This window comes from Tenrec ecaudatus, chromosome X (genome assembly GCF_050624435.1).
Source record: "Tenrec ecaudatus isolate mTenEca1 chromosome X, mTenEca1.hap1, whole genome shotgun sequence".
NCBI lineage: Eukaryota > Metazoa > Chordata > Mammalia > Afrosoricida > Tenrecidae > Tenrec > Tenrec ecaudatus.
In genome coordinates, this window is record NC_134548.1 from 165,311,963 (window position 1) to 165,383,209 (window position 71,247).

A 71,247-nucleotide genomic window follows, 5' to 3' on the forward strand; every position below is an offset into this window, starting at 1 on the left:
TTGCTTCCATGAAGATTTACAGCCTTACAGTTCTGCTCTGTCTTATACTGGATCTATATGTATCAAAAATCAACTTATTTGTACAGACTTATGCATATGGTGTATATATATGTATATACAAATGTTGCAGGTGTGAACAATATGTTCTCATCAATCATATTTTGTAATTGGTTATGGTTGATTTATCTTTATGTATATAAACCCAACCAAACCCAGCTGTTGCTGTCACATTAATCCCAATGACCTTATCGGATGGAGTACAGCAGACTCTTTGAGTTTCTAAAATTGGAATCTTTCCGGATCTAAACCGCCTCATCTTTCTCCAGCAGGACTGTTGAAGAACTCAACCTGTTAGTTAGAAGTTGAGTGAGTGAGTGAAGGAGTGAGTGAGTGAAGGAGTGAATGAGTGAGTTCAACTACTCAAAATATTTTAACTTTTTCAACACCTGGAAAGGCCTCCTGTAGAAGGAAAACCGGAAAAGTTCATTGCAGAGCGTCAAAAGATACTTAGGAAAATATAGAGGCATATCCAGGTCTTGATTGAAAACATTTATATTATGATGATATCAAAATTTCCCGAATTTAGTCAATAATTTTGCTGCCACTGCAACCAAGGTTACTATGACTTTTGTAAACTTATAAAACTACTCTAGACGCTATAGAGAATAAATAAATGATAATGAACAAGAAAATGTTAAGGGGGAGAAGTAGAAAAATAGAGGTCAGGAGTGATTGGGCACTTGGTAAAGCTACAATGGTTTGGACAGTGTGTGACTGGTATAAAAAGAGATGAGCTAGTTCAGCAGACTGGATTAAAAACATAACCAGCAATATATATTAAAAAGAAGACCCCCAAATCTAAACTCACTGCCATAGAGTTGATGCCAACTCATAGCAACGCTATAGAACAGGGCAGAACGATCGCAGTGGGTTTCTGAGACATTAAAGCTCTACATGGGGCAGAGAGCCCCATCTTTCTCTTAAGCTGCTGGTGGCTTCGAACTGCTGACTTTATGGTTGGCAGTCCAATGCATAACCGTCACGCCACCAGGACTCCACAAAGAAGAAGGACATAGTAAAATTGGGATGACCAGTCAGTGGTTATGTCTCCAGAGATGCATTAAAAATCTTACTGTGGCCCATTGTTCCCTAGGGAAAGGAAGCAATTCTGGAACACACCCAAAGAACAAAAACCGCACTGCCTTTGAGTCGATTCTGACTCATCGAAAAACTAGCTGTAGCTGTGGGCGAAAGTTGAGGCGTTCTTCTCCCAAAAATTACAGTGTTGGAACCCCAGAGGGGCAGGTCTATTCTTTCCTATAGGGTCACTATGAATCTTGAACACATCAGGACTATTAACTACCCATATCAAAGAAATATTATGGGTTGGCTAATATAAAACATTTCAGACTGCATACGTTTGTAAAATAGAACCAACAAAAAAACTCCACTTCCATTTCTTCATCATTGGCATTGCAACTGGTTCATAAAATTTGAATAAGAGTCATATTAATGCTTGATAAAATTGATGCATGGATTTTTTTAATTTGCAAAAATTTTATTGGAGGCTCTTATAGTTTTTTAACATTCCACACATCAATTGTATCAAGCATATTTGTACATATGTTGCCATCATCATTTCCAAAACATTTTCCACTTGAGCCCCTGCAAAGAGAAAGAGTTTGAATAAGCTTTTGTTTTGTTTTTTATCATTTTATTGGGGGCTCCTACAACTCTTATCACTGTCCATACATCCATCCATTGTGTCAAGCACATTGTATATTTGTTGCCCTCAACATTCTCAAAACATTTGCTTTCTGCTTGAGCCCTTGGTATCAACTGCTCGTTTGTCCCCTCCTCCCCGTTTCCTCCTCCCTCATGAACCCTTGATAATTTATAAATTATTATTATTTTGTCATATCTTACACTGCCTGACGTCTCCCTTCACCTACTTTTCTGCTGTCCATTCCTCAGGGAGGAGGTTATATATAGACCCTTGTAATTGGTTCCCCCTTTTCACCCAACCCACCCTCCACCCACCAGGTATTGCTACTCTCAGCACTGGTTCTGAAGGGATCATCTGTCCTGGATTCCCTGTGTTTCCAGTTCTTTTATTTACCAGTGCACATCCTCTGCTCTAGCCATATTTTTATGGTAGAATTAGGATCATGATAGTGGTGGTGGGGGAAAGCATTTAGGAACTAGAGAAAAGTAGTGTGTTTCACTGTTGCTACACTGCACCCTGACTGGCTCATCTCCTCCCCGCAACCCTTCTGTAAGGGGATGTCCAGTTGCCTACAGATGGATCTTGGGTCCCCACTCCGCACTCCCTCTTATTCACAATGATATGTTTTTTGTTGTTGTTGTTCTTTGATGCCTAATACCTGATCCCTTCGCCACCTTGTGATCACACAGGCTGGTGTGCTTCTTCCATGTGGGCTTTGTTGCTTCTGAGCTAGATGGCCGCTTTTTTACATTCAAGCCTTTAAGACCCTGGACATTATATCTTTTGATAGCTGGACACTATCAGCTTTCTTCCCCACATTTGCTGATGCACCTATTTGTCCTCAGAGACCATATGGGGAAGGTGAGCACACAATGATATGATTTTTTTGTTTTTTGATGCCTGATAGCTCAGAAGCAACAAAGCCCACTTGGAAGAAGGACACCAGCCTGTGTGATCACAAGGTGCCAAAGGGGTAGGTTATCAGATGCATGAATTTTTATAAGAGCTGTAAGATCCCCCAATAAAATGATGTGGATATTGTCCTATCATAGAGAGTATTGTATATTATCATAGACATTTACATGTTTCAGTGATGAATGTGATGTCATTCTTCTTGAATTTGTGATTTTAGGAATGATTGTCTGATTCAACATGACTGATCCCAGTCTATTCCAGCTTACTAATGCCCAGGAGATCGATCTTTATGACTTCCACTACATTTCTGAAGACTTCCAATTTTCATCAATTCATACTTTGTCCATTCCTCATTCTGATTATTAATGGATGTTTGGAGCCTTTCCTTCTTATTTTGAGTTGTGCCATATCAGCTCATGAAGGTCCTGAAAGTTGTAATCTATTCACCTCATTCAGCTGGACTCTATTTCAAGGAGGCAGCTCTTTCCTAGTCATAATTTAAATGCCTTCCAAACTGAGGAATTCATCTTTAAGCATTATGTTCTGCTGCTTTTCATAGGAGCTTACTGGGGGGTTTTATATGAAAATAATAATAATTTATAGTTTTTCAAGGGTTCATGAGGGTGGGAGGGTGGAGTAGGGAAGTAAAATGAGAAGCGAATATCAAGGACTCAAGTAGAAGGAAAATGTTTTGAAAATGATGATGGTACCATATGTACAAATGTGCTTGACACCATGGATGTATGGATTGTGATAAGAGCTGGAAGAGCTCCCAATAAAATGATAAATAAATAAATAAATAAATAAATAAGACAGATACAGACTAGGTCCTTCTTCCCAGTCTTCTAAGTGTGTAAGATTCGCTGGTACCTGTCTCCTGGGGACTCTGCTGGTACTTGAAATTCTGGTGGCATAGATTCCAGCACCATGAAATCCATCATAGTACAACAAGCTGACCAATATGAGTACAATTTTGCTAAAGGTCATTCAAAGTTGTTGCAATGGTACATCAACAGAGGACTGCCCAAAATTCAAACTAGATTTAGAATAAGACAAGGAATGAAGAATATTATCACTGTTGTCAGAGGGGTGGGTCTTGGTTGACAGCAGATAGTCAGGTCTCTTTTGTAAACAATACATTATGGATTATATTGGAATGAGTGGAATTTCTAGAACACTTAATTGGGCTCATCAGAAAAAGCACATACATGGGAGCTTCAAAAAATTTCTGAACCCTTGGTATCAGCTCATTGTTTTTCTCCCTCATCCAACATACCTCCCTCATGAACCCTTGATAATTTATAAATCATTATTATTTTCATATCTTACACTGACTGCTGCTGATACCAAGGGCTCAAGTAGAAAGAACATGTTTTGAAAATGATGATGGCAGCATATGTTCAAAAGTGCTTGACACGATGGATGGATGGATTGTTATAAGAGCTGGAAGAGCCCCCAATAAAATAATTAAATTAAAAAACACTAAAAAATTTAAGAATATATTTATTGCAGATTATATTTAGGTGAAAGGAAACAGAAAATAGCATTTGCTAATCTATCTGTACGGTCTTATGCTAAGTGATTTTTATATTTAACAATATTTAAATCTTACATTAACCCTATGTGTAAGGTGTTCCTCACTTCATTTTATACATACAACATCAAAGCACAGAATGCAAATAGCCTGCTTGAGGTATAACACTCAATAGGTGAAGATGCGCCCCTGTATCCATTATTGGATGACCTGCTAATAATGTAAAATGTTTGGTGAGAATGTGCACTTTTATTTACACTATATGCTATTCTTTTCAATATAACTTTGAAAAAGATAGCCTTCACCCCTGACTAAAATGAAAACAACAACAGAAACGCCTCACCGCCATCAAGGGGACTCTGACTCACAGCAACTCGACAGCACAGGGCAGAGTTGCCTCTGTGAGTTTCTGAGACGGACTCTTTCCCGGAGGAAACGTCGTCTTTGTCCCATGGAGTGGCTGGTTGTTTGGAACTCCTGATCTTATGGTGAACAGCCCAACTTGTAACTCATTATGCCACTAGGGCGCCACACCTTTCACCCCATGGGCACTTCGATATTGATCGAGGGTCGCATTGACCGACTGTCTTTATCCGATGAGCACTGTGTGTTTCCTTTACCTTGGGACTCTCGAGACCGTTCGGACACTTGGGATCATGTTTCACAATGATCTGGCATTTGCTTTGTTTCTCAAATCAGTCTTTGTGTATAAATAATTTATATATCTATATAATTTCCCCCCTAGCCAAAGGTTTCAAGTCTCAGTGCAGCAAATCCTTCTGACTACAGAATCTGAAGCGCACACTGTTCGAACAGCTGGGACAAATAGGTCCCTGCAAAGGCTACTGCCTTTTAATACATGAGGTGGGGGATCATGAACGGCATGGAAAGGGCAGAAGTGAGGTAGGAAAAGAATGAGCAAGAGAGGAGATCAGGTATGCTAAGGCTCATTCTTAGTGTTTAAAAACAAACCAACAATGCTCATTCAAGAAAACTTAGATGAAAATTTAGCAAATGAGTCTATGTATAAGTACCAAGAAATATAACCCATCCTGCGCATGGATAATCGGGTCAGAAATTAATTAATTACACTAAATTGTGCAAACACCCACCCTAAAATGTCAATAAATTTATTTTACCTTTAACCAAAACAAAACATCTGAAAACTTGCATCATCTTTTCATTCCACTTTTCGACACACCTTTTGAACTCCCCTGATAGACAAACAGACAGTCTTTCAAACAGAACAAAGGACTGCTGTGTGGTTAACATCAGGAGAAGGGGCCTCAGAATTGCGTCCTTTCACTGTATGTAGTCAACTGTATGCTGAGCAGGTAATCCGAGAAGCTGAAGTGTATAAAGAAGAAGGCAGGATCTCATGTGTCCTATAGGATCACTCGCTCACTCACAATAATCAAGTTAATGTTGATTCCAAGAGATCTCCTGTGGGTTTCAGAGACTGTAACATGTTTACAGGAAAAGCCTAGTCTTTTTTCTGAAGAGCTGCTAGTGTTTTCGAACTCCCAACCATGAAGATTGTAGGCAAACATGAGGAGATGAAATCAACTTGATGATGGGATGTACTGAATTGACAAGGAGTGATGCCCACAAGAACAGGAGATGTTGTTAACGAAAAGAGGCAGTTTGTAATTCCCCCCTTCTTTTCAGTATGTGAAAAATATGGGTGGAAGAAAATACACACAGGCATACATACTAAAATACGAAATACTAGAGTGACCCTCACAAGCTAGTGGAGTTATGGGTGATGGCTATATTCCCATTTTATGTACACATTCATAAATATGTTTTGTTTGGGTATGTTTGAATATTTTTATAATGTGCATGTCAAGACTTTTATAATCAAAGGGAATTTAAAAGGGCTTTACAGAATATGATGTAAATGTTACAAGGCCAGAATTATAGAGCAAGACCCCACATTTTTAATAATGGCTTTCTCTGGTGGGTGGGTTTGAGTGGCTCTTTCTGACATTTCCACAATGAGAGCCAAATGTTTTTATAAACAGGCAGAAGAAGAAAAACAATCCATGGGTTGTGTGGTACAAACATGGAAGACAGGAAGCATCTGAGGCTACAGAGATGAACAAGACAGAGGCATGACTACTCTCATAGAGTTGCCAGTGTGGTAGGGGATACATACAGACCATAAGGAAACATGAATGAGTAAAAAACAATTCGAAGAGTCACAATAATCCTGAGAGAAAGAAGTCAGGGGCTGGGACCTGAGACAGAATCTATCTGGGAGGGATTTTCTTACGTGGTGACTTTAGAATAGATATCTAAAAGACCATTAGGAATTAGCTATGAGATGATATAGTGGGAGGGGATCTCCTCTGGCCTCATCTCACACACACACATCCCTTGTGATTCCCTATCAGCTCCCTGTGTCCTTAGTTCCATAGGATGGCATGGAGCCATGAGATGATGGGTAACACAAGAGCTGAGGATTCAGTTCTATATTGTAGCAAATGGGTTATGTGTGTGTGTGTGGGGGGACGCAATCACCCAAGGTGGAGAAGAGGGCAAACAGGAAAGTTTCATCCTTGCCTATAAGAAGGAAGCAGACAAAGTAGACGAGATCGGTGTCTTGAAAGCCTCCCACATAGTTGATCAAGGCCTTTAAAAAAAGTTTTATTGACGCATAATTCATAGCATACACTGCAATAATTCAGTCATGTTCAAAAGAGCTTCCTCTCCATACCCCCAATAAGCCATTTATCCAGTGACTGTTTCTATAGACTTACCTCTCCTAGCTTGCATGCACTAGGAAATATACAAAAGAACCAGCAACAAAACAAACCAGACCAAAAACAATAATGAAATAAGCCAGAGGAAAAAACAAAAGAAAGCAGGAAATACAAAAAGCCTGAACAAATTAAAAGTGGGCCAAAAGACAAATCCAATGATAAAGTGTTAGATTTTAACCTAATTGGTTCTGCAACCTTCCACTCTCTAGCCCTGGTCCATGGCCAGAACAGAGGCTTATTCCACGTGTGTTTCCCTTTCACTTTTTGTTTGTTATGTTTTTTAATGTAGGAAACAACTTTAAAATGGGTCAAACCGGAAATCAAATTACAGTTACATTGGAACTTAACTGCATCTGCCAGAATCAACTTGACAATGCTCTATGTCTGATAGCAGGCCTATTCACATCCCTCAACTGTGATCAGAGGAGATTCACCTGACACTTCATCCATATAGGAACCCTGCAAATGGATCTTGGACGTCTGTTGTCACCCAATAGCCTTCTGGAAATCAAGTGTTCACAATTTAAGCTCTGATAATATTCCTTCTTTTGGATTTGTATTTTATTGCCATATATACTCAAATATAAGATGACCCGAATATCAGCTGAGGCATCTAATTTTACCACAAAAATTGCATTAAAATGTGCTGAAGTGGAGAGCAAATGTTTTGAGAATGATGAGGGCAACGAATGTACAAATGTGCTTGACACAATGGATGGATGGTTGGATTGTGATAAGAGTTGTATGAGACCCCGATAAAATGATTTTTTTAATGTACTGAAAATCTTGGCATATACATGAGTATTTACGGTATTTATAATACTTGCATTGCACAGGCTGGTATGCTTCTGCCATGTAGACTTAGTTGACGCCTCAGATGGCTGCTTGTTTTATGACAGAGCATGCCTCTTTTTATAGCTCTTCCTAAAACTATCCATCTTCTGTTCTTCCCAGGAGGACCATGGCATTCTACCATAGCCAAACTAGGCTGTGGTTGAGCCTCCCTTACATAACTTATGTCGAGTCCTGCAAGGTTGCCATGGTGGAATACTTCCGGTCTACTTTTTGTGCCTCAAACACGTGGTACACACACCTTTGCCTTCGTTGTTTTCTTTTCCTTTTGCGCGCATCTTCCACTTATCTAACACCCTCTCCCCTTTCAATGTAGCTCAAATGTTACTTACTTCTCAGTGAAGCCTTCCTTGAGGAGCAAATTTCAAACTACAATGCCTCCCCTTCGAGAGCTTCTCTCACCTCCTGCTGGCCTCGTTTTTCTCTGTAATGTTCCTCACCATCTGGCACGCTGCCATAGTCCAGTGATTCTAGGAAGTACGTTCTTGTCATGCTGCATTCACTTGTTGACTTTTCCCTCACATTCCATTTTCTGATAGCAAGAGGGCAATCATCAGAAAGAGCATAATAAATGCCATTGTATAGCGCTGTCAGCCAGACCGCCATCACGACATATGTACAAACATCAGGGCAGGGTGAGTGTCATGCTGAGAATGCCTGCTATGGAGGAGGAGTGGGCAAGGTGGCAACCAGGTTGTAAATGAGCTCTATTAGCTAGATTATCTACTTTCCTGAAGCAGGAGTTCAAAGAAGCTTGGACCCTAGCAATTTTAAAGTTTGTGTAACAGTGCAAGAGTTCTGGGGAGAAAAAAATTTCCTTTAAAGCATTATTTTCCAAAAGGAGCCACGGGAAACATCCTCCTCCAGAGGCACTGGAACAGTGTAGGGAGGCTGCAAAAGCAGATACCTACACTTTTTCTGTGATTAGGGGCCACAATACAAAAATTTTTAATTGGGTGCTGAGTCTTTTTTTCCTGAAAAGGGGGCATTAGGCCAAATAAGGCTAAAGAAAGGCAATCTCCAATGGCGGAAGAAGGCAATCCAGCTTTCAGAGAAGCTGCTGCCTATAGACTCCACGAACCATTGCTCCCCTAATGGGAGACCAGAGGAAGTGGACGGTGCTTGGCTACTCACACCAAACGCTTAAGGACACAAGAGATAGATCCTGATAGAAAGTGGAAAACTGGAGTGAAATGTCAAATTCCAGACTTTCTGGACCCAGTGAAGCTGGAGGAATCCCTGAGACTATTGCCCAATGTAGTGAAGTGAATTATGTGATATGGATCTTCTACCCATATTCTTTGTAACTTCATCCAAATGGATGGATGAACCAACTCAATTGTGCATACAGCCTTCAGCGGCTTCTTCCTCTGAAGTGGGGAGGTGAGTCCTTTGTTGTCTATTCTTAGTCTACAAGCTGTGTTGAAACCTGTTCACTTTAGGTGGTATTTGAAATATCAGTGACAGCTTCCAGCAACAGAGCACCACACAAGCCACCACAGTATGACAAACTGACAGTCAAGTGGTGGTTTCTCTTCAGATCACATACATTCTTCCTTGTGGGCTTGATATGAACCCCACTTTATCATGGTGTGTAGATAGATAGATAGATAGATAGATAGATAGATAGATAGATAGATAGATGCATTCTGTTGGTCAATACACAGAGTCACTGTATCAAAAAACACAAGTCGACATTGCACCATTTCAGGACGAAGCATATGAGCAAGAACCAATGGTGCTAAAGAAAGAAGTTCAAGCTGCACTGAAAGTCAAAAAATAAAGCTCCAGGATTACCCATTGAAATGTTTAAACAAGCTAATGAAACAACGGAAGCACCCACTCAAAGAATACTATTAATATCAAATGCAAATGAAGATCATCCAACAATGGTTTGTAGCAGTACATTGACAGGGTGCTTCAAGAGGTTTAGGCAGAATTTAGAAGAGGTAATGGATCAGGGATATCAGTGTTGATGTCAGGTGGATCTTGGTTCCAAGAAAAGAATACTAAAGAGGTTTACTTGTGTGTTATCGACTATGCTAAGGTATTGGACTATGTGGATCATAGCAAACTATGGATAGCTTTGAAAAGAATGAGAATCCCAGAACACTATATTGTGTTCATGTGGAACCTGAGCATGGATAAGGAGGCAGTTATGTAAGCAGAATAAGGGGATACTGCATGCTTTAAAACTAGGAAAGCTGTGCATCAGAGTTGTATCCTCCCACCATACTGTTCAGCATGTATGCTGCGAAGTCATCAGAGAAGCTGTTGATTTTCATGAAGACGAACATGGCAACACATTGGGAGGAAGGCTTATTAACACCCTGTAATATGCAGATGACACAACCTTGCTTGCCGAAAGTGAGGAGGAGGTCAAGTCCTTATTGATGAAGGCCAAGGATAGTAGCCTTCAATATGTATTACAACGCGAGGTAAGAAAAGTCAAATCCGCACAACTGAACCAATAAGTGCCATCATGGTAAATGGAGAAAAGGTTGAAGTTGTCCCAGATTTCGTCTTGGATCCACAATCAACAATGCTCATGGAAGCAGCAGTCAAGAGATCAAAAGATGAGTTGCCTTAAGCAATCTGTTGCACACGACCTCTTTAGCACATTTAAAGGTAAGGATGGTACTTTGAGCACTAGGTGCACCTGACCCAAAGCCATGGTGTATTTTCAGTTGCCTCATGTCTGTGAAAACTAGACAGTGAATAAGGACGGCGGGAAGGGATCGATGCATTTGAGCTATGGTGCCGATGCAGAATCTGGAAAGTGCCACGGGCTGCCAGAGAACAGACAAATCTTTCTCAGGGAATAGTTTGGAAGGTGGATGCCTACCTGTCTGAGCTCTGCCTTGTAGGACTGGCCATGTGCCTGATGCTGATGCTGATTCTCCGCCCAGCCCTACGCCACCCCTGCAAAATGAGAGGAGGTCAGATGCCACCACCATTCCATTCGGAACCTTTAGGAAACTTTCCAAACCTTGAAAAAAAATCTCCTTGGAAATCATCTTTACACAGAAAAACAATTTTGCTCATTCTCAAGTACCATGCTTAAAAATATGTATGTATTTATGAGCCCCACGTGGCAACAAGAACTCTAAAGCACAGATGAGAAGTGTATGGGTCAGTAAGTCTTCATCGAAGGGAGTGAAGTAAACAAGACTGTGGCCTCACGCTGGAAAAGGTACCAATATCACTGAGCAACGTGGGTAGAAATTGCTGAATGGGAACAGGTTTTAATATGCACATGCTCACCACAAATGTTTTTAAAAATACGCCTAAGAAGAAAGGGAAAACAGAAAGAAATGAGCAAAGCCAGGTTCCTTCTCTCCCAGCCTGTGAGCAGAGAGGATGATGCTGTCCGGAAAACCGGGACAGCCTCCAGTCTGGGTCTGCCAGTAAAGCGGAAGAGCTGTCGTGCGAATGTGAGTTGTCTTGGGGTTTATTTTTTCCAATTCTAAATATTCTATTTTCCTGTCTATGGAAGCATTTCTCTGGTGAACATCATGCTGCAGAGGATGACGGTAGGCCGTGCTACTGATGAAAGAACGTGGCCCTTTTGCTTCGTGGTGCTCATCGTGTCTGTCCACAGCATCCATGATGAAGAGCCCTTTCGGCCATGTCTGCTGGCCGTTGTCCAGCACTGCCCGGAGTGGGGGCTTTACCACACCAGTGATTCTCTGGCGCAGCTGAGGAAGCCAGTGATCTGAATTCATATTGCTGGTCCGAGGAGATCATGGAGATCATCACATAAGTGTCATGACGGAGGGATGGGAATCAACTGGTTACCAAACAGAATGCATTGGAGAGATGATTCTAGGAGGTCACAATGAGAAACCTGACTTGAATAGATAAAATCTTGTTGCTTGGGGACCCTTCTGATGTACGTTGGACCAGATCTGGTTTTTAACATTTTCTGGGTACTTTATTGTTGTTGTTTTGTTTTCAGTTTGGGAGTTTATCTCTGATGAATTTTGTTATTGGGGTTAACCTTCTTGAATTTTGGTAATGTGATTTTTCTCTTTTTTTGTATATGAAGCCCAAGATTGATGAACAGACACAGACAGTGAGTAGAATAAGAGTTAAATGGGAGTGAATGTCCAAGAGTTCAGGAAGAAAGAAAATGTTTTGAAACGGAGTGTGGTAATAATTGTACAATACTACATGATGTGATTGAATTGTGGAATGATATGATGTCTGTATTACCTCCCAATAAAATGGTTTTGAGTAATAAAACAAGAATTTTCTTATTTTAAAAGAAAATAGTCCCAGTCCCATCATTTCCAGCATGCCATGCTGTCTTTGCTCAGATCCATCTCTGCCCAGCCTCAAGATTTGGGCTCAATTTGGAGAGGACTTTTCTCTCACTGAAACCCAAGTTAATAGGAAGTGAGATATGTTTATATGTTAATACATCCCTTTCTCTCCTAAGTCTTGAATTGTCCTTCGAAATGGAAGAGTAAAAAGAGCATCCAAACAGGGATCACAAGGAGAAAGAGATAAGTGTTGGTAAATTGAGGGGATTACAATGGATGAATTGAAACAAAATGGGTATGAATTGTTGCGTATAAAAGTAATGATCTGTCGTGTAAACCTTAATCTAATTCACAATAAAATGTCAGCCATAAATAAATAAAAAAGACAGTCTCCAGAATAAAGTATTTAATTTAGCTGGAAAAGAAAAAAGAAAGAAATGAGAAAAATCCAAGCACAGTAACCATCTGACGTGATAATATGGTTCTGCTGTTCCTGAAATAGTGGGGTGTCAACAGAGTGTCGGGTCACTGGGACTTGAGCACAGTGACAGTACCTTCACCCCTCTGACCAACACAGTTATCATTTGGTCTCTCGTGTCTGTGATCAGTGTGTTCTCCCCTCAGGTGTCCACTCCCAAAGACCAGAATCTGGTGATGTCTCTGATGCTTGGCAAACGTCTGGCAAGGCAGAGGTTCAGTCATTTCAGAAAACCAGCAGGCTCCTTCTTTCCTAGCCCCACCATCATGAGAGTTAGGGGCAAGGAATGCATTTGGACTTGATTTTAAAGCCCTCACACATGGCTGATACTAGTTTATGGTAACAGTGTGGAGAGGTGTGGAGTAAGAAAGGCCTGGTAAAATGCCCGCCCCTGTTTACATGTGTTTATAGCCTATTCCATCAACAGGAATGGGCTTTGGGGGTGTGAAGGGAGAGGGGGGTTGGTGTCATGGTGGTGTTAAAGTGCTCACAGGCTCCAGGAGGTGGCAGTAGAGGGAAAACAAAAATGCACCAGGGTTGGGTCTCCAGTGGCTGTTTGTCTGACTGTGTGTGTGCATGTGTGTGCACGTGCGTGCGTGCGTGCGTGCGTGCGTGTGTGTGTGTGTGTGTGTGTGTGTTCGGGGGCAGAAGGATGGGGGAGGAGAGGGTGGTGAGTGGTGTTGAGAAGATGGTAAATTTCCAGATGAGCTCTAGGGTGGCCAGCCAGCATTGTCTTTGGTTGCCAAGCCCTGGACTGAGTATGGCTGACCCAGCTAGCCCTGGTCACACATTCCCCGAGCCCTGTCCTTCTTTAGCATTTCTTGGTGTCCTTGGATATTTGTCTTCCCCCCATTGTGTGTGTGTGTCTTCCTCTCTTTTTGTGAGACACCATTCAGAGAGATTGGGTTTAGGACCTACCCTACTCTGGTAGGACTTCATTAACATAGCACAGGATCACATAGCACTGGTATCGGGAGCAGAATTTCTATACGTATGGGGGGAGGGCATAATAAAAGCATCCTTAATACCCCCATGAGCTCCATTTCACAGAGCTCACTTTCCAACCACCAACTCGATCCTTTGGGACTACAATTCCAACAATCTTTTAACCCCTACTGGGATCCTCAAACCATTGATGCTAATGTTTTTTCCCTCTTTGGCCAAACCCCATGTCCTCCTTCCCTCCCTCCCCATGCTCTCTCCCCTCCTTCTCGTGCTCCATTACTCCCGCGAGTGCACAGTGCGCTGCTATGGTGTTCCCTCATCTCCTTTATCCCTCCTCTGGTGTTATGGCTGGAGGGACGCACCTCAAAAAGCATCGGGGAAGCTCTCACCCCTATCCTTGTATGGCCTGCTTAGAAATGGAGGCTTTCTTTTGTCAAATGAATGTGGTCACACCAAAAGAAGGAAGACTTTCAGTGAAATGGATGGGCACAGTTGGCTACAAAAGTGGGCTCAAGCAAAGCCAGGCTTGTTAGCGTTTCATTCTGCTGAACATGCAATCATTGTGTGTCAGAAGCAACTTGATGATACCCCAAAACAACACCCAGAATGGGTGGCTTCTAAACGAATTCCTCAGGAGGGGTGTCTTATAAAAACACCAAGTCAGATGCACACACACACACACACACACACACACACACACACACACGCGCGGAACAGGGGTTTGCTGACAGATGCGATGTGCGGATTGCTGGCAGACATCAGGCACTGCTGAGACACTGATTTGGACACTTCGGGATTCCAGAAGTGTCAGAAAAGAGAATTCTCTTTTAAGTCCCCTGTGTGTGTGGTCTACTTTTGTTACAGCAGTGCAGGTCACCTTTCAGGCATACATCTGGCACAACCCAACCCCCAATGAAACCCAGCTCTACTTCTGGGTCTGCCCCCATCCAAGAGCATGTGGCCAGAGAGACCCCAAAGGACATGCTGACCCATTGCACTTGAAACAAAGGCCATTCGACCTCAATTGGGTCCTTACCATAGTCCAGCAGTCACATTCCATAGGACAGTCACCGAACCTTCTCTCTTCAAACCTGCAGTTCCTGCCCTCGTTCTTTCTGGTCCCAAAGAAAATGGAAGCTTCCAGAAGGCATTCTGTCATCGCACTCATAATTGACCCCACTCTGGCCTGCCTCTGTACCCTCCCTCTCCCTGAAAACTGCTCCGGTAAGATCCCCTCTGACATTCTCATCGTTAAGCACATAGCTCATTTCTTTGTCCTCCTATTACTTGTCCAGACAAAAAACTGCAAGATCAGGAGTTCAAAATCACCAGCTGCTCCATGGGAGGAAGACACGGCTTTCTAGTCCCTTGAAGAGTTACACTTTCAGAAGCCCACAGGCTAAAGTGTTGCAGTCGCAGAAGCCCACAGGGGCATTTCTACCCTGTTCTTTCTGTAGGGTCACTAGGAGTCAGAATTCACTCCATGGCCGTGAGTTTGTGTTTTACTTGTCCAGTCTAGGGGGGGTTTGTTTGCTCACTCCTCCTCCTCTTCCTCCTCCTTGAGATGGGCTCTTCATTTGCTTCCTATGGCCAGTTCCTCCTGCAGCTCACGTTGGACTCAAGAGTCTGCAGGGCTGAGATGAAGAGCAGCTTTTCTGATTGACTTCCTCCAGGTTCTGACTTAATGCTGACTAAATGTCGCCTCCCCAAGCCATGTGTTCAGTTCTCAGGCTGCAATGGGTTGCGCGCTGCTGGGCTTATAGCACCGTGCTTCCAACACCACCAGGGTCAGCCATGGCGGAGAGTCTCAGAGGAGCTCACAGACTAAGACAGTCTCCAAAGAAAGGTGAGGGGGGAGCCTATTGACCTAAGACTTCAAAAAATCAAAACCGGATGGAGGATAAGAGACATTGCCCACTGTCATGCGGGAAGGGGAGTCCCTCAGGTGGGGAGTACACAGTGATTGCAGGGGACTCAAGGGGACCAGCACTGGAGGACAGTGGGTTTTTTTTTTCCTTCTGTTGAACATGGGATTGCTCTAACTCAGAGTCCACTTAATGACAACTAACAGCAGTAACTGCCACCCAGAATTTACTTGCGCACCTCCGACCCTGCGAATGCCCCAGAACTCCAGCTACCATATGCAAACAGCTCCATGCCAGTCTCCCTCATCTCACCAAATGCCCTCCCTGGCCGTTCCTAGCCCTCAGGCTAAAAGGAGGTGGGGGTCCGGAAGAAAGGAGGGAGAGAGAGAGGCAGCCCTCCCCAGCCAGTCCGGAATAGCCCGTAGCTTTCCTAGGGGAGATGGCAGGCCAGCATTGGTGCACACTGAAGACTGTGGAAGAAGCTTCTGCCCATCCCTCAACTCCTCCCAGAGGGGAAGAAGAGGTCTGAGTTGCAGCTGACCTTTTCAGTGGGCCCTTCCCCACGGCAGAGGGCCTGTGACACTCCTAGGTTTGAGTGGGGATAGGGCCCAGGCACTCATAGGGTGGACCCAGGGACTAGAGGGTTCAGGGAAGGACTCATCAGGGTGCTGGGATGGAAAGACTCCTTGGTAGGCGGCAGAGCAGGGAAAGAGGAGCTGGAAGTGCTGAGGGATCTTAGCTTTGGGCAGGCCCTGGAGACCCCCACCACAAAGCCAGCAGTTGGACCCCACCAGCAGCTCAGTGGGAGGAAGATGAGGGAGGCTGTGTGCTTCCGTACTGATTCCGAGCCTCTGAAACCCACAGGGGTAGTTTTGCCCAGTCCTGTTGGATCACTGGGAGTCAGAACTGACTTGATGGCAGCGAGATGGGCCTGCTATAGAGATGAGGCTGTTCAGGGATGCATCAAGGCGGGGAGAGGGTGGGAGGAGATTCCACTGGGCAACTTTGTGACCCAGTTGGAGCTCCTAGCTGGGGGGAGATATGGCTCTCCTAACCTCTCCTAGTCCTTTCACCAGGAGCCTCCCCTCTTCGCAATCTCAGGAGGCCTGTCCACAGGTTTCCAGGCCAGCTCCTCCTGCGTGGTCCTGCTGTAGCTTCCTGCGGTAGTACCTCTGGGACGTCGCCTGGGACCCCCTGCTGGAATTCGACAGGGGGGCAGCTTGGACAGACTAGGAGAGCTCAGGGCACCCAGCCATTGGTGGTGCGTGGCCTTGCTCTGGTCCTTCTTTCTGTGACCCACAGCCTTCTTCTCGCCCCCGGAACCCAGGGCCACGGCCTGTCATCACAGGACAGCGCCCACATCCTAAGCTCTGGGCTGCGTCTTCGCCCTACCTCCTCACCCCCAGCCCTGGAAGGCAGCATGGCTGGGGACACCAGTCAGGGTTGGGAGCAGGGAGAGGGAGATGCTCCCAGGGGGCTTCCCAGTGATGAGGGTGTGTGGGGCGGGGCTGTGGGAGGTCCAAGGACTGGAGGGGAGGGACAGCCAGGAGCAAGTGGGTGGGGACAGGGCCTTGGGGGAGGCGCTGCTGGGTAGGGGGCTGCTGCACCAGGCTCTGACAGGGAGGATCCCCCAGGCCTAGAGAGGATGAGGGGACCCCAGAGCTGGGTGAGCGGGAGGAGCATCATAGAATCCTGAGATCTGGAGGGCACCCAAACCTGGCTTGGGGATTGGCTTTGAGGAAGGGCTTGCCTTTGGGGGGACTTGGGGGCGGTGCCCTAGAGCCTAGTGATCAGTTCTTGGGGCCTGGGTCAGGGTTCAGGAAGATCTGTGTGAGGGCCAGCCCCTGTCTGTCTTCCTGGTCAGACCACAACCTTCAGCGTGTTCCTGTGGGGACTGGGTCCCCAACCTCAGGCCTAGGGCAGCGCCCGGCATGCACCTGGCCATACCCAGGCCAGACTGCAGCAGCATTCCCTCTGTCTTGGAGCCCTCAGCTGCCTCCCTGTTGCCATAGTGACAGCCTATCGATGGTGTATTTATAGGGGAAGAAGCAGGCGCTACATTTTGGGGAGGGGGGAGGCCTCGGCGGCGGGGGCAGCGGCGGCGCGGCGGCGGCGGCAGCAGCGGTGGCGGCGGCGGAAGTAGCGGCGGCGGCGGCGGCGGAGGCAGCAGCGGCGGCGGCGGTGGCAGCTACAGAATGGCTAATGGGCCAGGCCATGGCAGGTGAGCCGCATACACAGGGACGCTCCCGGCTTGTGGGGAGCTTCTCCAGGAACTCATGACCGCCGCGGGTGTCAGGCGGGTGTCAGGATCACACCGGGCCAGGCAGTGACATGCATGCACCAAAGTCGGCTGTGTTTGGTACAGAAGGTTGGCTACGTGTCAGCGGTGAGAGGATTTTCCTAGGCAGAAGATGTAAAAACAAACAAAGCTGCGAGTCTCCTCAATAAGCAAGGAAGCAAGTCTGTCTGTCTTCCATGGCCAGTCAAGCCTTTGCCTCTTCATGTCACACCCTGACACAGCACCTCCATTTCTCAACCAGCAACAAGGTGCCTGAGGCGGCTCCGCCCATAGCCCCCAGAAGGGCACTGACTTGGGGGAGGGGGAACACCCAGCCTCAGAGATTTGGTTTCCAGATCTTTGCTCTCATAAACGTTGAGGGTCAGCTGTGCTCACAATGGCCAGCTGACTGTTGACAAATCAACAGGGTGAGAGGAGAGGACCCCAAGTCCTGGTGCTCCTTCAGAAAGATAGTAATTTTGCTATTTTTCCTTTGGCTTCAAAATGATTTTGAGTCAGATCCTCTGGGTTGGCCAAAAGGATTCAAAGACAGACAAGGGGCCTTTAAGACGTTTGTGGCATTAAAAGATCATTGATTTTTTTCCCCATGAATTTTTTGAAGCCTCCTTGTGATAAGAAATATACAATGAGACCCTGAAAACATAAAGAGCTTGCTGTAGCCCATGGCCCTGGAGAGCAGCGAGTGGACTTCATAGCTGGGCTACCAAGACTCCTGTGCTTCATGGTCACTGTCGGCGAGTTCTGCGATGAGCGACACAGCCCACGTGGCCTGTCTGCAGACAGACCTAGAATCAGAGTTGAGTGTTTGCCCCCTCATTTGGATGGTGTGGATTATGTGTGCGAATGGGGTGAGCAGTCGGCTGAGCGGGACATAAGCCTTTGAGCACGAGGTTAGATTCCAGGTGATCATTTAAATCAATGTCCCCATCCAAGGGACTCTGCCGCAGTGTGTCTTGGGTCAAAGACAAGGCAGGTGCTGTTTTGGGAGATTCCATAGTTGAGGAGGCTACACAGCAGCCACTCACAGCCTGGAAGGTCATGGAGATTCCTGCGGCCCTACTCCAATAAAATGATAACGCAGTGGGTTAAGTGTTGTGTATGGGGAATCTGCCCCAATGGAACCTGTGTCCTCGAAGGTTTCGCTAGTCCCCGCTGGGATGTGACTTTGGAAATGGTGCTGGTTGCTGTGGGAACTTTTGCCAGGGCCTGCTTCTTAAACACACGCCATCTGTTCTCCAGGACTATACTTGTCATTAGAGTTATCTGGAACTTGTCATGTAGCTCAAAATTAGTTGGGAGTTCAGGTCTCCTCTCTGTCGCTGCTGATTGGCACAACCTTGTGTAAGTCCCCATTCTCTCTAGGCGTCATGTCCTCATCTGGCTCGAAGGTCCTCTCCACCTCGGAACTGCCTTGAGCGAAGCAAGGCAGGAGGAGCCTCGCCCTGTGGGAGTTCTCGCTTGTGAACCCTCAGGTTGTTCAGATGCACAATTCGTTCTTGGGAATTTATGGGAAAGATTGGCTCCAGAATCTGCTAGGCCTTGGGGACAAAGCCCTGCTCACACAGTGGGGTGTTTGGCCACTGAGAGGTGAGCGAGCCTCCAGCTGCCCCCTGTGAGAAAGATGAGGGAGTCTGCTTTTGTAAATATGGAAAGCTTCGAGAATCCTAGGAAGCAGCTTGACTTTTTCTTATAGCAGCGGTTCTCAACCTGTGGGTCGTAACCCCTTTGGGAGTCGACCAACTCTTTCATAGATCTGGGTCGCCTGATTCCTAACAGTATCAAAATGATAGTGATGAAGTAGCAATGAAAATAATTTTATGGTTGGGGCTCACCACAACATGAGGAACTGTATGAAAGGGTCGCGGCATGAGGAAGGCTGAGAACCACTGTCTTATAGGGTCACGAGGAGTCAGAATTAACTTGGCAAAGAATGAGACCCATAGGATGATGAGTGACTGTATGAAGGTGCTCTTTGACCTTAGATCCTAGGTCAGTGGGGTGGGCACCTCCGAGGGCTCTGAGTCTGATTTCACTGTGACTCTGCTTTTCTCTTTCCCCAGGCAAATGAGATGCTGGATGTGAGGGAGCATCATGGCTGGTGAGTTTTCCTGGCTAAATGGTGGAGGGTCCATCGGGGCTTGTGGGCAATCTTTCTTCTCCTTAGGTGGTCCGGTAGCCAGTGTCCCATTGGCTAAGTCTGACTCTCTCCTCCTCAGCTCTTGTGCACCCACCCTGGACAACAGCAGAGACACAGTGACACGGCAAGCCACGAACACAAACGGAGGCTGGTTGTCATGTCAGTGAGGAAGTTCACCTCTAGGTAAATGAAGGAGTCAATGTCGCCTCTTCTTTCGTCCTCCAAGCTTCAGCTCAGGCTCGTTGCATGCCCCTCCCACCCACCCCAGAAGCCTCACTGTCACAAGAAGTCTCCTTTTGGGCTAATTAGGGATAACCACCACCCACTGGTCATTTTGCAGGAGGGCTCTGTGCCCAGCTGACAAGAGATTCATGTCCACTCAGCCCCCTATTGGGACCTAGCCAGATTGACACCTCCCTGTCTTAGCAAAGCTATTGACGTCAGGACATTCAATGGCACAGGTGGTCATTTGGGTGGAGGGAGGTCAGCCTGGTGGAGTCTTATAACTCGAGCTGGACTTGCCCACCAGTATTCACCTTCAAGGAGGAAACATTCTCCAGGATAAGGGCTCTGCTTATCTTTCCTCGGGTGGATGCAGAGGCCACCAGACACTTACTCATCCATGACTTCAGTGGTCAAAATCCTGCCCAGCATCTCTCGCAAGCATGTGTTTCCTGCTCAGTTGGTTCTCAATGGCCTGTTTCATTACCCCGAGGCCGTGGCCCTTGTCAAGGCGTGAGGTAAGGCACTCCGCTGAAAGGTTGGGCATTCAGGCCTACTCAGAGGCCCGGTGAAAGAGAAGAGAGGAGAGCAGTCGCAAGCCTCCAGCTGCTCCATGAGAGAAAGATGAGGGTGTCTTGGAAGAAAAGTGTGGCAATCGCCTTCCCACAGGCCAGAGCTTAAAATACTTGATGGAGTAGTTCTGCTCTGACACACATAGAGTCGCCATGAGCCCGAGTTCACTGCATTGGATGTCAAGAAAGTCATCCCTGCCCACGTACGGGGCACTTTGAAACCTGGCATTTGCCCACCAGCCTTGGCCTCATACAGTGGTGTCCTTAGGGTGATATCAGATGACACTGTCAGATGGGTGACACCAAAAATAACGGTCCTTTCCACTTTTTTGCAGTTTCATTGAAATGTATTTTTAATGAAAAAAATGAAGAATTTATTACCTATAAGCATAAGTTATAACAACAAAATCATTTAGATGTATCAATATACCTCAAAAAACTAACTCACTGCCCCTGAGTTAATTCCAACTCGCCAAGGCTCTATAGGATAGAGTAGAACTGCCGCAGTGGGCTTCCAAGCCTGGAACACTTTATGGGAGCAGACACCCTTGCCTTTCTCCACTGGCGCAGCTGATTGTTAACAGCACAACATACCGTATATACTCCTATATAAGCCTAGGTTTCCCAGCCCAGTTTTAATGCAGGTTTTTGTGGTAAAATTAGGTGCCTCGGCTGATATTTGGATCAGCTTATACTCGAGTATATATGGCATAACCCAATAGGCAACCAGGCCATCTCTATGCTTATTGACTCTTTGAGTCTTCTACCATTTTCCTGTCAGATGTCATTATTGCCCAACTACTATCATGCTTTGAATCACTTGGTTAATTGCTATGAATTACAAACCCACTAATGCTTTTGTTTTCCTTGTTTCTGGTGTTTTTATAACACTGATTTTGTCAAATTGTCTGGTGGTTTAGCTTCAATACTGTGGTCAATAGTATTTGTGAAGCTCTATCAACTACAGGTTTGAGAATGTAGTAGTACTTATAAAAGGGCATCTCCCAGTTACTAATAAAGCTGTAATTCAGTCTTTAAAAATTTTATAAATAAACTTTGTTGTTTGAATTCATATAACCTACAGAATATTACATTTAAGTATTTTACTATATCACATACAATGGAGAATCACGAGGAACTGATAGAAAATATAGGTGCCTTTGCTAAACAGAAATTAACAAACTGTGAAGCTATTGCTTCCTGGCATAACAATTCAGGTTACTCCTTTGCCATCTCAAAAAACCATCCCCATAGCCTTCTGCTTTGATTTTAACTGGCCCCGAAACTCCCTTTGAAAGCCACTAGTTCCCTTACATCTGTTTGCTAAAGGCACCCAAATGAGACTCAGACAAGCATTTGAATATTACTGGAGAACTCAACTGTAACTAGCACTGATCTAAGGCAAGTTTACATAGAGTTTTACAAATAAACTGTTGTGTAGATGAACGGGAAGCCTAGCAGCAATACCGCTTTACTTGGCAGGTGGCTTCCAGTGAGTTCCTGTGTGCGACAGAAGGCAACGCTTATACTCACCATCTTCGGGTTGGAGCCCATTGTTGCAGTCACTGGGTCAATCCTCTCCCTCACTGCTGCGCTACTTCACCAACCATGATGCCCTTCTCTGGGGACTGGCCTATCCAGATAACATGTCCTAAGTCCATGAAATGAAGTCCTTCATAAAAGGTTGAAGAGCCAGGATGCCACTCTGAGGACTAAGGTGCTCCTGACCCAAGCCACTAACCTTGCTTTCAAGGAGCATTCTGGCTGTACTTCTTCCAAGACAAAGTGATTTGTTCTTTTGACAGACTATGGCACTTTCAATGTGCATCATTTCTTCTTTGTCTACACTTGTCAATGTCCAACTTTCACGTACATATGAGGAAATTAAAAATACCATGGCTTGGGCCAGGAGCACCTAAATCCGCAAAGTAACACTCTGGCTCTGCAATCCTCTGGAGACGTCTCACGCAGCAGATGTACTCACTGCAGTGCTTCCTTTGACCTCTTGACTGCTGCTTCCACGAGCATTGACTGGATCCAAGCCAGACAAAATCCTTGACAACTTCCATCTTTCTCCATTTATCATGATGTTCCCCTATTGGTGCAGTTGTGAGGAATTTGTACTCTTTATATTGAAGGTTCAAATCCTTGATCCTCATCAGTTAGCGCTTCAAGTCCTCCTCATTTTCAGCCAGCAAGGTTGTGTCATCTGCATATCGCCCGTTGTTAATAAACCTCTCTCCAATCCTGATGCTGTGTTCTTCATAGAGACCAACCTCTCTCATTATTTGTTCAGCATATAGATTAAAGAAATATAGTTAGAAGATACAACTCTGATGCACACCTTTATTGATTTTAAACTATGTAGGATTCCCCTGTTGTGTTCCCACAACTGCCTCTTGATCCCTGTGTTCAGTTTCTGCATGAGCACAATGAACTGTTCTGAAATTCCCATTCTTCTCAATCTCCTTGGGTAAGCAAACCCAGATCCCTGGATAAAGTGCCCAGATGTGCCTCAGTCCAGCAAGCCTCAACCTGAATGCACTCGGCTCTACTTCTATCGGTCAGAAATCCAAGTTCCCCAACTACATACCCCAAGGCACCCTGCTCGCTCCACAAGTCAGCCACCTGCACAAAAGTGCTCAGCTTTACTTGGATCCATGGCTTCGGAAGTCACCACTCACTCATGCTCTGGCTTCTGATTCTGCTAATGCTCCTCTGATGTTATAGGTCTTTTCTGGATCCAGGAGGTTCACTGTGCAGGGATCTTGGATCCCAAGGATGTAGAGGACATAGCTTGTTATGATTCACACAGTGGAATACCTTTGTGTAGAAAAGAACACAACAAACAAACATTTTTCTGGGATTCTCTGCTTTCAGCCAAGATCCATCTGGAATCAACAATGATATCCTTGTTCCACATACTCTTCTGAATCCAACTTGGTTTTTTGGAGTTTTCTGTTGATGTACTGCTGCAACCATTTTGTAATTATCAGTAGCAAAATTTTTACATGCAGGTGATAATATTGAAATTGTTCAAATAATTTCTATATTGCCTTGGTCATCTTTCTTTGGAGTGGACACAAATATGGCTCTCTTGCAGTTATTTGGCCAGCTGTCTTACCAGTTTCTTAGCATAGACAAGTGCGTGATTCCAATGCTTCATCAATTTGTTGAGACATGTCACGTGGCCTTCCATCAATTCCTGTAGTCTTGTTTATCACGAATGCTTTTCATTGCAACTTGAATTTCTTCCATCAGTACCATTGATTCTTAATCCTAACCCCTTGAAGTGGTTGAATACTGATCGATTCTTTTTGTTGCAATGACTGTATTTTTAAATCTTCTTTTGATTATTCCTGAATAATTCAGTAATTTTCTCATGGAACCCTTCGATATTACAACTGGAAGCTTGACTTTTTTCTTCAATTCTTTCAGCTTGAGATCTGCTCAGTTTTCTAACTCCATGTCTTTGCATGATTCATTGTAATACTTTCCCCTATCTTCTTAAGCTTCCCTTTGAAATTTTCGGCTCAGTTCTTTTATTCCAGCTGGCAAAGTCCACATATACAGTAAACTTTTATTTTTTTGGGAAAATGCATTTGCAATCACTCGATCATTATTCTTGCAAAATTCTATCACTCAACACCCATCTTCATTTCTATCACAATGACTCTTTTGCAAGGGCTGATTCTTCCTCTTTGTTTTGAGTATATGTTCGATCAATTTCTCACTGAAGAAGTTGGTAGAAATCTTCAGGTTCTTCAACATTGTTTTAATGGCTGGTGTGCTCCTCTGAATAATAGTTGTATACACTAGTCCTGTTTGTGTGCATATACGTAACCCAATGCACTGTCATCAAATTGATTTTGACCAATACCCAATGCACTGCCTTTGAGTTGATTCCGACGGAAGATTTCCGATGCTTTCATCTTTTTTTTTTTTCGTGATCCAAGTGAATTTAATGAGAGTTAAAAGAAGCTTCAGGTTTTACGCGGCACCCATAGGATTCCTTTGACCATGCGGCCTGACAGAGACTGCCCCAGGTCACGCAAGGATCTCTATCCTCCCAAGAAGACGACCAGACCACCAAGCAAGATCCCAAGGCTTTCATCTTGATGGGAGCAGATAGCTTCAACTGTCTCTCGAGGACTGGCACATGGATTTGAACCTTTGACCTGGTGGTTAACAGTCCAAGACAGTCCTGTGGTGCCGTCATGGTGGTTTCTGAGGCAGAAATCCGTTACAGGAGCAGGTAGCCTCACCTTTTTCCCTGTGAGTGTTTGGTGGGTGGGCCCGAGCTGTGAAGTCCAGCAGTAGCATCCCAGCTGACCCCGCAGTGCCACAGGGCTCCTTTGCATGCAAGTAGGTGCTAGCCGATCCTGGTTAGCATTGTCCGTCTTTCAAGATAAGTCTTGAAATGTTCTTTTTGACGATGAATACAACATCTTTTAAAAATTTTTAATTGGTCATTCCTGCCAGAGTGACCAACATAATGGTCTGACTCAAAATGGCCAGTACCAGTCCACTTCAGTTTAGTCACGCCTAGGATCTCGATCTTTATGAAGCAATCCCATTTCATTGTCAACAATTGGCAACTCTCTTAGCCTTATACTTCCTACATTCCAGGTCCTGATCATCGGGGGCTGAGTGCTGCTGTCATTTCTTCCAATCAAAGGTCCTGGAAGCTTTCCTCTGCCTACTTGGAGGACAGCCTGGCTGCCCTAGGGGCTCATCTCCTGGCACTCTATCTGATAATGCTTTGCTGTGACTCGGGAGATGTGAGGGGTGTTCCCTCAGAATCCTGGGAAAATATATCAAAGATAAGGACAGCTAAAACCGGGAAGACCTTTAGGAGATAGAGCGACACAGTGGCTACAGCAATGAGTTCAACTTAACAACCACTGTGAGAAGGTGATACATAGGGTCGCTATGAGTTGGAAACAGCTTGATGGCACTGAATAACAATCCCTCCCAACGGGATGCCTTCTCTCCAGTCTGTCTTATTCTGAAGGTTCAGCTGAAACTGTTCACCATGGGTAACGCTGCTTGTGTTTGAAATGCAGGTGCCACCACTTCCAGCATCATAGAAACATGACAGGAACCAGAATATGGCAAATTGGTAGTAGACCAGTGGTGGACTTTGGGATTTATCCTGGTATTTTTCTGTGATTCAAATGGATTGTACATTTTACTAAGGGTTCTGTATGGTCAGGTATGGGAAGAGGCCTATGGGGGAGGGGTGATTCCATGAATCTCTGCACTGGGCGACAATAATGCCCCCTATGTCAATGACCTCATGCCCTCTGTAATCCTTCTTCATTCGGTCTCAGGGATGAGTCTGGTTCAAGAGAGACCAGGCCATCTTTGTCCCGCACCTCAGTGCACTCTCCAATGTTTCTGGAGACCAAGGATGCCGCCTTTGTCTGAAAGTAACCTTTTCCTTCTGCTGGCGAAGACATCCTGGAGGAGGAGTGCCTGGCAGGCATCTGTAGTTCAGAGGACTTTGGGGAACCATCTCACAACGAGCGGCTGGCATCTATCAACCTGGAGATGGGTGCTAGGAGCTCTCCCGAGGAGGAGTTCTGGACTCTGCTGAATGGGAAGCAGAGAAATGCCCTTACCTTCCCATCTACTGCACTCCAGTGGTTCTCCTCATTTGAGAGCATTGCTCTTTGCCCTGTGGGACTCTCCCGGAGGACAGCCAGCTGTGGAAGGGTGGGCAGCAGCCTCTGGTCTTGCGGAACCTGACAAGACTTGCTGAGGGTCTCTGAAGTCTGCCTCAGGCATGAGGGCTGGAAGAGTCTCCTTTTATGTCCATCTGCTCCTGGTGCCGCTGACGCTTGCTTTTCTTTTCCAGATGGATTTCTGGAAGGGGTACCCAAACGCAGTCTACCCGGTGCGGGACCCTCGGTAGCGCTCAAGCATCATGTATGTGATGGTGCCCCTTCTGGGGGTCGCGCTGCTGATCGTCATCGCCTTATTCATCATCTGGAGGTGCCAACTGCAGAAGGCCACCCGCCATCACCCCTCCTACTCCCAGAACCGGTACCTTGCCAGTCGCACGGGGCATAGTCTCCCCTGGGTCATGGTGTACCGCGGCACTGTGCATGGCCCGACTGATTCCTCCGGGCACCGGGGGGCAGGGAGCCACCCACAGGTGGTGCTGGGGCCCAATCGTGGGGCCAGGGCCACAGTTCGGCTTGAGAGCACCCTCTACCTCCCCGAGATCTCTCTTTCCAGACTGGCCAGCGCCACGCCACCCCCTTCCTATGAGGAGGTGATGGCTCCCCAGGAAAACAGCGGTGAGGAGGCCGGTGTCTCTTACAGTGACCCGCCCCCAAAATACGAGGAGATCGTGGCCGCCCACCCGAGATCACATACGTAGTGGCATGGGGCCTCCTTCATGTGTCCCCCATTTTCTTTTCCCATTTTTTTAAGATGGTGCCACCACTAAACAGCCTTAGCCTCCTTGCCCTGCCAGGGGCTGACTTCTCTCACACCAAAGGAATCACCCCTAGATTGTGGTCCACATGTCCCAGTGGCAGGGCCCAGGAGAGAGGCGAGTCCCCCAGTGCCCCTGGTCCCCCATAGTCCTGCACTTTCTGTCCTGGCTGGCTTTGTGAGGACAAGCACACGGACTGGGCAAAAACAAAACCAAAACAAAAAAAATTAAGGAACACAACAAAATCTGGACCGTTCAAAGGCTCCCACCCAACACCCAGCTCCCTGCTGCGACCAGGGCCTGGGGAACAGGGGAACACCTAGTTACCTGGAGGCAGGAGTGTGGAGGGGGAGGACCGGGGGCTGGCTGGCTGAACTTCGTCCTCCACAGTGACTGGGGGTTTTGCTCTGGGGAAAACCCCTGCGCTAGTCTGCAGTCATTTGGCCTAAGCTTTTCCCGTGCTCGCAATGGACACAATTTGTCCGAGAGCTGGGTTCGAAGTGTTCCACTAGGCAGCCTCATTGGCCTGGAAGATCTCTCAGGCCATGAGCTCTGCCTCCTCAGTCCTGTGCTCTCTATCTTTGAACTTGGAGAATACGTCCCTTCCATACATCTGTGCATTGATTGTGCCCAACCAGGGAGGAGACCATAAAATGTCCTTTTTTTTCCTTCTTTTTTCCTTGTGGAGAGGTCAGGGGAGCCCATGATCTGGGGCTGGTCTGTTTTGAGTAACTGGGAGAGAAGAGGCATAGACACTGTCAACGTCACTCCCATCTTCTTGGTGCTTTAAAGAAACGTAGCACATTTTGATGGGGCCTCAAGTGTGCTCAGCCTGGAGCACAGCAGTTTAGAGAATGTAGACTCCACGAACTGTTCCCTTTTGAATGTAAGCCCTGCCTTTAAGACCCCAGATGAGTTTTGAAGATCCTGGGGGCTCTTCCATGAGACAAGTTCAAAGTCAGGGGGCTTGGGTTGCTATCCCAGGGAGGCCATCGGTGTGGACGACCTGGACCTGTGGCTAGAGATCTCCTTCTCCCCACCTCAGAGGCCCATGAGAAGAGTTTTCTAGAAATATGTAGGTTCTAACTGAGGCACCCCCTAGGACTTGAAGGAAGTTAGGGGGTCCTAAGCTCATACTGGCGGAACCGCGGAAGCCTGCTTGTGACCTGGGATAGTTAAACTCAAGGTGCCTGTTCTCAGTTGGCAGAGAGCTAGGCCTAGGCCCCACTGACCACAGCCAATAGGAAGATGCCAAGCAAAGCCTACCACCTTGGGCTTTCTGTGGAACCCTTTCCCATCGAGTGCCTGGCTAGCTGGGGACTGGGTGGAGATGGAGGAGAACAGACCTTTGTCCTTCCTGGGAGCCCCGAGACAGTGTCTTCAGGCCCTGGTGTGGTCCTGGGGCACCCGAGCCTCTTACTCTTCAAGCGGGATTGAGGCGTCGGTCTGTGGATGCTGAGCAGCATGCTGTAGGAACAGGGCTGTGCAGGCAGGACACGATGGCATGACCCCCTGGAGAGACTCCTCAGACTGTCACTTGTTGAAAACCAAAACCTTCTGAAGAGTTCCTCAAAGCAAGAACCTCCCCTGAGTCCCTGCCCTGGGCCTCTCACCTCGGGACTCCCACAGGAAAGCACCAGAGAAGGAGGCGTGGGCGTCGGGCCGGCATGAAGACCCCCAGGCACTGGCTGAGGTCTGGCTCGGGTGTACACTCTCGCTCACAGCTGAGGAGCCGAGCTTGGATCTCTGCCTGACAAGCCACGAGCGTCCATTTCAGGAAACAAACACACCCTCCCCACTGCATGCTACTAATACTAATCAGTGTAATTAACTCATTTCAAAGTACTGTAATCAGACTGCCTGGGATGCCAGGCAGACCCCATTCACTGGAAACCCACTAATTCAGAACGTCCAGCATATTGCCACGTGAGAGCATCCACAGTTATCTGTGAGTCTGGCCGAGTGGAAATATTTTCAGTGTAGTCCATTGTCAGGCCCTTTGGTGTACGAGGATTCCAGTTTTTCCATGAGTCCCTTTTGTGCCCTGTGGGACTGGCCACTCCCATTGTTCGCCCCCAACAGCCCAGCCTTCAGGGGAGTTCTCTTCCCTTGTGCAGGCGCAGGCAGTGGGCAGTGATCAGTGCCTTTCCTGCTCCCTCCCTCTGGGGCCAAGCGAGAGCTCAGGCATCCAGGACTGAGACAAACCTTCCAACTGCATGCCCCCTGATCCATTGTCCCTTACACCAGCCCCTGTTCCAGGCCTGTGTCCCCCCAGCCCCGCTGCTTTTCCCACTGCTGTTGTGATCTTGTGACAGTGGCAACCCTGGCGTGTGTAAGTGAACCTGTAGGAATGTTGACTGTGAAATTGATTTGTTTTTGTGCCACTTTCAACTGTGTCCCTGTCCCTGTGGTGACCCACGCCAGCTGGGTCATCTGCAAACTCAACAGTCTGGCAGGATCTCCCAGTGGGTTACGTGATAGGCTGCTTACCGGGAAGTTGGTGGATCGTACCCCACAACTGCTGTGAGGGAGAAAGCCGAGACTGAGCCTCTGTTAGAATGTACAGCCTTGCAGCCTCTCGGGAGCAGCTCTGCCCTGTCCTGTCTGGTCGTTGTAAGTTGAGATCAACTCGAATGCAATAGGTTTACTTTCTTTCATTTTAGGGGCCTACAAACCAACTTGCATTCGAATTCTCATTCTTCTGAAGACTGTTGAGTTTTGTTGTTGAATTTTTGTCTCTTTTTGTCCAAGAAAATGACTAACAATAATAAAGACCAATGGCATTCATTTGTGTCCTGACTGCGTCCATCTAGGCTCATGATTCATGCCCACCCATGGCTTTCAGGAGGCCTGGAGGCTTGGCAGGGCCTAGTCTGTTCCTTTGTTTCTAAAAGTCAAGCTGTGGCTATGGAATCAGCCCAAACCAGTTGAGGAGCAGAAAACAGAGATGTCCTGGGTCTTGTAGTTGTCCCCGGAGTATAAGAGGATCTCTGGACCCATCCCCCTGGGATGATGTAAGATCTGTCACAGTCATGTGAACAACGTTGCTGTCACCAGATCCCTGGGGGCTAACAGAGCCTCTACAATAGGAGGACGACCTGCTGGGGTTCAGGGCTGAGGGTAAAAGGAGACTTTCTCTTGGGTCCCATAGAGGTTGTTCCCTGGCTCTGCTTTCTGAATTCATTGGGCCATGCTGGGCCAGCCCCTCCATAGAGGAAGTGGGTCCTGATCCCCAAGGGATCCCCAGCTGTTGGCATGAAGCCACAGGACAGGCTGACCCAGCCGCCAGCAGTGAACATGATCTGCCTTGGAAATGGCAAAGCTCCAGCACTGAGGAGGCCTTGGTGACTCGAACATGTGGGGCCTCCTTTGTTTAGTCAGTGTGGAAACAGGATGGCACTGACAGTAGCCACAGCCTTGCCACCACCCTGGGACATCGACTGCATGCCATCCAAAAGGAACCCCTAGCACACAGACTTAGTTCTGTTCAGAACATTCTAGGCAATGACTCAGGGCACCTGACTAGCCCATATTGAGAAGCTAATGCATGGTGGCTGCTCCTTTGAGCCTCCCTTTCTTAATCCCAGTGGCTGCACCATAAATCTAAGGCAAGGGAGTTTGGGGGAGGAGGTGGGCAAGTCAAGGTCAAGGACTTGAGTGGGTAATGGTGGGGGCGGGGGAATCCTACGGCCCACTGGGACAGAAGGAATCAAGGGCGGGGCTTTGGTAGGTGGGACCTCTCTTCTCACATTTCCGTGACCGACCCCTTCCCCCTCACATCTCGCACCAACACCACCCTCCAAAGGAGCTGGCATGGCGAGTTCATGGAAAGGTAATGGGTGGTACTTATAGATCATCGTAACCAGCACTTAATGAGCAAGTATAGTATGCCCGGCCCTGCGCCTGCACAGCAGGGGACATCTTCCTCAGCCAGCTCTCCAGCCTAAGTAGCTGAAGCACGTGGTCTGGAAGAGCTTGCCAGGGGATGGGACTTGTGGCTTCTCTGAGGGGCCTGGTGGCCCTATCAAAGCAGTCTGAGTCAGTTTCTTTCCTGCCAACAGCTACACCTGGCCCATGGCACCATGAGACAACATACATCTGCTGGTTTAATCCCCCCAGTGTGTGGCCACCCCAGGAAACTCACACAGAATTGAAATAGGTTCACAGGCCTGACCAATCAGAAGGACATTGTTGACTCGGGCAAGTGATGCTTTGTTTCCGTTGGGCAGCAGAGAGTGGGAGCTGAGAGAAGGAAGATAGGGGAGGGGGAGGAATGAGGACAGAAGCAGCTGAGGTCTTTGCAGCGTGGAACACCCAGTACTGGCCAAGAGGTGAAAATGCTGTGAGGTGCCAAAGAGAAACACCCAGGCGCGGGGGAGCCGGGCTGAGGGCCCGGGCCACCACAGAAATTGCTGATAGAGTTGGCGATGCATACTGGCTGGTCCCAGGGGAGGGGCTGGCCTTGCTCAGGATGTGGATACCTCATCTTTTGTATCCACTGGGGAAGGCCTTGGGGAGCGTGTGAAAGTCCCACCGGCGCGTGTGCTTCCAACTCTGGACCAGAAATGAACTTAAATGCTTTCCATTCAGTGGTCCCTTAGCCTCCTTTTCCATGTAGGATCATTGAGGCACAAAGAGACAAAGTCAACTGCTAAAAATTGGGAAGCCAAGACCCAAACCCTGATAGGGGTAGGGGCAGTTAAGGTGTGAGCCTGGGCTCTCAACAGTGCTCCCCCCTGAGTGCTTCCTACTGGATGGTATAACTCTTCTGTGCTCCTTCAGGAAGTGGAGAAATGGGGTTTCATATGTTTTCCAGAACTCTGGAGCCAGCTCCCCTCTCCACCCTCCTCTTGGTCAAGCAAGGTCCTGGGCTACTACTCACAATGTCTTGAGTCTAGCTGCCACTGAGCTGCTCATTGACCTGGTCTGCCCCAGCCCTTTCTGAGTCCCTCTTGTTCTATATGTACACTGGGGTCTTGGCCTCACGACCCATGCCATTGCTTCTTGTCTGAAAACCACACCACTTCTGAGGGCAGCCTGTCTCACCTCAGTCTTCTGCTCTCTCCTCCCCACTTCCCTGGCCTTTGATGCCTGTCTCTTGACTTTGACCCAGGCATGGGGACCCCTTGTGAGTACATATATTCCCACCGGAGGAGACACTTTACCCAACGGCCACCCTGATGGCCAGGAAGTAGACCCTTGCCCACCCAAACCTGGACACAGGAATAAAGTGCAGTAGCTTCACCTAGACCCCTCGGGGTACCTGGTCTGCTGCCTAAGGTAATCGGTCATCTTTGCAACTCGTCTGCCCCCCAAGTGTTCAGGCAACCTCCTCCGGGGAGAGGTGACTTCTTCGGGTGCGGCCAGAAAGTGTCCTGGTGTTACCAGTGACTAGGCCTTGCCAATCAGGTCCCTTCAAGAGTGACAGAGGCCAGTGAATGTGGTGGAGTTAAAGGCATGGCCCCTCTAAAGACCAGCCTATGGATTTCCCTCTCCTCCATTCTTTCATTTGTGTCCACTAGAAGGGACATTGACTTCAGACAGGACCCTCCTGGTTTCTACTCCCAGTAAGGCAATGCAAGACTAGACACTGTGGCCTCCTGCTGGTAGCCCTGTCCCCAGGGGGGCAGGCCCTCATTGCCCCCAGCGTCTAGCTGTCTGTCCTTCTGCCTCTTTAAGGATAGTCCCCATCCCCTTCCCTCTGCACAGGTGTCCTCAGTACAAGCTACTTCCAGGAGGAAGAAGGAGGATGTCCTCAGGTGCTCAGATCTGAGTTTGCTGTCAAAGGCTGACTTGTAGCTTGGGTTCAGGGCTCCCAGTGGTTCTGTACCTTCTTTCAGAATTTTAGGTTTGAATGCCATCTGACATGGGATTCCAGTGATCAAGACAGGCTTTGACGGTTAAGTGGGGCTGGAGGCTTCCTAGAAGCTCAGACAACCCCCGACACACCTTCCTGGAGCCATGAAACATGACAGACCTAAGATGTCCCCACCACTCCATGTGAAATGGGACAGCTGAGGTCCGGAAGTAGGCAGCAGCTTGCCCCTGGACCTGGGCTTCTGTCACCTTCCGTTGCTGCCAGGCAATCTGAGCAGAGACAGGTGGTTCTGTAGGCTCCGGGGAGGCGGGCAGGAAGGTGGATGAGTAGAGAGGAATGGACTCAAGAACTGCGGGCAACCAGACAGACAGACAGCAGGCAGCAGGCAGAGTTGGACACCTGTTTTGTGGACTCTCAGCAGCCTCTACATTTTAGCAAAAGCATGGATGCAATTAACTGGGTTTGTTTGGTCCCCAGCAGAGGCTGTGAGCTCCCTGCCCCTTTAGGGGGGAAGAGGATACGTTTTCTTTGGAGACGCTGAGCTTCAGGGGAGGGAGTGCTTTTGCCTCAATTTCTTTCTTTTAATAAAACAGCTCCTATTTTAATAAAGATCCAAGCCCTCCAGCAGACAGTTCACAGGAAAGAAATGCAGAAGGTCGATAAACATATGAAAATGACTCAGGTTTATTCATAATTAAAGCCGTATAAATTAGAGCAACAATCCAATAGGTATCGGCTTTCGCCCATCTTAATGATGCCTCTGAGAAAGTTTCAGAATGTCTCCTGCTGATGAGTCTAGGAGCTGATGCCAGTGCCTTAGGTGGAGAGCAAATGTTTGGAGAATGATGAGGGCAATGAATGTACAAATGTGCTTGACACAATTGATGTACGTATGGATTGTGATAAGAGTTGTATGAGCCCCTTATAAAATGATTTAAAGAGAAGAAGAAGCCAGCACTTGGCTTCCCTATGCCCGGACCCCACCGGGGGGCAGCTTCTTTGACTGGGACACATGGTGACCCGGTGCCCAGCGGGGTTTCACCGGCGGCCTTGCTGAAAATTGCCCAGTCTTTCACCCACACACACACTGTTGTTGTCCGGGGCTCTCCAGTACATTCCAATCCCTAACAAACAACTCTATCGACAGAGTCGGACTGATCCACAGGGTGTCTTAGGCAGAAATCCCTGCGAGAGCCGATTGCCAGGTCTTTGTTCCATGGAACTACAGACTACATACTTTGAAGTCATATAATGTATATCTTAAAACCAAATGAATGCCTGTGGCTCTTGCGTCCTTCCCTCTCGGTTGCCCCTCAAAGCAAACCCACTGCCATTGGTAAATTCCAACTCCTAGCGAGTCCAGATAGGGTTTCTGAGATTTTACAACTTTATGGAAGCAGGCAGCCTCATTTTTCTCACGTCAAAAGGCTGTTGGGTTTGAACCCATCACCTTGAGCTTAGGAGTCCAGCCCTTAGCCCGCAGAGCCACCAGGGCTACTTTATGGGGGCCTTAGAGCGCCTGGGGGATCTTAGGCAAGTTGCTTGTGTTTTCAGAACAGGAGCTCGGAAAGGAATTGCACAGGTGAAGCTAGCGGGTCTCAAAGAACTGAGAGAGGTCTGCTCTGATGTCGGTTGATGTCCAAGACTCAGTGTTTGCTCAGAAAGAAAGTACCAGAAGAGTTCAGACCATATGATCTCATTCCTAAAAATAACACACATATACGGAGACCGGTCTCGCACTGGGGTCTTGTGGCTCTGGGCCCCCTGTGGCACCTTGAACAGAGTCCACTTCAGGAAGGCAGATCACACTGTCCCCTTCTATACCCCCATCCCTCTGGGTCGTGGATAAAGCCTTCCTCAAGCTGCTAGGTGTTTCACTCTTGGCTTTCTTTGGGGCCCAATACAAGATCCCAAGGAGAGGTCAGGAGCTTTCTGCTTCGATTGTGGATGGGCGCTTCCAAATCACTTCAGATATGGGCACAAGGATAAAGTAGTCAGATGTGAGTCATGGACTCGGAGACTGAAGCCCCCAATAAAATGTTGCAAAAATATCAAACCTTCAGTCCTTCCCAGAAGCACAATGAAAGCATTCAACCTGCTCAAGGTTGCACAGCTGACGATGGGGGACAGCAGCTGCCACAATGTTGAGCACTGCTCCCACTCCCTGCCTTGTCCTGGAACCCAGCCTGTGGGCTCAGAAGGATGCCACTGGACACCTGGGGCCCAAGATGATAGCAGACAAGATGGGTGGGCTGCACCATGGGCAAGTGGAATCAGGTTCCGTTGGGAGAATGACCTTGGTCAGCACATAAGTCACCCCGGCACCGGCACCTCTCAGCCCAGCCAGAGGGCCCCAGGGAGTCCGAGCTGCCCAAGGTCAGTTGGCAATCCGAGAAGAATCCAATCGGGGGTCAACAGTGCCAGGCCTTCCTTGTGGGCCGCCCCAGACTCTGCCAGCCTCCCTGAGTCAGTCTTGGCCACTGAGTGGTAGGGATTGTTACCACCAGGGACACTGAGGTCAATGACAACCTGAACTCTTGGGGAAGCTGAGCAGGGGCAAGCATTGCCAGACCAAGCTATTACATGTGAATTTCAGAAATCAAACAAACAAACAAAAACAAATGCAGGGCAGGTGCTCTTAGTGTCACCCACAGCCTATCAGGGGTCCCTGTGGCTCCTCCCCTGCCCTTCCCGCCCCTTCCTTGTTCTCATGGTTCTTGCCTCTTTGCCTGAGTGCCTGGGGGCTGAGGCAGGGTGTCCTTGTCAAGGGTCCCTTCTTGAGGAGGGGGGCACATGAAGCCCCTATGGGCCTGGGGGCTAACTCTGCTGTGGCTGCTGATCGTGGGGTCTGCCTGGCACTCATGGTTGCCTCTCCCTAAACAAGTTCGGAGGCCCAGGAGCCAGAGCAGGGTTCCCACAGTCTGAGAAGAATTATTCTTTGTCCTGAATTGCTTAAAAAGTAGCAGACTACAGGCTTCCAACCCAGCCCGTAAGATACCACAGGAACACATGGGGCTGGACCCAAGGCCGCCCGGAAAGGGAGTTTGGCACCACCCTCAAGCCTGGGTATATCTTCCTGGGGCTCCAACTCCTCTAACGAGTGGATTTCCAACTGCCTCTCTGAGCTGTGCATCTCGTGCGCTCTTGGTCAGAGTTGATCGGGATGTCTGGGGGGCCCCACACCTACAAGGAGGAGATGGATATCTCCCTGATGGGTGATCTCTACTTGGGAGGTGAGGATCAAGTCCAGGAATCCCTGATGGTGTCAGGTGAGGCTCCCCTGAAACACCTCTCCCTGAAATGTCTCCCCCTTAGGGGACACTCGTGTGTCTGTCTCTACGTGCTTGGTTGTGTGTGATGAAACGTGTAGGTGCCTGGGCCTTGCTGTGCGTGTATTTGTGAGCTGGGGAACTGGTGTGGAGACTGTGACCCTTTTATGGCTCACACTTGATGTCGCTGAACCCCGGAAAGCTCTTCAGGGACGCGGGTGGGGAGAGCATGCGTGAGACCACCACTGTGCCTATTGCAAGTCACAAGACCACACAGAGCAGTTCTCTCTCCCCGTCGCCCAGTGCCTTGCCGGACCTCCCCAGAGTCCCTTCTCACACAGCAGTGACCTGTGCCCCGTCCCTCACAGCCGTGTACCTGCACCAAGTATTCGCGATTTCTAGATGCTCTTTCCTCTCTCAGAAACATCCCCCTTGCCTAGCTGTGCCAGAGCTGGGATTGTCTGCTCTTTTAGGCCTTTGCCTCAGGGTTGCTTCCAAGGGGTCTAGAAGGAGCCTTTTCCTTCCCTCACACTGCCCTGTTGTTAATGTTTGGGGAGCATTCATCTCTCCATTTGAATTTCCCATGATTAACTTCTGCTTTGCACCCCTGCGTGCCTGTCAGCTCCCACCGACAAGCACTTCCTTGGTTGCTAACATCTGAGCTCTGAGTCACTGCTTCTCTCCAGCCCCGGGCCTGCAGTAACGACTCGGGGAGCTTTGGGACCACGGCCTGGGGTCACCTGGTGGACAGGGGTGGATGGGTGCTGTGTGACCCTTCAGGAGCCTGGGAACCGTGTTCTCTTTAGGATTCGTCCTGCGCTTGGGCAACCTTAATCCAAGCTCTGTGGCTTTTCTATGGTCTCCGCTCTTCCTAGACCTGCTGGATCGTGGATCCCGGAACCATGGCTCCCATCTCTCCCAGCGACGACAGGATTTAGAAGCAAGGCCTATGAGCCAGGCTACCAGCCCACCAATTGTGAATCCGACTACTTCACGACCCAAGAAAGTGGTATTGTATGGGGCACGGGCCACTGGGCAGCTGAGCTGGAGTTAGGCCTGCTAGCGGGGGGTGGGGCAGGGGGCGGGGCTCCAGCCTGCCATGGGCCAGGTGTCCAGTGAGCGGCAGGAGGACAGGAGGGCAAGGGCTACATTTCTACCCCAATAGGTACTTGAGGACAGTGAACGCTTTGTGCAATTCTAGTGAGTGTGAATTGGCACTCCTTTTCTTACAAAAAGGTAGAACTCACAACCAAATGCACAACAGAACAAAACCAAGCTGAATGATCTCTCTCTCAAGGCCAGGACATGGGTGAAGCAAGTCCCATCCGTATGCTTCCTCTCTGTCAAGAAATGCAGTCACACGAATCTCATCCTTCTGTAGCCAACCTTGCAAGCGACATTTATTGTGGGTGAAGCAACTTTCTAGGGGGAAAAATGGCTGTTGCACCGTTGCAAACAATGCTGGGAAAAACCACCATTTTGGAGGCCAGCAGACCCGATTTTTCTAGGAATGAGTCACAAGCAAGGCCCTGGGCTACCACTCACAATGTCTTGAGTCTAGCTGCCGCTGAGCTGCTCAGGAACCTGGTCTGCCCCAGCCCTTTCAGAAAGAAAATAAGCCAGAAATACTGACTTGGCTTCCTATCCAAGGTTCTAGCGCACCTCCCATGTCCCTGAAATGGAGAGAAATGCAGTCCTTGGGTGAAGAAAATTGACCTGTTAGGAGTAAAGGAATACAGTTTTGAAAATTGTGGATATGCTGGATTTAGATACTGAGTCTTCTGTGTAATTTATTAGTGAGGTAGTGACCTGACCAAGGATCATGAGCCACTCTGCTGGTGTACCCATGTACATGCAGAATCAATTCCATGCCAGTGGAATTGATTTGGGGAGGGATTGAAATGGTTTACATTGATCCCTATAGTCTATCTGTCTATCTGGAGTCCTGGTGACAGAGTAGTTATGCTCTGGGCCGTGTCAGTAGTTCAAGACCACCAGCTGCTCTGATGAGAAGCATGAGTCTTTCTCCTCTGTAAAGAGTTACAGCCTAGGAAACCCACCAGGGTAGTTCTGCCCTGCTTATTGAGTCATTGTGAGTCAGAATGGACTCAGGGGCTGTGCGTTTGGGGTTCTTTTACAGTGGGCTGCTATGCCCTAGGGCAGTGAGTCAAACCCACCAGTCACACCTTGGGGTAGAGAAGCCGCTGTTTGCTATTGTAAAGATTTGCAGTGTCAAAAAACTCTAGTTATTGTTGCTATGATTTAGAATTAATTCAATGGTAGTGGGTTGTAGATCTAGCTACCATTTATCTTTCCATCTAAAAAGAGAAGAATTTATGGATCTGGTTGTGTCTCTGGGGGCAGGGTGAACACAGTAGTGAAGACCAAAATAGAAGTTACTATTACCCTGTGTGTTTTAAACAAATGCAATGTGCCTTCAAAGGCCCAAGAAGATGAAAATAGCAGTTCTGGGAACAATGATGAGAGATGTGGGGATTTACTACAGTACTGTTGATCCCATTCATATCAAAGTGGTGTGTTTTATAATGTACACATTTCCAACTAGAGAGTGTGGGAGATTAAAAAGTGGAAAAGCAATAACTGTTCAAGAGCAGTTAGACCTTGCTTATCACGGGTGATCCGAATGAAGGGTGTCATCTCTTCAGAGATGTTCCTGATAAATGCATCGCCATGATCTTGGTAGGGCGATCACAAACCAGGATCTCCCAAACAGAAAGAACAATAACAAATAGCCACTAACCACTGATCTTGAGTTTGCTTTCAAATCTCTCAAAACAATTTTTTTTTGTCTTTCTGATCCTGGAAAATCGAGGGATGGTCTGGAGCTGGTTGTCTGACGGCCTGCTCATTAAGGTCCCCCTGAGAGTGTCCTTCCACAGCTATTTTTGAACTCTCTTAAGAAGAACTGGAAAATAACTAATATGACTATGAACTGCTATTCACACAAAAAAGTCTTTCTGCTGTCTTTGTGCTCCTTATGACAAAAAAATGCTTTGCATTGCTGCGCCAAATGGAGGTCAGGTTCATAGACCCTTCGAAAACTCTGCAGAGCCCCCTGGAAGTTGAATACCATCACTTCAAGAGCACCTCAGATGAGAGGTGAACCTGGGTTGTCTCTTCCTTCTTTTTTAACATGTAATCGTGGTAAAATACATATAAGCTGATAGTGACCACTGTGATCACTTTGAAGTGAGCCATTGCCTGACAGTCATTAGCTTCACCTTGCGGTACCACCAGTGCCGCCATCTGTTGCCAAAGGTTTGGCCTTTGTTTCGGATTCCGGCGAAGGCTTTGCAGGTCAGTTGGCACTCGCTGAATTCCACTAAACAAACAAACAAATCCCCAAGCTCTACTGCCAGCCAGCTGATTCCAACTCCTAGCAATAGTGTTTGTCAGGTTGTAAACCTTGATGGGAACAGACAGCCTCAAGACTTTCTCCTGAAGAGTGACTTCATGTACCTGGCGGGCGGTAAGGTGTGGTCAACTGGAAGCTGGAGGAGAGTCCATCTAGGCCTGGATTTGGAGGTAGGATTTGAATGTGGGTCAGGGGGGCAGGGCATGCCCTCCAGCTGTGTTTTTATAGGCACGATCGAGCCGTGGTCCCAACTCGGGCAGGAGACTGAGACACAGGGAATCAACAGCAGATGGGCCCAAAATGAACGACTGGGCTGACCCCAAGACGGAGCCCCAAGATTTCCTGGAGGTGAGGTTCTACCCTCGGCCCGAGCACTTCCCGTGCGCCCCAGGGAAACACAGTTGCCTCAGCTAAAAGGGAAGCTTTTCCATTTTCCTTCTAGAAGTTGTGCAGATGCTCAGCTGATGTCTGCCTGTGAACTTTCTGGCAGAGTACAGGCCCCCACTGCTCCTTCTTCATCACAGCCTCCAAGGCTAGGGGCTCTGTGGGAGGAGTGGGGGCTGGGGGCCTTTCCAGACTCCCAGCTGCTATCTGACACTGCCCAGTTGATGGGGCCAGGGATGAGCAGCATCCTCTGAATGGCTGTTTCTGCCCTCAGGAATCCCAGGTGGAAGAGCCCCGGATGGGGAGAGAACCACGCCAAGTGGATCTCAACGTCCAGGAGATTATCGATAGCTTGCAAGCCATGCATATGCATTGCGAGAGGTAAGGAGGGTACTAGGGCCTGGGCTTGGGAAGGGGACCTAGTGGACAGGCCAGGAAGAGCTGGTGAGCCTCTGACCAGGACTTGACGTCTGGGAGCTTTGGGGCCTCCTCATGAGACACACTGCTACCTGGGAATACAAGCTACCTTGACTCCCTCTCTTTCCTTATTTGTCAGCAACTTTGACATCGATCTGATGGCGGAGATTGGCCTGGAGGAGTTGGCCCGGCTGGAGATGGAAGCCCTGCGGCGCCAGGTGAACCTCCGCTGCGAGTGGCCGCAGCAGTGGGGCAATGGCAGGCTACAGGATGCTATGACTGGAGGCAGACCCGAGAACAAATGAAGGGGAGACGGGTGTCTGCAGAGAAAGGGGCCTAGGCCTGGGTGGGACCAACTTCCTGTGACCCAGCCCAGGGGTGGCCAGAGCCCCCCTCATCCCCACCTGGGTGCCATTAGTACCTACCCTCAGGGGGAGGACTGGGCAGGCTGGGAGCACTCACTGCCAGGCACTGAGGCTTGCCCCAGGGTAAAGCCAACCTTGCTTAGGCTTCAGACCAGACTTCACTCTCCTTGCAGTGTCTGAGGCTTCTGAGAGGACACTTGCTCATCTTCCCACTTGTGGTCTCCCTACAGGTGCACCTCCTCACCCACCGTCTGCAGGCTCTGGAGAGTCAGGGCACCACCTGGCACCATAAGGAAACCCTGTTGTTCACTCTCTTGATGTCGCTGTGCGTTGTCAACCTGTGGATGTGGATGCGCCACTGACTGGCCAGGAGGATGAGCACTACTGAGCAGCCATGCTTCTCCACCACCACCCCCATGGTCCCTCCCCCTCCAGCAAACTCCCCCAGAGCACCGTCTAGGCCAATTTCCAACTCTGGCTAGGCAGCCTGCCTGGGGAAGTCCAAGCCGCCCCACTGAGAGGCCCTAGCTGCCTGGCATCAGTCGAATTTGGTGTCTAGAAGGTCAGAAAGAGCAGAGAAGATAGCTCTTCAGAGCTGAGGAGTGGTCTACTGTTCCCATAGCAACACCTGGCAGCTGGGCTCTCACCTCTGTGGGCAGGGATGGATTCTATCCCTCTCTCCCAACCTTCCTTCCACAGCAGCGCTTTGCAAAGAGATCAATAAAGCACAATGCAAGCATCAAATCCTGGGGTGGCTACATGATTGGGACCCAGGGATAACTTCATATCTCGAGGGGTTGGGGGGACCGGGGGGAGTGCATGGTGCAGGGGGAGGGCAAAGACCCAGAGCTTTCTCATTGGGTTTGTTTAGTTGATCCTCCCTCAAGCTTTAACATCTCTCAAAATGTCCCCTTCTGGAGATGAGATTATGTTGTCAATCCATAGGTGGGAAATAAATGTTCTCTCTCTCTCTCTCTCTCTCTCTCTCTCTCTCTCTCTCTCTCTCTCTCTCTCTCTGTGTGTGTGTGTGTGTGTGTGTGTGTGTGTGTGTGCTTGTGAAAGAGAGATGCAAACAGAGAGAGGAGACACAGAGACAGACACCAAGAGACAGGCCACCCAGCTCAGCACTGGAGCCCAGAGAAGGCAGCTGCTGAGGGAGCAGGGAGTCCTGGGTCCTACAGCCATCCTCATCTGTGCAGGTAGATGCCACTTCCCTCTAGCCTTCAATCTGCTCCTGCACAGTGGAGGGGATTCCTTTGAGAAGAGGCCAGGGCCTTCTACTAGCCAGTGGGACACCAAGACAGTGGTCCCTGGAGCTTGGGTCTGCTGACAGCAGAGCCTTGACCCCTTGGTGAAGACGTGATGGAACTCCCCCCGCCCCCCCCCCCCGCCCAGTCTCAAGCAGCCACTGAGATCAGCTGTTTCTAGTCAGGAGAACCAAGAAAGTCTTGGCGAAGTGGATGCTTCTCCACCCCTTCCAGACTGCCCGGAGCTCCAAGAATCCCCCCAGGGATGGGGGTAGGCTGCCAAGCCTCCTACAGACTGTCTCTCACATCTCATTCAGATCAAATGAGGCAGTGAGGGTCCTGGCTGGTAGTCCCCTGCCCTGGGTGGCAGAAAAGGCAGGCTATGCCAAGTCCAGTAGCTCAGAGCTGGGCACATGGTCGCCTACCCCAAGGCAACTCTTTCTTCTGCTCTAAGCTGACTGCCCTGGGAAGCTGGAGGAAAAGTAGGCAGCTGGTGGGTGGAGCCAAACCAGCACTTTGGGACTTGGGTGTCGGGGTTGCATGCGCAGACACTGATATGTTTGCAGAAAAAGTCTGGTTGAAAATATGTTGTGAAACAAAGGTGCGCCCTTGGGAACAATTTAGCGGAGTTGCAAACAAACAGCATGTAGGCCCCCTAGAGAAACACCTGAGCAAGGTGAGCAGACATGGAGCCTGGGCATGTGCCTTAGCTGAGGCGTGCTGAGGGGCTCCCAGCTGGGGTGGGCAGCCAGTGTGGATGCCAGCTTTCCTACGCCTTACCCTGAACTGCCTGATTGCCTGTCCCCCCGCCCCCCAAAGAAGGACCTTGGGACCCCTCTCCTCCATGGTCATTCTGGAAAATGGGCATCAGCCTCCTCAGAGGGGAGTAATGCACTGCTGCTTGGGGGGAAAGCCACCTGCTCACCCCCCAGCCCCCGGTCCCTTCTCCTTCCTCAGTCACAACCCGGCAAGGAAAGACATGACTTCAGAACAGCCCCTCTGACTCTGGGACCTCCTCTCTTCACCCCTCAACGTCCCCACGCCTGCTTCTCCCAGGCCAGATGGGCTGCTTTGATCAGGACCAGGGCCAACCTGGTGGCAGGTGTGTGGGGGATGGTGAGCTGGAGTCTCTTAAGTCCCTGAACACTGAATCCTTGGAGATGAGCACTCCCTGCAAGGGAGTGCTCCCCTGGGAGCTGGGGAGGGGCCAACGCCTAGGTCTGGCAAGCAGTTTCCATACCCCATCAGCCCAGCATCCAGCCCTCACCAGCGACCGAGGGGCCCTGAAGGGCCACAGTGAGGGAATCAGACAGACCCCCAGCTGGCAGGAGGGTTCAAGCTAGGCAGGGCATGCCCTCCTCGGGACCTGCGCAGGCCTCCCCTGAGGGCTGAGGGCTGGCCAGCAGCTCGGAGACTGGACAGACCTCTGCTCCTTCGCTGCTGATGAGCCCCAGGGGTTCATCTTTGATTGCAGGCTGCACGCGAGGACTCACAGATGCCGTCTGTGGCCAGGGAGCATACCGTCTCTGAAACCGTCTGATTGGTGAGGAAAGGGCTGACACCTACCTTGTTGCACAAGCTAGTCTGGGGTCAGTTAACTCTTTGCCTTCTAGAAGGGTGGTGGGATGGGATGGTGGGGTTGCGGGGGGGGGGGAGCGGCAAAGGGATGAAAGGACTGCCTGGCCAGGCAAGAGCCAGTTGAGGGAGAGAGGGGGCTGGGGCCTCATCCACTTCTGGGGAGCAGTGGAGCTGTGGGTGGGAACCTGGCGCTTCTTCTAGGAAGCCCGCTGGGATTGTAGTATTGGTTTGGTCCTTCTAGCTGTACTCTGGCCTCCCTGGACGGGGAGCGCCCACTCTGGCCTTCCAGACTTTGGGAGCCGGCCCCTCTGTCATCTGTATCTGTGGAGAGCAAAGCCCTGGTAGCTTCTGGCTGAAGGAGACTCTGGGCCCGTCAGCCAGCTGCAGACAGGGACAGTAGTGTGGCTGGGTGCGGCTCCCAGATCCCCTGCCTGTACCTGTGCTTGAGCGCCTTTGTACCTGTGCCTGAGCGCCTTTGTGAAACAGCCATCCTTGTCTATCTAGGGCAGCGGTTCTCCACCTTCCAGATGCCGCGACACTTTCAGACAGTTCCTCATGTGGTGATGACCCTCCCCACGCCCAACCATCAAATGATTTTTGGTGCTACTTCATCAGTGTAAATTTGCTACTGTTATGAATCAGGAGACCCCTGTGAAAGGGTCCTTTGAGCCCCAAAGGGGTCATGACCCACAGGTTTAGAAGGGTTGGTTTAGAATCAGGTGCTCAGTACGTGGGTGGAGCACTTTGCTTTGACTTGAACCGAAACAATGACTGACAATTGGGCCTCACATGCCAAGGATTTCCTTAGAATCAACAAGAATAACCCTGGCCACACTCCCACCAGGCAGTAGCAAGCGGGAGGACAGAAGGCTGGGCAGACAGGGAGGCAAGATGATGGAAGGGTTTTGAATTCCCTAAGGGCAGGGTTTGGAACATATTATGTAGATGATCCGTCCATTTAGCCAACATTTACATGACCTGTTCTTCATCCCAAGGATCCAGGAGTAGAGCAGATACCCCCTGGGGGTGGGGGCAGTCAACAAGCCAGTCTATGGTCAAGAGATGATGATCCTGTGACAGCAGGGCAACCTGAACACAGGGCGGGACATGGCTGTGGGGAAGAACAGAGCAAGCTCGGAGAGTTCTTTCATTTGTTCCCTTTGCAAATGCAGACGAAGTACCTGTGAGCAAACAAAACAGGTCCCTAGCCCTGTCGGTTCATTTCTAGATCCCTTCATGGATTTTAGAGATGAGACTTTCTCAGCTCACCTTGGGGGTTCAGAACAAACATCTCAGCCAGGCCTAGGGCTGTAGCCCTCATACGGAGCCCTCATGGAGGTGAATCGGGCTCCGATGAGAGATTTTTCAGCAGTAGAACCAAATAGGGTTGAGGCATAGGCTTAGAGGTAGCAAGGAGGACCCTTAGCTTTCTGATTTAGCAAATGTGAGAGATATGCGCCTTTCTTGAGAGGAAGGGACGGTTGTTGCATTAGCGAGTGGCGGGAGATGAAATGTTAGTTTGGGACATACTGGATCCAGAGGCCTGGTGCTGGCCCCCGCCCCAGATGAAGGTAGCTTGGGGGCATCGGGAACTGTGGAGCTTAGTGAGGTTGGGAACAATCTGCAACCACTGGGTCCAGCCAGTGTTGTATCACCTTGGATCACCTAATAAGCAAGGTACGCACAGGCTGAATTGTGCTTACTAATGCATCTGTAATGAATGACTTTGATATTTTCACCACATCCAAGATTCTGCTTCTGGGTCGGCCTGACATCTATCTCTCTCCCAACCTCATGACACTTTTCTACAGAACCAAAGCACCCTTTCAAACATACACTCCCTGGCCGGGACAGACATGAGAGAAAGTCGGGGCTTTCTACTCCCGTAAAGAGTTCTGGTCTCATAAACACTCTGAGTCGGCATTGACTGAATGGCCAGGAGCTGGCTCAGAGGGAGGGACAGAGTACTCAGCCAGCAACGTGAGGAAATGGCATGGGGGCCAAGTCTGACCTTGGCTGGCTACGTGACCGAAGGGATATTGCAATGCGCCACCAGCCCAAGACCAATGATCACAATGCAAGGCCAGCCAAGCCTTCACTCTCTATTTGTCTTTATCCTCAACTGACACCAACTGTCCTTCCCACCCCACCCTACTTCACTACCAGCTTTGATGATTTCTTGCAATGACACACAGATCGCACAGCCAGTGCTTGTAATTATGGGAGCTTGCTAGAGAAGTTAACAGGCCACCCCAAATAGGATCAGAAAACATAAAGCATACCATACCCCATCCACCAACACATCCCTTCTCAGCTATGAAGGCAGGCAAGGCTCTCTCTGGTCCTCAGCCTCTCAGCCATGTGGCCTTTTGGCCTCTGCCTGACTCAGGCAAGTGTTATAAAGCTTCTCCAGCACTGATAAATGCTCTAAGGACACCCCACTCTGCAAGTCAACCTCCTAAGTTTTCCTCATGCTGGGTGCTTGGAAGCCCACTGCTCCGTCTCATGGTCTCATTGCAGAACCTCTGTTGCCTCTGCATCACTCGAGGCAAACATCTTGAATATGCTACCCACTGGCAACTCTTTGTTTTCGATGGTGGTGGGATTCCTTTGCTCCTATGTCTGGGATGCCTCACTCTTCCATTCAGCAAAAAGAAAAAAAAAGGACCAATCCCCAAGTTAGCATTTTACACCTTCTTTGCATACTCCCACCCAGTTGTTTGATGGAAGGCACAAAGTCTGTAGATAGGAGAGTCGTGCCAAGTCATTTCCCTTCTTCACCCAAGGTAAGCATGGGCTCATGGATGCTTACTTACGAACTATGTGAAGGCCATGTTTATCTTGCTTACTAGATACTGTGCTCCTGGGTCCACTTTGGGTTGGTGTGACCCTAAAGCAGTGGTTCTCAACCTTCCTCATGCCGCGACCCTTTCAGACAGTTCTTCATGTGGTGGTGACCCCCAACCATAAAATAATTTACATTGCTTCTTAATCACTGTAATGTTGCAATTGTTATGAATCAGGTGGCCCCTGTGAAAGGGTTGTTCGACCCTCAAAGGGGTCGCGGCCCACAGGTTGAGAACCGCTGTCCTAAAGCATACATTTCTATGGTGACTGGAGGCTCCAGATTATTGGACAAAGCCCTACCTCCCATGGGTCCTGTTGAAGCTCTCCATCACGGTGCTCAAACATCCACTTCCGCTTCTGCAGCTTTCCTGAAGAATTATCTACTCTGCTATCCCAGCCTCGAGCAGCTTGTAGAGAAGACTCACTGCTTCCTCGTGACCTTCCCAGTAGCTTTCTCTTGCCTGTCCACCCACTCTGCTTGCCACGCTGCCATCCTTTTGTGCTACCATGCATGCCCAACAGTCTCCTTCACGTCATTCTCTGCCTGATGGTCAGTGCTTTTTCCATTAAAGTGACCACACCTGAGCACTGAGGGACTACTTTCTGACTGACATGTAGAGACTGCCTTTCTAAGCTGTCAATCCTGGAAGATACCCTTTTTAACCACGCTGGAAAAAAATCCGCTTGACCTGGGACTAGTATAAACTTGAATCCAGGATGAACAGGACCATAAAAGATGCCGGGGCATTAAGTCACCTGGTGGGCTCTGGGAATCCTTGGGGAAGGCTCACAGTTCCCTTTTCTGAGTTCTTTCTTCCAAGTTCTGCTTCTAAGCCTCCTCAGAACTTGGCCTAATTCGAACTTGAATGTCTTTTTCCCCTTCATTTTCTCTCCTCTTTTCCTTCCCAACTCATTTCCCGTCTTCCCCTCCTTTTTCCTTCTTCCCTTTATCCTTACGCCCACTCCAGGGCTGTATGAGGGCGCACTGTGTAACAACACAGTCACCAAGGCTTGCCTTCAGGCCACGCCCCCTCTAGCACAGGTGGGTTCTGACAAGGAGCGTGTCATAATGTGGACTCAGTCATCACCCCCGGACCATGGGAGCTGGGCAGGAGGCTGTGGACAGGAAGAGTGAGCCTATGGGCTTTTCAGGAAAGACTGTGAGTGACTAGCTTCCCTGAAAGCCAGCAGCTGAGGGCCTAAATGCCCCGTCAATCACATATGAATGTCTGCCAAAGGGCTGATGAATTCCAGGACACAGTGAAGTACCAGGGAACTGGGGCAGTCATAGAGTAATGTGCCAACTAGGAAGTTGGCAGCTCAGCAGAGCTATCTTGATGTCAGTCTCACCTTTTAGATTGGACTTTTAATGTTCTCCTTTTTTTGTCACCCTGTACATAATGCGTCCTAGTTCTCTGGCTACTTGTCATCGTGTTCTCACTAACAGGGCAGAGGAACAATTTGATTGTAATGTACCTTGGTGTTGTTTCCTTCATGTTTGTTGCTCTCCAGTTTTGTGGATTTGCGAGTTAATCATTTTCATGATGTTTGGAAAATTTGGCCATTGCTTCTTCAAAGATCTCCTCCTCTCTCTGTGATGTGATTTATTTGTTTGTTGTAGCTATCTAGTGTAAACTGGGCAAAGGTTGACAGAGCAACCCATTGATTGCCCATTCTGCAAGTCAAATGCATTTTGTTTCAAGGAATCTATTGTAATGCCTTCATTTTACCATCACTGATGCCGTGACCTCTTTTTGGTTCTTGTTTCCATTCCTCCGTCTTTCCTAACATGCTGAACTTTGTCCTTGGGTGAATGCTGTCCGTTGGTGTGTGTGTTTTTTTTTTCTTTCTTAAGCAAACGTTTTAGTGAGAATGCGGCGAAGGTTGACAGAGCAGATCATCAGTCTTACATTCAGCAGTTCATAGATACTTTGTTTCAACCCCTCCCTGCCATCTCCTCAATGTACCCTTTGTGATTTGGCTTCCAGTCCTCCTTCGTTCCCCACCCTCAGAACCTTATCATTGGGAACCTGTTGCTACTTGGATCTTAAACAGTTATTTATTCTCTACAGCTCAGCTCCAGACTTGGAGGACGAGAAAGGGCCAGAGTCTTGGGGATCCCATCTGTCTCTAGCCTCGTCTTTTATGATTAGGAATTCTGTTCCATGTTTTCCTTTCTTTTTTTAATATAAGGCATATGTTTGACATGAACTTGTATGTTTCTAATAACTACAAGTCCACTTTAGTTGTACTTTTACTTCTTTTTTAAAGCCAATATTTAGATCTGAGGGGAAAGTAAAATTTTTTTTTGGGGGGGGGGAGCTGTGAGCCTTCACTCGGTTTTTTTTTTTTTAAGCCTGTTCGTTTTTAAACAAATCATTTTATTGGGAGGCTCTTACAGCTCTTATAACATTCCATACATCCATTGTGTCGATCATATTTGTACATATGTTACCATCCTCATTTCCAAAGCATTTTCTACTCGAGCCCTTGGCAATCAGCTCCCCTTACAAAGGCATGTTCTAAACGTGCTTTTACACAGCTCATCTCAGCAAGTGAAATCACTAACAATATCCCATTTACCCCTCCCCATCAATGTAGTCATTCTTCCCCCGACTCCCATTCTTCCTCCTTCCCTCTATAATTTCCTCTCTCTCCCCTCTCCCTGTTCCTGCCCCAGATATTCTACGTTTTTCTCCCACAAGATCCAGGACTTCCTTTTGTGACCCTTTGAGGGGTAGTTGGCAGTGGTAGTTGGGGAGAGTTGTTCTCCTGGACTCAAGGTTGCGGAGCCTGATGCTTGTCCATTGGATGAATTGTTCCGATGTGTCTTGCGATTTTCATTGCTATTCTCTTCTTTGGGGAGGGAGAGGACGGTAGGTGAACCTTTGTGACTGCTCACGACCCTGTAAGGCCCCTGTGGCTACTCAGGATGGAGAACACTGTCTTTTGGGGTATGTTTTAAATCATCTTATTGGGGGCTCACGCAGCTCTTTTCACAATCTACCCATCCATCCATGTGTCAAGCACATTTGAGAACACTGTCTTTGTGAACTATGGGCATCCTCTGAGACCATGGTTCTGATTCCCCAGGCCTAGTGACTCATTCTTTCAAAGGGTTTGGTTATGTCTAAGAAGGTATGGACAATTTTCCTTCCTATCTGCTCCACCACATTCATGAGTATCTTTGCAGCTAAGGCAAATACACATATAGAAACATCCTCTGTCAACCCCCGCCCACCCCTCTTCCCCTAGATATTATCCCACTCTCCCATCTACAGCTGTTCAGACTGCCTACGCATCGAGTCATAGACTACCACGGTTGCAGGATTGTGTCTATGGCTGTCTTTGCCTTTGTTGTCTTGAACGCTGGCACACCTGTCAATGTCTTCTTTTGCCTCCATCACTTTTTAAAAATTAACGTCGCTCTGTCTTGCCCCTCACCCAAGTAAATATTGATCTACTCTCTAGCCTGCCACTTAACTCTTGCCCTTGATAACCTTGCCAGCTTGTGCCTTTTAGTGTGAAACTCTTCATGATTGACTAATTTCACTCAGATTAATGTGCTCCACGTTCATCTGTGTTTTGAGGTTCCCATCTGATCTCCAATGACGGCAGATTGTTCGAGGGTTTGTGTACTTTCTCCTGTTATTTCTCCTCTTACAGGCCTGTCTATTGTTTAGCTGAAAATTGAGTCAAGGGGGTGAGTTCCATGTCAGGCCTTTAGGTGACTAAGGGCCATAGTCTTGGAGCTCCCACCAGTCTCTGTGAGCGGTGAGCCTGCCTCACTTTTCTCTCTGGCTGTGTCCAGGATCTTCGAGTGCGATTCCTTGGGCATCAGTAGTTGGACACTTTTTACTTATTCTGGTCTCAGGGTTCTCTGTACCTTCTTTGCAATCATTTTGTTGATTTGTCTTCAATTCCACTGATAGTTTTTTGTTTTGTTTTTTTCCTACACAACATCTGATCTGACAGGCATCCTATCCAGGGTACTTTTTTACATCACACATTGCAGTTGCTGTCTTTAAATATTGATTTGGGTCTTTTTATACCACCCAAAATTTGTTTTGCCTTTTTTAAATACTCAGAAGGCAATTATATTATTTATTTTAATATTATTGCTATAAATTTAATATCACATCAGTTCAGGGTTCATTCTTTTCTCCTTGCTAAAAAATAAAATAAACACCTGAATCTGTTGCCACTGAGATGATTCCAATTCATTTTCACCCTATTAGACAAGGTAGAACTTCCCCATAGGTCTCCCAGGCTGTGAATCTTCTAGAAGCTGCCTTCACTTCTTGATAACCTTTTGGTTGGTGACTAAATCTGTAATCATCAGTGCTTAGCCACTGAGTTTTCTAACAGCGCTCCTTTCTACTGATTGCAGGCTATGTCTTCTTCCTTCTTTTTATGCCTGTTGCCTTTTCCATGGATGCTACATCCTATGAATTTTGTCTGCTTCTATGCTGGAATTTTGGTATTTCTAGAAACAGTCCTGAACCTTCTGGGACATAGTTAATTTACTTGAAGATAGCTGATCTTTTCAAGATTGGTTAGGAGGAGAATCCCAGCAATGTTTAGTCTCCACGATTGAGGCGAGACCATCTGCGCAATACTTTGCTGATGGCATTGATGAACTGGAGACCACAGCCTCTCTTTCAGGCTGGGGGCTGGGGTGACTCTTTCCCTAGCCATGGGGGTTTCTTCCTAGACATGTGCCAGGAAGTAGTCAGCTGGCTGCTTCAGAGGGACCCCCTGGAGACCTTCAGAGGTCTCTCTCTCTCTCTCTCTCTCTCTCTCTCTCTCTCCATCCAGAGAAATGCTCTCCTTTCAAGGACTGTGTCCCACAAACTTTGGATACTGTGGCCTTTGTGGATTCTTGGCTTTTTTCCCTTCACTCAGGGAATCCTCCACGCTCTGCCTGGGTTCCTCCTCTCTACGCCAAGGCAATATGCTGGGAGAGGGTCAGCATATTTGTTCCTGTCTTTCAAGAATCACTGTCCTTTGTTGCCTAATGCTTTGTGTCTTGACAATGTCTTCATTTTTTTAGTCTTTAAAAATATGCTTAAAAAAAAAGAGGACCTGATGCGGGGGGCTTAAGTGGAGAGCAAATGCTTTGAGAGTGATTAGGGCAAAGAATGTACGGATGTGCTTTATACAATTGATGTATGTATATGAATGGATTGTGATAAGAGTTGTATGAGCCCCTAATAAAATGTTTAAAAATATAGGCTTTTTCTCAGTTTGGATGATTCAGTTCAGTGGGCGTGTTCAGTCCTTGTTTACTCCATCTTGGTCAGAAGTGGAAGGACCTTACATTCCTTTTGGAATTAACTCTTTGATAAAGCAGGCACCTACGGGAGTCACAGGAGGTAGAAAAAGAAGGCCGAATGGACTTGGGGGGGATGCAGTTAACTGACTTGGAAGCAAGCATTGTTTATGGATTTTGATTTAAAGATTTGATTATTTAGTCAAAACTTATTTATTGAGCACCCACTGTGTGGTAGGCCCTGAGCAAAGATGGTTTGGATGCTAAAAGGGGTACTGATGGAGATGGTGAGAGGGGATTGGATACAGAGAGCGTTTGTTTTGAAAGCGTGATTTGCATACTTAGAGACTATGGGCTAGAGGAGAGAGAAAGAGGAGTCAAGGATGGCACTAACGGCTTTGACCTGAGGAACAGGGAGGATGGAGTGGTCTTTGAAGAGGTGAAAGCAAGAATGAGAGAACAGGACTTGGAGGGGAAGGCCGGGAGCTTGGTCTGGGGCATCTTGGCACTGAGATGCCTACTGAAATCCAATCAGTAATGTCAGAAAGGCAAACTGGAGGTGCAGGTTGATGGGATATATTTTGACGTCATCAACACCCATATGTGTTTAAAGTCATAGACCTAGATGAGAAAGCAACAACAAGAAATCCCTCCAAGGACTCAGTACACTTTAGCAAGAGAAGGTGACTTCTCCAAAGGATTCCAAGGAGAAGTAGTCATTGAGGTAAGAGGTGAAAGAGGAGAGTGGAACCCAAGTGTGTTGATGTGGGAGCAAATATGTTGGGCCAAATGCTGCTCAGAAACAAGGTAGAATGTGGGCAGAGCGATGACTCTCAGCCTCCAGTATGTGATGCATTCCTAGCTGCCTCCTATTCTGATTGGGGAGCAGCAAGAGGTCAGGAACCCTTTCAGGCTCACCCTGTGATCTCTGCACCCAGCACCGGGTCTGTCATGCAAGAGGTGTTTGGGGAATGTTCATGGAAGAAGCCCATGAATAAAATCGCACCAGGCAGTAGTGAGTGAGCCATGGATAGGGAGCTAATCACTCTGGCTTCCAGTCTTATTTATAAGATGAATTGTCCTTTTCCTTCTCTGGCCTTAATATCTCCATCCACACACTGAAGGAATGATCCTCAAAATGCTATTAGCCAGGATGCAGGAGCCGCTATGAACCAGCCTGGTTTTTGTTAAAGTTTTGGCCTAATTGAGGACGAGGAGAAGTGGGCTCCAGAAGTACATGTTTAGAGTTGGGCCCTGTACAGAATCTTTATGCCATATGCTTGGTTTCACAGTCACCCTCTTCGAGTATCCCACTATGTATCTAGAATCCCTGACGGTCTCTATCCTCTTCCCGGGCCTTCAGTCTATCCTGTCCCCACACCTGTTCAACTTCCATTGTTCCTTTTGGCAGCAGACATTGCAAACTGTTCGGTCTCCTCTAAAATCTACACCCAACCCTGCTTGGTACCTCTAAAGATGAAACTCCTCCTTCTTCACTGGAAAAGCTAGGGTTTTCTAACAATAACCCCTTTCACTCTCTCTCACTATACTTTCACCTAAAATATGACTTCAATTCTACCGTACAAATCGGGTTAGACCAGAACATGCACACTGCTACAGATAAGACCCCAAAACCACAGGGAATTCAGGCTAGATAAACCCCTCAGGGCCAACAAGGGGAGTAGACATACCAGAAGGATTAGGGGAGGGGGGGGAGAAACGGGGGATTGATCACACGGATCAATCTTGAACCCCCTCTCAAGGGGACTAACAATAGAAAAGTGGGTGAGGGGCCATGGAGGACGATGTAAGATAGAAAAATAACAATCTATAACTGATCAAGAGCTAGTGAGGAAGGGAGGGCGGGGGAAGGAGGGGAAGAAATGGAGAGCTGATATCAGGGGCTCAAGTAGGAAGAGAATGCTTTGAAAATGATGATGGCGGCATATATGCAAATGTGCTCGACATGATGGAGGAATGTATGGATTGTGATAAGAGATTTAAGAGCCCCCGATAAAAGTATTTAATAATAAAATATGTCTCTTGGCCCACTCCCTCCCTCCTGGCCTGGCCTGCACAGCCTCCTGTGTCTCATTTCACTTTGATCCATCCATGAGCCTATCTTCCCTGACCACCAGTTTTGATTAGTCACTAGGTCCCAGATTTTCATTAGCTATGAAATCTATCCTCAAAACATTGCACTTATTTTATTATCTTCTTTATATAAAATGAGAGGAAAAAGCGTGACACGCACAGCTTTTTCTACTCCCATCTACCCTTCCTCCCCACTCTATCTCCATTCTCTTTCACAATCAAGCTTCTCCAAAGCATGGAGGTATATTCTTTATCTCCCTGTTCCTTTAACTCACTCCTACACCCTACCACTCCCCCAGCCTCCTCACCACCATCCCTTAGGACTCTTCTCACCCAGTGACGTCTCTGGCAAAGTTCCCGTGGTTTCAAATACTAGCCCTATTCCAGTTCTTATCTCTAAAGGAAGAAGGCTCAGCCTTTGCAGGCAACCATTGTGTTACTGACGCTGAGGAGGTACTGACCTTGAAAATGTCTGGCTGAGACTTCCCCCATCCCTGGGAGCTCTCTCCGCATGTTCATCTCACCTGAATCTCCTCTGCTTAGTCACCCCCTTGAAGTATTTGTCAAGGCTGCCGATCTTCAGCCTCCCTATTTTCTCTAACAGTCAAGAGGATCACGGTTCAGTCACCCTGAGACCTTTAATTGCCATTTAAACCCTGATGGTGTCCATAGCCCACCTCCAGTGCTGACCACCGTGGATGGTGGGCCAGAGTATGTTGCATCCTGGTGAAGAGTGGGGAAGATGGAAGGCCAGAGGACACTGGAGGGGGTGGGTGTGCGACAATGGGGAGCCAGATGTTAAATCATTTATTGAGGGGAAAGTTGACTGATGACAGACTGCGAAGGGAACCAGGGGTACAGGAAGACCTACATGTTTCTGATTTGGGTGACCTGACAGGGAGCATGATCTTTCAGGAAGGGTCAATTGGAGCTGTAACCTATTTGTTGACCAAGTTTTGCTCTTGCTGTATTGAGCTTACTGCGCCTGTGAGCCAACCAGAAGATACTCAGCAGGCAGTTGGCAATGGGTATGAGGAACTTGAGGGAGAGAGAGAGAGAGAGAGAGAGAGAGAGAGAGAGAGAGAGAGAGAGAGAGAGAGAGAGAGAGAGAGAGAGAGATATTTGGGATGTAATCCTTGATTTGGGACATGGTTGTATATTTGGGATGTAATCCTTAATTTGGGACATGGTTGTATATTTGGGATGTAATCCTTATTTTGGGACATGGTTGTAACTGGAACCTTAGAACTAGATGATATTTGGTGGGTGGGGATGGTGGTGGAATGAATGCCAAGAAAAGGAGCATGTATCTAGTTGTCTGCTGGGGTTTCCCAGGCCACCCACCTGAGGGGGCAGTTCTGATGAAGGGTAAGGCAGAGCTGCTGTTGGACCAGTTTGAGGGAAGGACTGGTTCTCTAGTAGAGAAGGGGCAGGGATCAGAGGAGAGAAATTTGTCTTAGGGCTAGAACCTTAGAGAGGACAAAGATATCTGGTGGGCCCCCAGAACTGTCCTTGTAGGCTCAAAGGTCCTTGAAGGCTCCAAGGTCATGGCTCATGGGGATGATCAGTAAGGGAGATGGGGAATCTAGGTGGTTGCCTGCACACACTATCATGAGAGGTTGTTTTGAGACCTCTGATTCATGTTTGAGAGCCTCCCTGATCTGACCCTGCACACCTTTGCCCTGTTCCTCTAAGAAGAGCTCACCTTCCACTCTGGGTCCAACTCAATCTCCTCTCAATGGAATTTCCCGTTATACCCTCCAGCTACCTGTGTCCTCATTCACTTCACAGGGAGTTTCTTAGTAAGTCTCCCTCTGGACCTAGACCTGGGTTCAAAAGCCGTTTTCATCTTTAAGCTTGAGCTTCACTGCGACCTCTTCCAGGAGTCAAGCCCTGAAATCCTTCTTGATGAGAGTGGCCCTGGCTTTGTTTGCATTGCCTAAAACTTTCTGTCTCCATGACCTGCTGCCCCCCAGGGTCTAAGCAGGGCTCAGGGATACTGGTTGCTAGCTCTCAGGTGCCCTCATTAGCGTCCTGATGCCACAGTCCCACAGAGAGCACCAGGCGAGCGGCTCTGTGCTGCTTGTTAGTACCACTCACCGCAGCGTTTGACGTGGCTGCCATCACCATGGTGACAATGTCAGAAGCTGGAACAAGCTGGGGACGGATGCGGGGGGTGGTGGTCCAGGAACATTCTGGGGCCTGTGAGTCCAGCATAAAAGGTGCCAGGAACCCTGGGGGGTGGGGACATGCTGACCATGTCTCTCTTCTGATAGCTCCCGCAGGAAGAAGCTGCTCTCAGTGGCCCAGTCATCCTGACCCAGTGTCCATAGACACTGGAGCACAGGCTTCTGTTCAAGTTTTTTATTTTTTTTTAAATTCAGGCTGATTTTTGGATATGTCTTCCTTTGCTCAACTCTTATTTGTTCAGGTTCTCTGGTGCCCTGCCTTAGACCCTCCCTTTGTCCAGAATTCCCGAGTGATACTACTTACTTCCTCTCTCCCACTGCCCACACAACCCATTGACAAGTCCTGCCCATTCTCTCTCCTAGAGGGTCCTACCCCCTGGGCACCAGCCTCTGCACTGACCACCCTGCCTTTCTCCTTGCTTCCCCCTCCCCCTAATTTCTCTTCCACCCAACAGCCATTGGGATCTTTTCCAATGACAATGCTGTCCCTGCACGCCCGGGCTCAGCTCCTCTGAACCTGTGCCTCCACGCCTCCTAATCTCTTCTGAAACTCACTTACTCCTCTACCCATGAGCCCCTTCTTATACTTCAGAGCGTGAGTTCCTTTGGGCTGTTCTAACAAACTCCTGCAAGATTGGTGCCTTTAAGGAATAGCAATTTTATCTTCTCGCAATTCTGGAGGCTAGGAGTTCAAGATGAGGGAGTTCAGCCAATGGTGTCATGTTCTCTCCATGTCCACACTAGGGGAAGCATCCTTGTGTCCCCTGGCTTATACATACATCTTCCCCAAACCCACCTTCATAGAAAACATCTCGTTCCAAACAAGAGGTCTAGGACTTTAATATATCTTCGAGGGACACGTAAATTCAAGCAACATACAGCGTAATGGGTATCACTGATGCGGTGCTGGGGAACTGTGATGAGAGCTAGTTGAAGAAGCCGATGGGAAAGGGGATTCAGACCTGCAGTGTGTGAACTCTGAAGTGGTATGGGCAAGGATGTGGTTCCTTTGCGGCCAGGGGCGGAACGTGTAGTTCCTTCCGCCTGTGGAGCAGGAGCTTGAGGGCAGTCACCAGCTTGGAGGTGTACCGTGCTCCAAGCAAGTGCCCTCCTCTGCAAGACAGGGGCACCAGAGATGGGTTCAAACATTTTTGATTTTTTTGTTTGTTTCTATTATATTTGATCATTGATTTTTTTCAAAATATTCATGGGGGTAAAGGAAAGAAACCAAGGTAGTGCACCTAAACTATGTGTCCGCGCAACCTGAGGTCACGTCCAAGTACCTATCAGAATTGGAGGCATAGCACCATCAGAGGAGCCCTGGTGGTATAGTGATAATGAGTTGAGCTATGATCCGCAAGGCCGGCAGTTTGAATCCTCCAGCCTGCTCCAAGGGTGAAAGGGCTTTCTACTCTCATAAACAGTTGATCTCGGAAACTCCCAGAGGTGTTAAACTTTGTCTTTCTCCTATAAGGTCGCTTTATTGATTTATCTATATATTTATTTAGTTTAGTTTAGCTTGACCTATGGTTACCATAGATGAAGGAGGAAATATTTCTGCCTAGGGAGCATTGAGTTCAGTGTAATGGTGGTGGAGCAATTTGGAGAGGGAGAGCATTACTGTTTGTGCACAATGAAAGGGGCATTAGATGGCACTGAATGATACATGTAGAAGTTGTTGAGCTGGTGAATGTTTTGTTGTATCTGTTTTTGCCAAAATGCAAAAATAAATGACATGAGTAACAATGAGTATGGGGAAAAGACAATGCTCTCAAATTGATTGTGGTAAAGAGTGTACAACTCTCTATGATATGGTTGAACTATTGAATTGTATGATATGTGGACCCAGTAGCAATAAAACCATTTCTAAAATATAAATAAATAACAATTAAAAAAAGAAAATTGAGAAGACTTAGAGTTGCTATGAGTTGACATCGACTCAATGGCAGTGCGCTTCCTGTTTTCTTTTTATCATCATCTTAATGCTTGCAGCTTGGCACTCAGGCAATGCTGCTATCTGCCATGGTAGTATCTAGGTGCTGTGACTTGCCACATGGGCCCTTGGCTTTGCTCAGACCCTGTTCACCTGTGCTCTGTGGGCGTGTAAAACCTCTCTGGCCTTCTTTGCCCTTTCCTTGACAGGTGAGGGTCCCGGCTCCTGAAGCCGTACATGGAGGATGACAGAAAAATCCAATGGCGTGAAGAGCTCCCCAGCCAATAACCACAACCACCATGCACCCCCTACTATTAAGGCCAATGGCAAAGAGGACCGCAGGACCAGCAGCAGGTGCGTTTCCGGGATGGCTCCAGGCCTGTGATTCCCTTCCAGCTCTGCCTTATAGTCATACAACAAATCATCTTTGGCTCAAGGACGCCTTTTTAAGGGGCCAGGGGCTTTCTTGGCATGTCTCAGAAGAAAGTGCTGATTGGACATAAGGTATGCCCACAGAACCCTTGGTCATCTCTGCTCCTTCCTCTGCAGGCCACCGTCTGCGGCCGAGGATGACACTTCCTCCGAACTCCAGAGGCTGGCCGAGGTGGATGGCCCTCAGCGGGGAAGGGGTGGCTTCCGCAGGTGGGTTCCACCAGTGTGCTGCTGAAACTGGCTCCCCACCCATGAGGCCTCTCAGGCTGGCTCTAAGGATCCGCCTCCTCTTAGTTTCACTAGACATTTCCACCAAGGTGTCTGCAAAGCCTGGTCCATGCTGTCCTGAGCAACCACTCACCCACCGTCCTGAATCACCAGCATAGCCTTCCCCTCAACATCAAGGGGAAGAATGAACCTCAGCCAAGGGCCCCACGGTCTCTATCCACGCAGAGCTGTAAGTTCCTTATGGAGGAATGTCAGGAAGTCTAAGGCAAGCCTAAATCCCACTGTCTTCATTCTCTAGCACTGCTAGAACAGAACTATCCCAAATGCTTGGCTTTCACAAGCACACCTTGCTGCTCTCGCAGTTTAAGAGGTTGGAAGTCCAAATTCAGGCTCTGCCAGCCCTAGGGGAGAGCTTGTTGTCTCTGTTGGCTCAGGGGGAAGGTACTTGTCTCCTTTCTACATGACTTCGATCTTCCACTGGGGTTAGGAAGTTCTCAGTGCGGGGACCCGGATTCAAAGGATGCTTATTGCTCCTGGCTCTTCTTTCTTTGTGGTATTCAGCTTCCTCTCCCTGCTATGGAAACTCCCTTACCTGTGAGCTGCACGAGGGTGTTACATCCCACCGGAATCCTGCCGCATTAACATTTCACACGTGATCTAATCTTGCTTCATTAACACATAGAAGTCATCAGGTACAACACATGCAAAATGGAAGACAGTTACATCAAGCCATATCATGGGGGAAGATTATATCACCACAAAAGTGCCAAACTACATAATTACACAGCAGGCAAGCACTGAGAATCAGGGCCTGGCCAAGATGACAGCTTTTGGGAGGGATGATATAATTCTATCCATGCCACCAACCTCCAGTTTGCCCGGGACACCTCTTGTTTGTACCTCCCCATCAAGTGAAAGGGGCCTCTTCTACAGAGTGTCTTTCCCGGACAGTGCCTCCTTTCAGGCTGCCTTAGAGGTCAGGAGCTGAGTCCCAGTCCATGGCCCCAGTGCCTGGCTTTTAGCGCTGGGAAAATCACAACCTGCTCCCAAGCTCCTTTGCCTGCCTTCCATCTCCCTCAAAGTGAGTCCCCAGGACCACATTGTCTCTGAGCAGGATGACTTTCTGGCTCACAACCCCTGTCTTGCTTGCCTTTAGGATTGCCCGCCTGGTGGGGGTCATCCGAGAATGGGCCAACAAGAATTTCCGTGAGGAGGAACCAAGACCGGACTCCTTTCTCGAACGTTTCCGTGGGCCTGAGCTCCAGGCTGTAACGACACAGCAAGGCGATGGCAAAGGCGACAAGGACGGCGAGGGCAAGGCCACCAAGTATAGCTGCCCAGCTTGAGGGGCTCGAAGGGCTCCCATGCTTGCCATCCGAGGGCTGGGTGGGCTCTCTAATGCTGCTCCCAGGGTCCACGGGGCAGCACTGGGGATGACCAGAGGAGGCCTGCCTGCTATGTTTTTAACTCCAGAACAGTTCCATCACCTCACTCTAGGTGCCCCTTGTCAGCTAGCGCACTACCCATGTAGCAGACAGGGCAGTGAGGGCACCTAAATGAGAACTGGCCTATGGCAGGCAGGGAGGCTTGAGCAGGTGTGGTGGTTAGGGGGACTGTGGAGGGGCCTCAGTGTGGTGAGCTTCTTTGAAGAGTCCGTGGTGAATGAGGACTGGCAGGGAGAGCCTGGAACTATGGAATCGGGAGCAAGGCCGAGAAGTTGGAACTGGAAGAGGACTGTATTTTAAAGAATACAGACGACTGAGGATGTCTGGCCCAGTCAACAGCCCCGGCTTTGGGCTGATGGAGGCCACGCTCTCTTGCCAAGTCAAGATGTGGCACCTGGGGAAATGCTTGGGGTTGGGGGGGTGGGTGGCTAGAGGCCAGCGGCCAAAGAGCGAGAGCACGCGAGTGAGCAGGAAGCACGTTGGCCCCTCACTGGGCAATTCTCTTCTCTTCTTTGGAAGCTTTTCCCCAGGTTCTGAGGCTGACCCTTATTGAAAGTGCTGTCCCTGCCACACCTTCCGAGGCAGGGCCCCCCAAGGGCATGGGAGGCAGAGGGTCTGTTGGGGTCAGGATAAGTAAAAGGATACCCCTCATGCATGTGAGAGCTACTCCGACTCCCAGTTCCCCTCAATCCACAGAGCCCCCTCAAGCAGTGCTTTCTTGGGGGCCCTGGGATCTGAAGACGTGGTGCCCAAGCCTGACCTCTGTGTCTCTCCTCAGGAAGAAATTTGAATTGTTTGTCTTGGACCCAGCTGGGGACTGGTACTACCGCTGGCTCTTTGTCATTGCCATGCCTGTCCTCTACAACTGGTGCCTCCTGGTGGCCAGGTGAGCAGTGCCCAGGGAGGGATGTGTCCAAAAAAGCTCAACCCACAGGCTCAGGGTCTGATGTAGAGATTGAGCTCACACGCACTCACGCACTCGCTCCCTCTTGGGAATCCTTCCCTGCCAGCAGCACTTCCAGGGCTCTCTCGCTCCCAACCTTTCCTCCCATGCTGCTAAGCCTTCCGCACCAGATCCTCTCCAGGGGTCTGTAATCTGCTCCCACATCCCTGAGGAGGCCTCCCCGATCTCTTTCTGGGTCAATCACAATGGCCCTTGTCCATTCCAAGCAGGCACTTGGTGCCCCTTCAGTGCATTCCCCAGTCTTGCAAGGAGCATGCTGGGTAGAAAGAGAGATCGGAAGGTGTCATTTCCCTCTGGCAACCCTCCAAGGGCTCCGCATTTCCACAATTGCCCTTCGCACCATAAACTTGGCCTGTAAAGCCTTCTGAGATACAGGCACTGCCTGATCTCTAGCTCCCCCCTCGGGAACACCCCAGACCCTGCACTCAGGGTTCTTTTATTTCCTCCAAAGACCACTCCCTTTATCCTTTCTTTCAACCTATGGAGAGTCTTCTCTGCCTTGCAGGGCCAGTTCTGGAGCACTCATTACCAGTGGTTTTCTCAGCCCTTGCCTCAGTCATTCATTCAACAATCTGTGATCAGTGCTGGGGGCAATGCAGACCGACAGACAGGGTCTCGTTTCCCCTGGAGCCCTTAGGCTGCCGGGAACATGGACGGTAAACCGGAAACAGAAATGACCAAGGTGGCTCCACGAGCTGGAGAAAGGACAGTCAAGGAGGTCCTCCCAGAGGAGGTGGTAGCGCACCTGACACAGTAACGTGACTTAGATTCCAGAGGGTGGTGGGAGGGAGCGCTCCGACAGAGATGAGCCCATATGGTCGGGGGCTTGTGAGTGAGGCATCAAGGATGACAGGGCAGTGGGGGGGGGGCATCTAGTCTACATGTGACCAACTCCTCAGAATTAACCCCTTCTTCCTTGGGCTACTTGGGAATTGTAGTCAATGACAAGGGGTTGGGCGTGGAATGTCATTAGCCCACGGGGTGCGTTGAATGTGACTCACCAGGACCCACGGTCAGTGCCCGGCCTGGGACCTCCAGGGGCCTTGGCTGGATCCGGTGGGTAAAGACCGGCTTCCTTTTCCCACAGAGCCTGTTTCAGTGACCTACAGAAAGGCTACTATGTGGTGTGGCTGGTGCTGGACTACTTCTCAGATGTGGTCTACATCGCAGACCTCTTCATCCGACTGCGCACAGGTAAGAGAACAGCTGGGACATCCAGGGAGGACCCACAAGTCCCAAAACATGTATCCAATGTTCAAGAAGTCCTCCAAACACAGCGCCGGATTACATTGTCTGGCTGAAACATGGCTTGGTCCCTGTGGCTCTTTGAATCCCATGGTTCCTAGGTGCTTAATAAGGTGGGAACCTGGAGTTGATCTTATGGCCAGCCCTGCTGTGAGCTTCTAGACCCTTCTCTGTGGGTCAGAGTTTATGAGCTCATTGGTCCCTTCCTTAACTTTAACCCAAGGAAGGGCCAAGCTTGAGGGTATGGTGACCTCCTGGCTTTCATCTCCCACAGGTTTCCTGGAGCAAGGACTGCTGGTCAAAGATCCCAAGAAGTTGCGGGACAACTACATTCACACGATGCAGTTCAAGCTAGATGTGGCCTCCATCATCCCCACGGACCTGGTCTATTTTGCAGTGGGCATCCACAGCCCTGAGCTGCGTTTCAACCGCCTCCTGCACTTTGCTCGAATGTTTGAGTTCTTTGACCGCACAGAGACACGCACCAGCTATCCCAACATCTTCCGCATCAGCAACCTAGTACTGTATATTTTGGTCATCATCCACTGGAATGCCTGCATTTATTATGCTATCTCGAAGTCCATTGGGTTTGGAGTTGATACTTGGGTTTATCCCAACATCACTGACCCTGAGTATGGCTACCTGGCTAGGGAATACATCTACTGCCTTTATTGGTCCACACTGACCCTCACCACTATTGGAGAGACCCCACCTCCTGTAAAGGATGAAGAATACCTATTTGTCATCTTTGACTTCCTGATCGGTGTCCTCATCTTTGCTACCATCGTGGGAAACGTGGGCTCCATGATCTCCAACATGAACGCCACCCGAGCTGAATTTCAAGCCAAGATCGACGCGGTCAAACACTACATGCAGTTCCGCAAGGTCAGCAAGGAGATGGAAGCCAAAGTCATCAGGTGGTTTGACTACCTGTGGACCAACAAGAAGACCGTGGACGAGCGAGAAGTTCTCAAGAACCTACCAGCCAAGCTCAGGGCTGAGATAGCTATTAATGTCCACCTGTCCACCCTAAAGAAAGTGCGCATTTTCCAGGATTGTGAGGCTGGGCTTCTGGTGGAACTAGTGCTGAAGCTCCGCCCTCAAGTCTTTAGCCCTGGAGATTACATTTGCCGCAAGGGGGACATTGGCAAGGAAATGTATATCATCAAGGAGGGCAAGTTGGCAGTGGTGGCTGATGACGGTGTGACACAATACGCTCTGCTGTCGGCTGGCAGCTGCTTTGGAGAGATCAGTATCCTCAACATTAAGGGCAGCAAAATGGGGAATCGACGCACAGCCAATATCCGCAGCCTTGGCTACTCAGATCTCTTCTGTTTGTCCAAAGATGATCTTATGGAAGCTGTTACTGAGTATCCAGATGCCAAGAAAGTCTTGGAGGAGAGGGGCCGGGAGATCCTTATGAAGGAGGGGCTACTGGATGAGAATGACGTGGCCGCTGGGATGGAAGTAGATGTGCAGGAAAAGTTAGAGCAGCTGGAGACCAACATGGAGACCTTGTACACCCGCTTTGGCCGCCTGCTGGCTGAGTACACGGGGGCCCAGCAAAAGCTCAAGCAGAGAATCACGGTTCTGGAGACCAAGATGAAGCAGCACAATGAAGATGATTACCTGTCAGATGGGATCAACAGCCCAGAGCCAGATGCTGGGGAGAAACCATAAAGGCTGGGACCCAACATCTCTCCAGCCTTGGCCTTGATCTCAGGAGCTAGAAGAGCTGTGTAGGTCTCCGTACTTCTCTGCATGACCCTCTAAAATCTCTCCCACACCTCCCTTTTCCAGATTCTTGGCCTGAACATCCAGGACCCCCTCCCCAAAAGTCTAACTAAGTGGCCAGTTTGTGGACAACTCAGATTTCCAAGAGCTCCAGTTTTCCTAAGTCTGAGGCAGGACGAAGAGTAGTGGAGACTGGCTTCAGTCTTGAGCAGAGAGCCTGGGAGCCTGGGCACATAATCTCTGAGGAAGACCATCGACAAAACGCTGTGCACTCTCCTCTTTTCCAGCCTCCTTTTACCTCAGCCCCTCCCTCACGGTTCCCACCCTGCTTTTTCTGACATGTGTCCCAAATATCTTCATCATCCTGCACATGTATGTAGTTCATGCATTGGCTGCAGGCACTTAGCACGGGTACCCAGAGTCTGCCTCCCAAGGAAGGTACTCACTCCAGATTACTCTTCCCTGTTGATTGGTCTGTGGGTCTAACGACCGGGAGTGGGACTCTGTAGCTATCTCCGGCTAAGGAAAAGATCATGCTCCTGATTTCTGGTCCATTCCAGAAGACATGCAAATTGGCAATTGGCCGGCAGGCAAGTGCTACCTGGAGAAGGAAGTGACCTAGAGTTCTGCCTGTCACTCCTTTGTGCAGCACATTTCTGAAGAGGCTGTGGAGACTTATGGCCTGTGGGGGACAAGTAAATCTACCAATGGGCGGCATTATTGGCACTTCTGGGTTAATAAATTCGTTCCACATATTTTTAGTGTTTCCTTAGCTATGCTATTTACATTCTTTCCCTCTCCCTTTCTTCCCATCTCTATTCCTCAGACTCAGACTTTTCTCTTCCATTAAAGCATGTCCTACCAATTGCCTTCCTTTGCAATGCAAGACCCTGAATGGTCCTTCAGGGCTTAGTTAAGGACTACCTGCCCCATTAACTGCATCCCCTCCTCCACAAGGCAGCCAATTGACTCTCCACTACACTCTCACACAGCTTGTATGCCTCTCTCTCCTAGCTCTTACCACACGGCAGCATGGTTGGTTTTTGATGGACCTGATCCCCACTGCAGGCCATGAGCTCTTTGAGAATAAGGTCAAGGCAGTCCCCCCCTGCCCTCCCCCCTGCTCTGGATGCAACCTCCGCAACCTGTTTGGCACAGAGGAGACATTCAGAGAATGTTCACTAGTGTAACAAAATCAGTGGTTCTCAATCTGTGTGTGGCGACCCCTTTGGGGGTCAAATGACCCTTTTACAGGGGTCACCTAATACATCCTGCATATCAGATATTTACATTATGATTCATAACAGTAGCAAACTTACAGTTATGAAGTAGCAATGAAAATAATTTTGTTTGGGGATCATGAAGCAGCAACTAAAATCATTTTATGGTTGGGGGTCACCACAACATGCGGAACTGTATTTAAGGGTTGCGGCATTAGGCAGGCTGAGAACCACTGCACTAGAGTAACGAGGGAAGGAAAGAAGGAGGGATGGAAACTGGCCCAAATGCTTATACTTCTACCCAGTAGTAGCTCTATCTGGACAGGAATACTGACTCTGCCTGGGGAGTTGAGGGCAAGGTCCTGGAGGCATAGATTTTTGAGCTGGGTTTTTAAAGGATGACCTGGAACCAAAGGACATGTTTTAATCAGTAGGCAAGACTCTCTAGATGCAGACAAAGGTGTCTTGATGCACACCGATCATTTTTATGGGGACTCTTCTTCTAGTCAGATTTCTTAACATTGTGTACCCAACAATCTTGATCTCTGCCCTACCCTCAGGAAGAGGAAAACTTAGCAGAAGAGTTTGGAAGCATTACCCATTCCAGGCCCCAGGCCCTAAAGGTGGCAGCCATAAGGAGAGCACATTTGTGATGGGGCGCTATTCTTTGTACAGTCTCCCTTTGTGCGTTGGGATGGAAGCAAAGGCTCTGAGCCCCTTCAGTACAAGAAAGGACAAGCCAGCAGGAGAAGCCCTTGGAGACCCAGCCAGCTGCTTCCCAAGATGTTCGTTGCTAAGGTTGCACTAAGAAGTTCAGTTTTCACCATATGTTGGAACCTGCATTTGCTTTTTGTTTTGTAGGCCCAGAATGGCGCTGGGCCTAGAGGCAGGGGGTTGACTACATTCGATGTTTTTGCCCAGGTTTCAGCAAGAAACCTGCAGGGGGTTCTCCGTGGGACCTGATTCCCCCTCGCCCAGCTCTACCATGAAGGTGTGCACCTGGCGCCTTGGTTCCAGTTTATCCAGGACGAAACCATGTGGGGAGTCCACTGCTTGAAGACCCAGGCCTTCAGGACTCAGCTTTCCCCTCGAGCTTTCGATTCCCCAGACATCCTGGAGCTCAAGCATCCAGAGCCCTCTGCACTCTCTTGAATGGCGGTGTCCTCTTCAACTCCTGGGACTTTCCTTTGCCGGGGTTACTCTTTCCCTCTTTCCTTCCTTTGAGACTAAGTGCACAGGCTCCTCTTCTGTGACTACAGTAGCTGGCTTTGGACGAACCCCTGGCATACTGCCCTGTACGGGTCTCTCCATTCCATCTAGGTGTGTCATTCGTTCATTAAGGGAAGCATAAAGAAATAGCCGTGTTCTCTCTCTCTCTTTCTCTCTCTCTCTCTCTCTCTCTCTCTCTCTCTCTCTCTCTCTCTCTCTCACACACACACCCTGCGGAAACTCCTGTGTGGATGTGATGTGAACCAGTGTGAGCATATGGACGCTGGTGTGGTCCGTCTCAGACCACCCCTCCTTTGCTCCACTTCCAGGTTGCCCTCTCCATGGGAAAATCTCTCCTCATTTCAAACCTGCTGCTGGCTACTGTCCCCGCCACTCCCCTAAGTGGCTTTAATACGAGAACCGAAGTCCATGGTCCATTAGGTGTTGTATTTATCCAGTACAGGCCTGATGTTCCTTGTTCTTAATTCACAAATGTTTAAAGTGGAATGCTTTCTATTTTCCTCCGGAAAGACGCACCTGAGTCAATTGCCTTGTTCGTATATGGTCATCAATTTGTGTTGGTCTGCATTAGTGCCCTCCCGTAGAACACACAATGTCCTGCTTCCGCCCACGACTTGCCGTCTCATTTTGGTTAGGCCCTTGCCTGACTCATTGTGACCGCCCCCAACTTGGCGCTGCCTGAGTCCCAGCCCTGGCAGCATCTCTCTGTTCTTCAGTCGGAAGCTTCCAGTTCGCCTAACTGCTCTCTCCCCTTTTTAGAAGGGTGCCAGGCAGAAGATATCCCCCTCCCTATTAAGCCTGGAAGCAGAAGCCCCCAATACACAGAGACAGGGAGCCCGACCACCAGAGGGCACATGGACCTAAGAAAAGGTGGTGGGCTCTGCTCAGAGGACCCTCCCTTGCTCAGCAAATGGCCCCATAGGTCAATAGGTGGCTGCCCCCAAGGCCACACTGAGCTGTTGGGCTGGACCTCCCTCAATGTGCCACCAACGGGGTCATTTCTAAAGCCCCAGTTTAAGTCTGAATGCCAGGTGCCCAGGCTGTGCTGGAGGTTGAGGAAGGAGGACGTGCCAGGGAAGCTGGAGCTGGGGTTGTTCTTAAAAGTTTTCATATAGATTCAGAAAATAACACTAAATATCCCACAGAACCCTCAATGTTAGGGATATGATTGCTTAATGTGAGCTTAAGTCTTGATGAGTCTATTTGAGGTTGATTTAAAGACAAATGTGAGCTAACTCACTCTCCCAGCGACACCGAAAGGGTTTACTTCCAACCTCCCATCCCAACTTACCTCTGTCTCTTGTGCCCACCCCAGCTCCCCTCCCTCTTCCCCATCACAGGCTACACCCTTTAAGATCACCCTTCAATGCCTCGTTCCTTCATTCGTTACATCCACTCAGCCCAGCAGTACTCTCTTATCTCCACTCACCCTAACCTGGTCCCTAACCCTAACCACCAAATGTCGTCTAGATACTGCAAAGGTCTCCCTGGCCCCACCCTGAAGTCTAGTCCTCCCTCAGCCACCAGCGCTTTATTTTTTTCTTTTTCAAAATGAAAGTCACGTCTCAAAGCACTTCCCAGCTGAAAACCCTCCGCTGACTTCCTGTTCTTCTTCAAGGAAAACCCAAACTTGTTACCCTGGTTTCTCAGGTCCTTCCTGAGGTGATCCCTGTAGGGCCTCTCCCTACCCCATTTCTCCCCGTCCCCAGTCCCATTCCAATGCCTAGCACCCACAGAGCTTCTCCCTTTCTTGCTTCGATTTCACTGGTTCTCCCCAGCCTGAAATCCACATTCGCTGCATCTTGCCACGGCTGGCTCCTTGAGATCAGGGCTCTAAGAGTCACCTCGGGCTCGTCACCCTCTTTGACTTCCTTTATAGCTCTCCCACCCTCAGGAACCACCTCATGCCTTTCTGTCCTTCTTGTTGTCTAGTCGTTCTGCCCACTGTCAGTAGGCAGGCATTCGGGCTACCTTGCTCCCCACTCTGTCAGAGGAACCAGGAACAGCCAGCGGCACGCTCACCAACGACCTAGAACCACTGGGAGTCTGCCCTCCGCCATGCTCTAGTGCAGGCGTCCTCAAACTAAAGCCCGTGGGCCACATGCGGCCCGCCGAGGCATTTATCCAGCCTGCTGGGTGTTTTTTTACTTCAAAATAAGATATATGCAGTATGCATAGGAATTTGTTCATAGTTTTTTTTATATACGATAGCCTGGCCCTCCAATGGGTCTGAGAGACAGTCAACTGACCCCTTGTTTAAAAAGTTTGAGGACCCATACTCTAGTGGATTCAACTCCAGCACCTCAGCCTCATCGCTTTGCCCATATGCTTACCCTTGATGTGATCCAGCCACATAGGGCTCCTTAGCACCCACCCACAGCAGGCCCAGATGTGAGGGCCATGCCACTCACAGATACCTCTTCCCTTCAACCACTGCCTGCTGCACCCTTCTCATCCTTCGCAGTCCACTCCAATGTGACCCATCCCCACCCTGAAACGTTCTTTTGTCCCTTACAAGGAGATACAGGGCTCACCTCTAATTGTGTCTTCTCTTCCCTCAGCCCTTGGAGGGCCATCCTAGGTGGGACTCCATAACCGAGGGACTTGCGAGCACTCAGAGCGGAGGGGGAATTCCTTTCCAGTGGGCCCTGGTCAAACAGGAAGACCTGGAGGACTGGCATGGCATCCTGGCCATGGAACCAGTGGCAGGCCACTTTCCTGGTGGCAAGGACTGGATGCCAAATACGAAGTGATTTTGCTTCTTTCTGAGGCAGACATTTCCCTGGAAGGACAAATTCAGCTCTGATTTAAGGCTCGACATCAAGCCAGCTACAGCTAGTCCTGACAAGGAAGCCAATGAAGATGTATTTCTAGCTCAGAGGTTTGCTAAGCACAGCTCCAAAGGAGTTGGGCACTGTGGCTGGAGCAGCGCCAACCCTGTGGAAGGAACGCTGGCTTGGAAGCCCAGCAACCTAAGCTGGATCCTGCTCTACTGCCATTTTGGGGGGGGCCTGGAATTGTTGAGGCCTGAAACATAGCAAGATAGGGGAGGCTGGGTAGAGCATGTTAGGCTTCAATCCTATCAAGCCATCCTGGGGAAGGTCTGCCCTTTTCCAGCACGTTCAATTGAGCTGTACTCCTATGATCTAGTTGGACAGTGCTGAAGTTACCTGGGCAAGCTGCTGTGTTCGCATTCCTGGACAGATTTGTCCCTCCCAAATCTGATACTTTAGTGTCTTGAAGAATATGGAGGTGCTGACTGGGCAAGCCATAAGGATGCTGAAGGGCATGGCCGAGGGTCCAGTCTGTGACTTAGAGTGGCAAGAGTGGAGCATGAACCCAGTGGCTTCTTGAATCCCATGTCCTCTTAGGCTCCAAGATCCTAGAGCCTTTTGGGGTCAATTTGGACATCTGTTTCCCACAGACTGTACGCCAAAAATTGTCTTAGTCCTTTTGCAACCTTCCTGGGGGAAGAGCAAGGGTTTGTCTTACCCCAACCCCTAGCCTCACCTTAATCACGCTGGCAAAGCGCTCCCTTCCAGCCAGGCCGATGGGGTTGGCAGGTCCTATGGATCAGTGTGTTTAATTAGATGGGTTTTCTTGCTTATCCTTTATTGGATTGAGTAAGCAAATTCAATTGAGCAATTTGTTGTTAGGTCATTTAAATGCCAACTTGGTTTCATAACCTGGGCTTGTGCCACAAGCAAGTCCTCCCAGCCTCTTGGCAAAGTGGTCGAGCTACAGGAACGCCTCATCCTGGGTCTGGAGCCCCTGAGTCCCCAGAGGGGCTTCAAAAACTACCTTGGACGGGAGCAGAGATGAGACGACACTACTCAGTAGTTCCTAGGACGAGGGGCTACCTTACAATTGAAGTGTTTGTTTTCTAGTCCATATAATGGGTAAAGACGGTCCCTAGAACTCATTCAGTTCTGGCATGGTGGGACACTCCGGTAAGATGGGTATGGGGTACCGTGGTTAGGACTCAGCCCTTTCAGGCATGCCGAAGCCATGTGGCCAGCGCCTGGGGTCCATGGGCAACAACAGCCTATGCCAGGGGACCAGGCAGTGATGCCATGCCCGGCTGGTGACTTGTGCTGTTGCTATTCTACCTCTGGCCACAAAGAGGAGTGGGGGCGCTCTCGCGCCGTGAGTGGAGCTGACCCAGGGCGCTCCAAGCTCATTGTCCACACTCTCTGGTCACAGAGCCCCTTTCCCAGTACAGTGACTCAAGGGAGGGGGCCCCTGCTCTGCTGGGTTGGCTCTCTCCTCACCCTACCATGGAAAGGGTCCCTTGAAGCAATGAGAAGTGCCTCCTCACGCACAGACCATCGAGAGGGTGGCCAGGCAGTGGTCAGAAGAGGAAGCTGTCCAGCCATCTGCCTCAGGTCCTTGGCCACTCTCTTCCTGCGAGATCTCAGGCACATATGTGGGCGGCACCGTTCGACACCACAGGGCCCTTTGGTGGTAACCTCTTCGTTTTTTTCGATCAGTAGAAAGCTTTTGAGGTGTGGCTGAGGGACAGCCAGCCCTGGGACCTGCCCTAGGACGTGCCCTTTTGTAACTACTGATCGAACAAGTGTTAGCAGGGCCGTCTGCAGACAGACTGCCCAGACCTGTTGAGTCCAGGGAGCAGTGACAGGATGTGACCAGCATACAGGGACAAGGGCTGCAGGGCTCCAATTGGGGCTGGGGAAAGGCAACAACCTGAGCAGGCAAACTCTGCCTGTGAATCATTGCTTCCAGCAGGAGGCCCCAGCTCATGGAACAACTCAGGCTGTGCCGCCCCTGTGCTCCCCTGTAGGCCTCTTTCCCAAGAGTTTCAAGTTGCCGCTGACCATTCTCCAGCAATCCTGACTGTGGGGTCTCCAGACTCACCGGCCCCTGCCCCTGCCCCTGCCCCTGCACGCCCCCCCCCACTGCTACCTGCCCGCCCCCCCCCC

The 71,247-nt window shown here is 48.9% G+C and overlaps 2 protein-coding genes across 2 annotated transcripts; both read left to right on the top strand.

Annotated features, from left to right (window-relative positions):
• Positions 1-25,610: 25,610 nt before the first annotated feature.
• On the top strand, positions 25,611-27,376 carry PRRG3 (proline rich and Gla domain 3). The gene is given in 3 exon segments (XM_075538498.1): positions 25,611-25,614; positions 26,034-26,293; positions 26,436-27,376. Coding segments are annotated over 3 exon segments (792 nt in total). The 3' UTR covers positions 26,964-27,376.
• A 30,674-nt stretch (positions 27,377-58,050) lies between these two features.
• Positions 58,051-63,803, top strand: CNGA2 (cyclic nucleotide gated channel subunit alpha 2). The gene is made up of 6 exons (XM_075539289.1): positions 58,051-58,163; positions 58,359-58,451; positions 59,626-59,796; positions 60,693-60,800; positions 61,966-62,072; positions 62,398-63,803. The coding sequence occupies exons 1-6, from the start codon at positions 58,054-58,056 to the stop codon at positions 63,801-63,803; spliced, it is 1,995 nt and encodes a 664-aa protein (XP_075395404.1). The 5' UTR covers positions 58,051-58,053.
• Positions 63,804-71,247: the final 7,444 nt, after the last annotated feature.

Coding starts and splice junctions, on each gene's coding strand:
- CNGA2 (XM_075539289.1), top strand. CDS start 58,054: ATGACAGAAAAATCCAATGGCGTGAAGAGCTCCCCAGCCAATAACCAC. Junction 58,164..58,358: donor GACCGCAGGACCAGCAGCAG/GTGCGTTTCCGG, acceptor CTTCCTCTGCAG/GCCACCGTCTGCGGCCGAGG. Junction 60,801..61,965: donor TGGTGCCTCCTGGTGGCCAG/GTGAGCAGTGCC, acceptor CTTTTCCCACAG/AGCCTGTTTCAGTGACCTAC.